We start from the raw sequence: 72,089 nt of genomic DNA on the forward strand, positions 1-72,089 counted from the left end.
ATCTCTGACATCAGCAGCAATACCAACCCTAATTATGCCATTAGCGAAAAAACAGCTGAAATTGCCAACGCTCTCCAAAATCAACCATCAAACACAGGCTTTGTGACGGTTCTCCCCACTTTTGTACTGATGTATCGCCATAAAAATGTGACATCGGTCCAATACTACAGTGCACAGCTGAAGCACGTGCTAGACATGGCTAACATGAGGGGACAGGTGGAGAGAACTGAGCAACTATTGACAAATGCAGGAAATGAAAACATTCTGCTAGTCGAGGAACTGAGTTTGAAATCTGAACAATTAAAAGTAATTGCAAATACTTATGACGATGAACGAGCACAAACTCTTCAACAAAATCGTTTTCTCAGGAACAACTCGATTTAGCCAAAACTAAATACGAGGTAGTCCACTCCAAACTAGATAAATCTGTTGAGTTATCTACAAATAGGAGCGCACAATTTGAAACATAATCGGTTTCAGACATTGCCTCAATTAAGTGTCCCTTAAGTGTCCCTCAATTAAGTGTCTTTTCCTCTTGGCCATTCGGCAAGGGGAGTAATATTGCGCCTCTTGGCCAACAAAGCCAAAGCTTGGCATCTCCTCTTGGCCTTTCGGCCCCACTTTCCCCACAGGATGAAGCCAACCCTCTCCGCCCGCTTGACGCGGAATACCTTGACAAACTCGTCAAGAATTTCTCCACCTTTAACCCCGTTCCAGGTCAGCCAAACGAATCTGAGACGTTCCTAGCTGACATAGAGGACTCGTTGGATGGCTACCCAAACGCTACGGGTTCTGACAGGGTTTACCTGTTGAAGGGAACATTGAATAGACATGTGACCAGGTTCATTCGCCTACAACAGCAACACGTGCTAAATGACTACGCTAAACTTGCCACAGCTTTGGAATTAGAATTCAGTGGTTCTGCGACTTGCAAACATGATAGCTCACTGGCTAACACGGTCAAACAAGCTCGGAACGAACACCCACAAGCTTACTATCATAGGCTTCGTTCAGCTTACTTTGGCATACTCACTGAAACAGGCATGGAAGACCTGTTACCATTTAAACAAATGTTCCTTTCGAACTGGTATCCTACCTTCATTACCTACTTGGGCCCTGCAGCCCACGTTGGCTTGCCTATCTTACAACTCAGAAGCTTGCAAGCACAGCTTTTGAGGCATCAAAAGCTCGCAACGCTAAGAGCCCTGACCACTCAGTTTTGAAGTTTGACCAGGAGCACTCACTCCAGTCAGAGGGTGCATTATCAGGTATTGGAGCATTAAGAGATGACGCAAAACAACCGTTTCTACCACGAAACCATGATTCCAATAACCTCCGCGGTCGAAATAACTGTAAAGCACGTCGCCATCAAAACGACTACCGCTACAATCGACCTGTTCACTACGTTCCTGCACCCAACCCACACAAAGTGTCAGAGCACAAGGGTAACAAAGGGTTGAAGGATGATCAAAACGTAGACCAATGAAACGCCCATACCTGGAAACAGTCCTGGAGGACTGCTTAACTTGTCATGCACTAATATCACTCATCTCTCAAACATTGTTTGATGATCTAAAAAGGGCTTTGAAGCCAACTAAACACTGGTTAAAAGTGGAACGATGCGACACTACGCTTCGAGGGGTTACTCAGACTACCTCGCCTCTCACATTGAGAGTCATGCTGAGACTACACTTCCAGGACGTATCACTCGTCCACCCTGTGTATGTTACGAGCCTCGAAACTGTACCCCTGCTACTTGGAGCAGACTTGATGGATCGGTTACTCCCATTGATGAATTGGAAAACCATCCAGGTATGGACACAGGCCACAGTGCCTTCTCTACCGACCACACTGTCTTTCCCTAACGCTAGCTGCAACACAATCATTCACAAGGGGTATCTGTCAAAAGCACCCCTTGGGAAAAAGACGTTTAGAAACCTCTTGGTGCAGAATCCGATCCAAGGAGATATTACGATATCTCAACACATTCCATCAGCCAATCTGATTGACAATTCTTGTCATGATTTCGAGCCAGCTGTCTCTGTGAATGAGCAACTTCCCTCCTCCTTGCATTCGTGCAATACGGTAGTTGAGATGAACTTCTCTTGCCCTTCGGACACTTCCGCAAGCACTGCGGCCGTCTCAGCAAGAAAAACATTGATGCACAGAGTATACTTTGCTTCCGATGATACACCTTCCGCTTTATGGGGGACTGTCAACCCTTACAATAACACTAATGGCGTCAGTCCAGCAACTGACCCGATGACTCCCACTGGTGAAACACTTTGCGATATCACAGACCGATATCCTCGTCTCAGTTCGCAGGTACTGATGAGGCTGCCACACACGGACGCGGTGTTGACTGACAGACCTCGACAGCCACTGAGGGTGTTGAAGCACAAACACTAGGAGATTTGGTTGAAAGGTTACAGCCACTCTCATAATAACGCGGACACTGACAACTCGTACATAGGGTCCGAACTTTCCGTTTGCGCCTCGGATACCAACACCACCCGCTGGTGGGGGTGTCCCGAGACATAAAGGGGGGGAATAGTAGCCCAGACCCATGATGAGCCTTATCGAGGTCGTTGGGAGGGTCGAGACTACGGACAACACTGTACGAGGCCGCCAGAGCATAAATCAAATCTAGTTCTAAAGTCCCCTTTGAGAACAGTGAGGAGCAGACAGGCCCCTAGACGGGGATTATCTTAGAACACATCTAAGATAGTACTGAGGTGTACCACACTGGTCGTAAAGGAAGTCCAGTGGACTTTAATTTAAGTGTGTCTTATCTTTGTTGCCCTTTCCTCCAGTCGAATGAAGTAGTGGCCTCATGGGTGTAATGCTATTAATATTAATAATTAATAACCTTTTTTTTCCGCAGAAAATGTGTTTCTATTTCCTGTGTTTCTATGTCAAACAGTTTAGTTATATTTCAGTCTTCTGTGATGTATATGAAGTGTAATATTGCCTACTTTGACTTTACAGGCAACATACTGTGAATCTTGTGTAAATTATGTATTCGGCTACAGGAAAATTACATAACACAATTCTTTCAGAATTCAATGCTTTTTTATTTGATAAAACATTTTGTCTGTGCAATCCGTACCCAATATCAGACAAACGTTGACTAACAATATACAATTGAAATAAATTGTACTTTACATGAATGAAACCACAATATAAATACATAAATATAAATGTGCACAATTATATGAATCTATGTAATTATCTGAATATGTGACATATTGATTTGTAATACATAATAATTAATTATGAATAGAGCTGCATTATAATATTTCACTTTTATTATCTGTGAACAAGTATTAGCACACAATTGTGGATAGAAAGATTAGTTAATACAGCTGAAAAATATTAAGTTAAGTTGTCAATTTGAGAATGCCGGTTTTTCACACCAAATACAAATATACCACAGTTAAACCTCAGTAGTGATATCACAAAATACAAACGAGAGTATTTTTATTTAACCTTTTTGTTTACCAGGCAAGTCAGTTAAGAATAAATTCTTATTTACAATGACGGCCTAGGAACAGTGCCTTGTTCAGGGGCAGAACGAAAGAGTATTACCTTGTCAGCTCGGGGATTCGATCTAGCAGCCTTTCGGTTATTGGATTCTTGTTATGCATCCGAAATGGGCACCCTATATTGCACTACTTATAGGGAATAGGGTGCAATGGGCTCTGGTCGAAAGTAGTGCACAAGGGAATAGGGTGCCATTGGCCAGGTCGCTGTTGAATGTTTTCATCATGATGAGTGAATTCGAAAGGTTTCGGTGTAGCTTCGCATCTTGCTGCTCTCTTCAGTTCAAGTCGTGTTGTTGTTGATGTCCATCCGGCTGACCAGCTCTGTGACCAGCATCTGCAGCGTTTGTGAGCGCAGCTTGCTGACCTCAAGTACAGCTTCGTGGTTGACAGACTCTGTGTCATTGTAGCTCTTCACCACCTTGTTGGTGATGAGAGAGAGGCCGAACACCCTCATGCCACAGTGGGTGGCTACCACCACTTCTGGTGCTGTGCTCATTCCTATGAGGAGGAGAGAAGCGGAGAGAAGGAAGATGAACAGCTGCTGCTACTCACATAATATTATAATGCATTAGAATGGACACCTAGATTTTTATGAACGGACAATATTATTATGTACAAAGCACACCTCAGATGTCTGAGCAGATTTTGCCCCAAAATGATATCTTATCATGGCACCAATCACCAATCACTTTAATAAACAGATCGATCTGGAATGCATTATTGGCAAGAGAGCAAAAAAACGATCTGGGACCAGGATGGAATCTATCTGGGAGTGAACAAGCTCTAGTTCTCTCACCCACAGCATCCACCCCTAGTCTGTGAAGGAGTCTGGCCTCTGCGATGCTCTCGAAATTGGGACCTCCCACCATACAGTAAACCCCTTCCTGGACGAACTGAGAGACGCCCATGCTTTTACAGAGGTCAAAGGCTATCTTCCGCAGGTCCTTGTCATACACACCAGACATGGGAGGGAACCGGGGACCAAACCTGGTCAACACAAGACAACAATGTTCAAATTCAAGAATTGTGATGAATATGAATGTGAATGTCCATCTATGAAGCAGAATAAAGCACACCAATCAATGATGGGCTCTATTGCAGCATGTAGGCTACTGAACCACAGCACTGAAGGGTCACAAAGCACCAAAGGCTCGTTGGAGTCGTTTCTGGTATTTCGGAAATGTTTGTGGTATTTAATAAGAAGGACCAGGTGAGAACCACTGACACTAGACTAGAGGATCTCACTCACTTGTCATCATTGGGTCCGTTGAGGGGATTGAGCCCAGCCAGACCAGGGAAGTTGATATGATCTTTGATGATCATGATGTCCCCAACCTGGTAGCTGTCTGCCAGCGAGCCAGCTGCATTGGTTACTATCAGGGTCTCCACCCCTAAGAGCTTAAATACCCGCACAGGAAAGGTAGTCTGTGTGACAGTGGGAGAGAGACAGAGAGAGAGATGTTTGCACTGATATTTGCACATCGTTATAACACCATAATATGACATTTGAAATGTCTCTATTCCTTTGACACTTTTGTCAGTGAAATGTTTACTGTTCATTTTTATGTTTATTTCACTTTTGTTTATTATCTATTTCACTTGCTTTGGCAATGAAAGCATACACTACATGGCCAAAAGTATGTGGACAAGTCTTCAAATGAGTGGATTCGGCTATTTCAGACACACCCGTTGCTGACAGGTGTATAACATCGAGTACACAGCCATGCAATCTCCATAGTCAAACATTGGCAGTAGAATGGCCCGTACTGAAGAACTCAGTGACATTCAACGTGGCACCGTCATAGAATGCCACCTTTCCAACTAGTCATTTCATCAAATTTCTGCCGTGCTAGAGCTGTCCCGGTCAACTGTAAGTACTGTTATTGTGAAGTGTAAACCTCTAGGAGCAACAACGGCTCAGCCGCGAAGTGGTAGGCCATAAAAGCTCACAGAACGTGACCACCGTGTACTGAAGAGCACAGCGCATAAAAGTCATCTGTCCTAGGTTGCAACACTCATTACCGAGTTCCAAATTCTGGAAGCAACGTCAGCACAAGAAGTGTTCATCGGGAGCTTCATAAAATAGGTTTCCATGGCCGAGAAGCCACACACAAGCCTAAGATCACCATGCGCAATGCCAAGCGTCGGCTGAAGTGGAGTAACGCTTGCCGCCATTGGACTCTGGAGCAGTGAAAACGTGTTCTCTGGAGTGATGAATCACGCTTCACCATCTGACTGTCCTACATACAAATCTGGGTTTGGAGGATGCCAGGAGAATGCTACCTGCCCAAATGCATAGTGCCAACTGCAAAGTTTGGTGGAGAAGGAATAATAGTCTGGGGCTATTTTTCATGGTTCGGGCTAGGCCCCTTAGTTCCAGTGAATGCTACAGGTTACAATGACATTCTAAATGATTCTATGCTTCCAACTTTGTGACAACAGTTTGGGAAAGGACCAAGTGGAAGCAAGTCCTCGCAGCAATGTTTCAACATCTAGTGGAAAGCCTTCCCAGAAGAGCGGAAGTTGTTATAGCAGCAAAGGGGGGACCAACTCCATATTAATGCCCATGATTTTGGAATGAGATGTTTGACAAGCAGGTGTCCACATACTGGAGCCAATAAAGCCCTTTGAACTGAACTGAATTGAATTGAGATAGAGAGAGATGATGTGATGAATAAAGGTAGAGAGTTGAACTCAAAACAAGGTGCAATACAGCACAGCTTCAGTAAGCCTAAAGTGGGTCTACATATCCCCTTGAGTAACTGCCTGAGCCCAGAGCCGACTTCATAAAACCTGGAGTTATGCAAGAAAGACAATAGCAGCATTGAATGGCGTAATGTTGAATTAGCGTGCAAGTGAATTAGCCATGTGATGCAGGTCAACGTGATCACCCAAGGTCAGATGCTGTGACTCATTGGGTGCATCTCAAATGGTGCTTATAGTGCACTACCATATGGCCTCTGGTCAATAGTAGTGTATTTGGGGCACAGTCATAGTAGTGTATTTGGGGCACAGCTCCAACAGTACACTAATATCTAAGAATTCACAACAATACACACAAATCTGGTGAGTGAGGGAGTGAGTGAGTGAGTGAGTGAGTGGGTTGGAGGTCAGCCAACCACTGCCTCCCAGTGAGTGATCAGCAGCCCCAGTCACATGGGCCTCATATGCTGCAGATTACTCCCAAGCCAGAGACCAATGGAGAAAGGAAGACAGACCAGCTACCTTACCAGCTGCTGTTTCATAACCAGATTAGAGCTCCTCAAGTCCCAGGCATGCCCTGTTCATTGGAACCCTTGACTCATAGCCTTTCCTTCACTTTGGATCCTAAATTATGTTGAAATGCAACACAGCATGTCAAAATCATCTAAACAGTAAAACAAATACAGAGCTTTGGGAGAGTGTTGAGTCCCACTGTTTCTCATAGCCTCCAAGGGTCCTGATGAAGACCTGGCGGGACTAATGCTTTTAATTTTAAAATAATAATACACATGTCTGCAAGAAATAACTATTATAGTATTAGTTCTTTCTCTAGTGTTTCTCTAGAATTGTGTCCTTTAATGGTATTTACCCTGGGTCAAATGAGAGCAGGATATTAGAATGGTGTGTTTCTTGGTACTAATATTTGCTCCCTGAGTTACAGTGACAGTCTGTTTAGGGGATGTGGGATGTGCATTAACACTGGTTTCTCAATACTTACCACTGTGATCTGGTACTGACCTTACAGAGTGAGTGTCCCTCATACATGTGGAAACGTCCCTGCATGCAAACACACGTCTTCCCTTTCAGCTCCCCAAACACCAGTCTCCCAGCATGTCCTTGCACTGTGAAGCCACACACACACACACACACACACACACACACACACACACACACACACACACGCACACACACACACACATGCACATACACACGCACGCGCACACACACACACACAAAGTCAGTTGTTACATAAACTACAGTTCAAAAACACACCTTTAACAACTCTGTTAAACTTGTTCCCTATGTTTAAAGTTTAATGCTGGTTTATTTACATTACAAAGGTTCCAAGTTAGGATGGCCATTGGTCAGAATGGCCAAAGTGGTCAGCATAGCCATTTGTGGTGTGTTAGGTTGATTGTGTTGATCGTTAATATTATACTGCATGCTACAATCTTATTGTAACAGGTAGCCTAGCGGTTAAGAGAGTTGGGCCAGTAACAGAAAGGTGGAAAATTATACCATGGTGGAATATTCTACCATTCTGCCCTTTACCCCCAACAACAACTGTTCCCCGTGCGCCAATGATGTCGATTAAGGCAGCACCGAGCACCTTTCTGATTCAGTGGGTTGGGTTAAATGCGGAAGACACATTTTGGTTGAATGCATTCCCTTCCCAATCAATGTACTGTATGTTACACAAACTTCTGCCACTGGTAATGTCAATATTCCCGGCCCCCAACTCTCTCTTTCTACATCTCTCCATTTCTTTCTCTCTCTATCTCACCATCTCTCTATCTATTTACCTTTCACTTTCTCTCACCTGTGCTCTGTGGGAACCCAGGGATGTCGGAGTAGGGGAAGGAGTCCTGGCACTTGAGAGCGTCAGCTAGCATGCCCAGTCCGGAGCCACAGATGATGGCCACTTTTGGCCGGTGCTGCGTCTGAGACAGGAGCCAGCTGGCTGTCTTCTGATAGTCATCATAACTGAGGGAGGAAGTGGAGAACATTGTGACTCACACTGTCTAGAGGGAGCTCTGGGGACAATAACTATCCTGTTTAGAGGGAGTTCTGGGGACAATAACTATCCTGTCTAGAGGGAGCTCTGGGTAAAATAACTATCCTGTTTAGAGGGAGCTCTGGGTAAAATAACTATCCTGTTTAGAGGGAGCTCTGGGTAAAATAACTATCCTGTCTAGAGGGAGCTCTGGGGACAATAACTATCCTGTTTAGAGGGAGCTCTGGGTAAAATAACTATCCTGTTTAGAGGGAGCTCTGGGGAAAATAACTATCCTGTTTAGAGGGAGCTCTGGGTAAAATAACTATCCTGTTTAGAGGGAGCTCTGGGTAAAATAACTATCCTGTTTAGAGGGAGCTCTGGGTAAAATAACTATCCTGTTTAGAGGGAGCTCTGGGAAAAATAACTATCCTGTTTAGAGGGAGCTCTGGGGACAATAACTATCCTGTTTAGAGGGAGCTCTGGGTAAAATAACTATCCTGTTTAGAGGGAGCTCTGGGGACAATAACTATCCTGTTTAGAGGGAGCTCTGGGTAAAATAACTATCCTGTAACAGTCCCCTCACTGACAATTTAGTTCCAGTACAAAAAGGGGTATATTTTAAGTCAAAAAGTCTTGTATGTTGGATTGTGAATGTTCACATACTGGAATGTCTTGCAATCCAGACCACATGTGATTTTACTAAACATAAATTAATGGTGTATAACACAGGGTTAGGGAGGGTCAATTAGAACTGAAGTCATTCAATTCAGGAAATTATTTGAATTGATGATTAGAAAATGTAAAAGCTTTAAAAAAATGCTTCTCCTTTTCACTTTATTGAGAAGTCATTGTATATCATATACTTAGATACATTTCTTTCAGTATGAGTGAGATATTCCGTTGTCTGTCAGACCATAAAGGTTGCCATAAAACTGCCGAAGAGGTATTAATTTGTCTAACCTAAGCGGTAAGGATCTCCATAACCACATAAGAGATAGATATACATATAAGAGATCGATTTAATCCTGTAAAAAAAGGATATGGACACTGGAAAACGCAATGAAAAAGTCAAGAGAAAAGCAATGACTTACCAGATCTGATCTTTCATTTTGAAGGTTATGTGGTTGAAATAGGTTTTGCCCAATGATGTAGGTCTTAAAACACAGCCCGATGTTGATGCTGTGATATTTGTTAAGATGTGGGATCTTCCCCTAGATGATATAACTGAGTACTAGGTATAGACACTGCCGTATAGACACTGCTGTATAGACACAGTCTTGTGTGAATGTTACAGTCTCTTTGGCTGCAGTTAAATAGACTCTGTGACAGTTCCAGAGTAGTCACATGGTCCCTGATTGGTCATAACCCTGCCATGGCCAATGGAATTAACAAATAAAAAGCTCTCTAGTAGAGAGGTGTGTCATTGAGTTGTGTGCGTAAGGGCCAAATTATATTGAAGCTCCACATTGAGTCACTTTGCTCCTGTATAATTCCTTTGGCTCTGTTTTGTGTCAAGCCTGTCTGTGTAATTCTGAGTTAAGATGGTGATGCTGTTCACGTTTTGTGTTCCCTTCCTAATCAGATTTTGTAGTGGACCTGCTAAAGTTATAGTCTGGCGAATACCTAACTCTCACAGACTCCCTGCGCTGTGAGTCACGTGGGTCGTGTCAGCCAGGCTACCAAAGTTGGGAAATATATTTGAAGGTATTGTTCGCCCTCCAGCTGGCTGTGTAGCAATTAGCCTGTGGACAAGATTAGTTAATAACAGATTCTAGGATGGTGTACACCCCACATCATAAAACTGCCCCAGCTAAGTAGATGTTGTATAGCTCATTATATGATATTTATACAACGCAAGTAGAAATCAATGTGGGCATTGTTTAATGCATTTTTCTGGACAAGACAATCCAAGCACTCAGATGTTCCAGTGTGTAAGCGAGCGGGGATGACTGTGACTCTGTGACGGTCAAAATAAAATGTCAATACAATAGCATGTCAATTAACAAAAGATACAGCACTCTACCCTGTTAGAATCAATACAGAACACAGCACTCTACCCTGTTGGAATCAATACAGAACACAGCACTCTACTCTGTTAGAATCAATACGGAACACAGCACTCTACCCTGTTGGAATCAATACAGAACATAGCACTCTACCCTGTTAGAATCAATACAGAACACATCACTCTACCCTGTTAGAATCAATACAGAACACAGCACTCTACCCTGTTGGAATCAATACAGAACATAGCACTCTACCCTGTTGGAATCAATACAGAACATAGCACTCTACCCTGTTAGAATCAATACAGAACACAGCACTCTACCCTGTTAGAATCAATACAGAACACAGCACTCTACCCTGTTGGAATCAATACAGAACACAGCACTCTACCCTGTTAGAATCAATACAGAACATAGCACTCTACCCTGTTAGAATCAATACAGAACACAGCACTCTACCCTGTTAGAATCAATACAGAACATAGCACTCTACCCTGTTAGAATCAATACAGAACACAGCACTCTACCCTGTTAGAATCAATACAGAACATAGCACTCTACCCTGTTAGAATCAATACAGAACACAGCACTCTACCCTGTTGGAATCAATACAGAACACAGCACTCTACTCTGTTAGAATCAATACGGAACACAGCACTCTACCCTTTTAGAATAAATACAGAACACAGCACTCTACCCTGTTAGAATCAATACTGAACACAGCACTCTACCCTGTTAGAATCAATACAGAACACAGCACTCTACCCTGTTAGAATCAATACAGAACATAGCACTCTACCCTGTTAGAATCAATACAGAACACAGCACTCTACCCTTTTAGAATAAATACAGAACACAGCACTCTACCCTGTAAGAATCAATACAGAACACAGCACTCTACCCTGTTAGAATCAATACAGAACATAGCACCGTATAATTACATATAGTACTGTATATATAATATAAAACATTTATAGGATCTCTGTATGCAACACTCTACCCTGTGAGAATCTGGAACTTGCATGCATACATAACCTACATACTTAGACAATTGCATTGTCATTCCATAGTCAATAGTCATTCATCGTCATTGTTAATATTTGACAATACACTCAAGTTTTTGTTGACTGAGGGAATCTGGCCTAAATCAATGAAAATAGCTACAGTATTATGCCCATTTTCAATATTACCTTTGGTCCATTGAAAATGACCTTGATTTTGTTGCTGTTATTCTGACTGGATTTCTTCAATCATTGTTCTTACAAATGGGATGGTTTAGTAACCAAACCATCAATAGCTGCTCCACCACACATTCAATGGTCACTAGAGTCTAGCTCATTATATTAATATCAAACTATACATCAAAAGGCAGAGTAATACCAAGAACAGCATTATGACTCTGTCACACTTCACTTCGACCTTGTCTAGGGACGGGACATTCGTCTGTAAATGGACCTTAACATTATGTAAACCTCCAAACCTCTACTTGACCGGATTGATGAGATGAGCAGATATACTAGATATGCAAAAGTATGTGGACCCCCCTTCAAATTAGTTGGATTTGTCTATTTCAGCCACACCCGTCCACCCCCCATTTAAATGTTAACTATGTATCAGTGCAGCCAGTCAGTACTGTTGTAATTCTAGAAGTCACAAGAACAGCAATAGTGAAAATCCATTTTTACTTCCCGAATGGCGCTCGAATTCCTACCCTACATAGTCCACTAGCTTTGACCAGAATCTGTCAGGATTTGGCCAGGGTTGTTCCGGGTTTTGGTCACTAGATGCCCCCATTGTGCTTTTTGACCTTATGTTTTTTCCCTTGTTCCCCATTATTATTTGCACCTGTGCCTCGTTTTCCCTGATTGTATTTAAACCCTTAGTTTCCCTCAGTTCTGTGCTCTGTGTTTTTATGTTAGCACCCAGCCCTAGTGTTCTGTGTTTTCTTGTCGATTCCGGTGGATGCTCTTGTGGAATTCTGTTTTTGTTTTTGAGTATCTCTTGAGGCTTTTTGTGCTATTCCTACCACCTTTTGGATTTGCCATTTTTTGTATTGAAGGACTCTCCTTTTTTACTTTATTAAATACACCGTCTTAAGTACTGCTGTGTCTGCCTCATCTTCTGGGTTCTGCTGACTATTCGTGGCTCAGTTGGTTAAGTGACTGTTTCTCACTCCGGAGACCCAGGTTCGTAACCGGGTCCTGACAGAAACACAGAGCCAAAAATGAACCCAGAGGCAGCCAGTTCCCAGGACCTTTTGCCATGCTGTCCCACCACCAGGAGACTGTCCAACGCCACGAAGCCGCCCTGGTTCAGCAAGAGGCCTTAATGGCTAGACATTCTCATCTTCTGTCGGAGATGCTGACTTCCATTAAGCAAATATCTGATCGTCTTACCCCGGCAACAGTTCCCGTCCCAGTACCTCAGATTCACGTACCCATGGCAGTTAACCCCCTGGCTGAACCTCGTCTTCCACCTCCCCAACGGTTCTCAGGTGATCCAAGTGCTTGTAAAGGGTTTCTCACCCAATGTTCTCTCTCCTTTGAGCTACAACCCTCGTCGTTTCCCACCGACCGGTCTAAGATCGCTTATATCATCACCCTGCTGTCGGAAAAAGCCCTGGCCTGGGCTACTGCTGTGTGGGATGCCCATAGTTCCTGCTGTGCCAGCTACTCTGCCTTTGCTGAGGAATTCAAACGAGTGTTTCAAGGCCCAAGCAGTGGTTCTGACTCAGCCAAACAGCTCCTGACTCTCCACCAAGGTTGGCGCAGCGTGACGGACTATGCCATCCAGTTCCGCACGGTGGCAGCAGCAAGTGGCTGGAACAACGAGGCGCTCACGGTGTGCTTTCTGAAAGGCCTTTCCGACACTATCCAAGATGAACTGGCCACTCGGGAACCACCGGACAATCTCGAGTCCCTGATCAAGTTGGCCTCACGCATTGACCAGCGTCTGAGAGAGAGAGAACTCAACCGTAGACCTCTAGCCACTATCAGTCCCAGCTCCGAGTCCCCACCTTTATCCTCGCTGGCTCCATCGGAACCCATGCAGATTGGACGCATCTCCCAGGCTGAGATGGACTGCCGGATGAGGGAGCGACGCTGTCTATATTGCGGCAAACCGGGCCATTTCCGTTCCACGTGTCCCGGGCTCCAGGGAAACGCTCTGTCCCGTACAGACCGGGGGGAACTGTAACGGGAAACATAACCTCCTCCCATCCGTCCAACTCCCGTCTGCTCATTCCAGTCACCCTCTCCTGGGACATCACAAGCTTCACCTTCAAGCCTTGGTAGACTCTGGAGCTGCAGGTAACTTCATGGATGGTGTCTGGGCGAAGGAGAATGGCGTTCCCTCTGAACCTCTAAGTGAACCCATGAGGGTCACTACATTGGATGGAAGCCCTTTGGGATCTGGACTTGTCACTCATGTCACTACCTCCTTGCGACTTTCAGTTTCACAACACCAGGAATTGATGAACTTTCATTTGATCTCCTGTTCCGAGTTCCCTCTCGTCCTTGGATACCCCTGGCTTCACAGCCATAACCCTCACATCGACTGGTCTGTGGGCACTATCAAGCAGTGGGGTCCTACGTGCCAAGCTACTTGTATTTTCCAGAATTCCCCGAGTTCTACTCCCGAGTCTTTAGAATCCATCGACCTGACCCGAGTTCCCGAGTGTTACCATGACCTCAAACTGGTGTTTAGCAAACAGAGGGCCACCATGCTACCACCCCATAGACCTTACGATTGACCCATCGACCTGTTTCCGGGCACTTGCCCCCCAGGGTCGGATCTTTTCCCTATCTCCACCCGAACGAGCTGCTATGGATACCTACATCAAGGACGCTCTGGAAGCAGGCCTCATGCGTCCATCCACCTCCCCGGCGGGAGCAGGGTTTTTCTTTGTGGCCAAGAAAGACGGTGGATTACGTCCTTGCATCGACTACCGGGGACTCAATGCCATAACCGTCCGTAACCGTTACCCGCTACCCCTTATGGCCACAGCCTTCGAGCTGCTCCAGGAAGCAGTTGTTTTCACTAAGCTTGACCTGCGGAACGCATACCATCTTGTGCGGATCAGACCTGGTGACGAGTGGAAGACCGCTTTCAACACGCCTACTGGTCACTATGAATACTTGGTGATGCCCTTCGGCCTGACCAACGCCCCAGCGGTGTTCCAAGCGCTCATAAACGATGTGCTTAGGGATATGCTTAACATATTTGTGTTCGTTTACTTGGATGACATCCTCATCTTTTCGAGCTCCCTTCAAGAACACACTAAGCATGTCAGACAAGTACTCAAACGCCTCCTGGACAGCCATCTGTACGTTAAGCCGGAAAAATGTGAATTCCATTCATCCCGAGTACAATTCCTGGGATTTGTAGTGGAACCCGGTCGAGTCCAAATGGACCCCAGGAAGGTAGGGGCGGTAGCGGATTGGCCCACCCCCAAATCCGTTAAGGAAGTTCAGCGTTTCCTGGGCTTCACAAACTTTTACCGCAAGTTCATCAAGAACTTCAGCTTGGTGGCAGCCCCTCTCTCAGCTTTAACCAAGGGTGGCAATGCAAGGTTTTTGTGGGGAAGAGAAGCTGAGACGGCCTTCCAAGGACTCAAGCAGCGCGTTCTCTCTGCTCCCATCCTGATACTACCGACTACGGATTAACCATTTGTGGTGGAGGTAGACGCATCAGAGGTTGGTGTTGGAGCTGTCCTGTCTCAGAGGGGTGAAGACAAGAAGCTTCATCCGTGCGCTTTCTTCTCACACCGGCTTACCCCGACTGAGAGGAACTACGATGTGGGGGATCGTGAACTCCTAGCGGTTAAGATGGCATTGAAGGAATGGAGACACTGGCTCGAGGGGGCTTCTCACCCGTTTCAAGTGCTTACGGACCACAAAAATCTGGAGTATATCCAGCAGGCGAAGCGGTTGAACTCTAGACAAGCTAGATGGTCTCTTTTCTTCAATCAATTCCAGTGTATCCTCACCTATCGGCCCGGGTCGAAGAATCTCAAACCGGATGCCCTGTCCCGAGTCTACGCTCCTGCCATTCGAGATGACACGGACATGCCTGTCCTTCCTGCTGCTAAGGTTGTGGCTCCGATCTCGTGGCAAGTTGAGGATACCGTGAGACGTGCTCAAGCTAGCGAACCGGACCCGAAAGGAGGTCCTGCCAATCGGTTGTTTGTCCCCAAGGCAGTGAGGACTCAGGTCCTTCTGTGGGGGCACTCCTCTCGCCTCACCTGTCATCCGGGCGTAGGTCGCACCTTGGAGTTCATCCAGCGTAAGTTCTGGTGGCCTACCATAAGAGAAGACGTTGCCACTTTCGTCAATGCCTGTCCCGTATGCTGCCAGGGCAAATCTTCTCACCTCCGCCCTCAAGGACTCCTTCACCCTTTACCTGTTCCCCACAGACCCTGGTCCCATATCTCATTGGACTTTATTACTGGACTTCCTCCATCCCATGGCAATACTACTATCCTAGTCATAATCGACAGGTTTTCAAAGGCGGCCAGGTTCGTCCCTCTGACTAAGTTACCTTCTGCCAAGGAAACGGCTGAGTTGGTAATTAATCATGTGTTCCGAGTCTTCGGCATTCCTCAAGATATGGTTTCTGACAGAGGTCCCCAGTTCGCCTCAAGGTTTTGGAAGGCCTTCTGCCAACTCATGGGGGCTTCTGCCAGTCTATCCTCAGGGTACCATCCGGAGTCCAACGGCCAAACAGAGAGGATGAATCAAGAGCTGGAAACCACCCTTCGATGTATGACTCGTGACAACCCGTCCACATGGTCATCCTTTATTGTTTGGGCCGAATACGCGCACAACACCTTGAAGTTCGTCAGACGCTGTCGGCTTATGTGGAGGAAGACCCGTCTTAATCTTATGCGTTCCTCACAGAGGTACCAACAACAAGCCAACAGACGTCGCCGTCCCGGGCCTACCCTGCGCCCCGGCCAGAGAGTCTGGCTCTCCACAAGAGACTTACCTCTACGGGTGGAGTCTCGCAAGCTGTCCCAAAAATACATCGGTCCCTTCAAGGTTGCCAGGAGAGTTAACCCAGTTTCTTATCGCCTACACTTACCCAGATCCCTTAAGATTAATCCCACATTTCACATTTCATTAAAACCTGTTGTTTTTTCTCCCCTTGTCCCGGCAGACAGACCTCCCCCTCCGCCTCGTGTCATTGGAGGCCAGCCGGCTTATACCGTCCATCGGATACTGGATTCCCGCCAGGTGCAGCGGTCCTGGCAGTATCTGGTGGACTGGGAAGGCTACGGTCCCGAGGAGCGCTCCTGGGTTCCTGCCAAAGACATCCTGGATCCTGACCTCATTCGTCAGTTCAGGGCCCTCCACCCTGAGAGAGCTGGTAGGAACGTCAGGAGCCGTTCCTTGGGGGGGGATTCTGTCAGGATTTGGCCAGGGTTGTTCCGGGTTTTGGTCACTAGATGCCCCCATTGTGCTTTTTGACCTTATGTTTTTTCCCTTGTTCCCCATTATTATTTGCACCTGTGCCTCGTTTTCCCTGATTGTATTTAAACCCTTAGTTTCCCTCAGTTCTGTGCTCTGTGTTTGTATGTTAGCACCCAGCCCTAGTGTTCTGTGTTTTCTTGTCGATTCCGGTGGATGCTCTTGTGGAATTCTGTTTTTGTTTTTGAGTATCTCTTGAGGCTTTTTGTGCTATTCCTACCACCTTTTGGATTTGCCATTTTTTGTATTGAAGGACTTCTCCTTTTTTTACTTTATTAAATACACCGTCTTAAGTACTGCTGTGTCTGCCTCATCTTCTGGGTTCTGCTGACTATTCGTGGCTCAGTTGGTTAAGTGACTTTCTCACTCCGGAGACCCAGGTTCGTAACCGGGTCCTGACAGAATCCTATGGGCCCTAAATAGAGAATAGGGTGCCATTTGGGATGAAGCCCATATGTGTTACTCTCCTCTCTCTTAGAATGTCCATAAATGCAGATCCCTCGTATCTACACTGAAGATCTCCTGTCTCACACAGGGTGATTATTGCTGCACCATTCATATTCATGTGATTAATTTACATAAAATGTGTCTGAACTCTGCCGGCTCCCACTCATTATACAGCATTTTCTCCACGAACCATCTCCTTGAATTACCTCAATCTGCTTAATTGTATGTCCGGTGTGTGAGTGTGTGAGTGTGTGTGTGTGTGATATCAGGCACGTACTGAATGCCCTGTCCTACTTCCTTCCTATGACAAATGCTATGTTTGCTGCAGGAATGTTCCATTTGTATTCAGAATATCACCCTGACCGTGAATTTCTAGTTAGTGTCAAGATGTTACATATTTTTCCCAATATGGCAGTTTTAGGTCACTGGGGATTCTCAGAGAAGTAGCCCCTCCTCCACCACAGGGCTTTTATCATTAACCCCTGTGCCTTCTGTCTGTGGGATGGACCAATACAGAGATGGGGGAGGGGGGGGTGGCCCTTGCTCTCGTCCCAGATGTCTGTCCTATGTTAGCTCTGAGCCTGGCTACCTGCCCTTGACGGTGACAGTGTCTGTGCATTACTTTTGCTGTCCTTGCCTCTCTGCATCCAGCCACGTGGCCAGATGCACACGGCTGCTTCTTTTAGGGACGGGTGGTTAAGACGCAGACAGACACAGACAGACAGAACGACCCTCACAACCTCTATAGAGCCAATACTTGTTTATGGGCACAACAGCATACTGTAAGTCAATAATACGATAACATCATCACATGAGATTAAACTATACAATAATAAATATATGATTCATATGTATAAGTGGTAGTTACACTATATATACAAAAGTATGTGGACACCCCTTCAAATTCGGTTATTTCGGTTATTTCAGCCACAACCGTTGCTGACAGGCGTTTTAATCGATCACACAGCCATGCAATCTCCATAGACAAACATTGGCAGTAGAATGGCCTTACTCAATGTGGCACCGTCATAGGATGCCACCTTCCAACAAGTCAGTTCCTCAAATTTCTGCCCTGTTAGAGCTGCCATGGTCACCTGCAAGTGCTCTTATTTTGAAGTGGAAAAGTCTAGGTGCCGACTAAAGTTTGGTGGAGGAGGAATAATGGTCTGGGGATGTTTCTCATGGTTCGGGCTATGCCCCTTAGTTCCAGTGAAAGGAAATCTTAACGCTATAGCATACAATGACATTCTAGACGATTCTATGCTTCCAACTTTATGCAACAGTTTGGGGAAGGCCCATTCCTGTTTCAGCATGACAATGCCCCCGTGCACAAAGCGAGGTCCATACAGAAATGGTTTGTTGAGATCGGTGTAGAAGAACTTGACTGGCCTGCACAGAGCCCTGACCTCAATCCCATCGAACACCTTTGGGATGAATTGGAACACAGACTGCGAGCCAAACCTAATTGCCAAACATCAGTGCCCGGCCTCACTAATGCTATTGTTTGTGGCTCAGATGAAGCAAGTTCCCACAGAAATGTTCCAACATCTAGTGGAAAGTCTATGACCTTGGAATGAGATGTTTGATGTGCAGGTGTCCACATACTTTTGGTCATGTAGTGTACATGGATAGGCAAAGGGCTTCTGTCATGTAGAACTTTTGATCCCAGTGTAAATTGGAGCCGGACGTTGGCCTGTCAGTAGAGAGCCCATTTCGCTGCACCATGAGGTCTCCAATTGATGCTGCCACCGGGTTGACAAGTCAGCCGGCCAGGTCCAGATGAGTACTGACAGACACTGAGGACGACCAGGCAGGTCAGCATGTGAGGCCCATTACTCCTCCACACGCTGGACTCATCCCCAAATCTAAAGCATGGGACCGCAGCAATTGAATTGGAGCACCTCACAAGATCCATAAAATTACTGTCCATTTTCCCCTTTTAGATGCACAACTGTAGCCTTGTGTGAGATATCAGATGAATACATGCAGGTCAGCCAGGAGCAGACCCCCAAGATTGATTCGAGTGACATTGAGTGAGTTCCATTCGTGAAATGGTGAATGGAGAAGTTCCAATGCTTGCTTGTAATCTCTGTTTGGTTGAAACTTGTCACGTTCTGACCTTTATTTCCTTTGTTTTGTCTTTATTTAGCATGGTCGGGGCGTGAGTTGGGGTGGGCAGTCTATGTTTGTGTTTCTAGGTTTTTTCTATTTCTGTGTTTGGCCTGATATGATTCTCAATCAAAGGCAGCTGTTTATCGTTGTCCCTGATTGAGAACCATATTTATGTAGCCTGGGTTTCACTGTTGGTTTGTGGGTGTTCGTTTCCTGTGTCAGTGTTTGTGCAACACAGGACTGTTTCGGTTAGTTTATATTCACTTGATTGTTTTTGTATTTCCGTGTTCAGTCTTTTCTATTAAAACATGGACACTTACCACGCTGTGTATTGGACCGATCCTTGCTACACCTCAGACAGAGAGGAGAAAATCTGCCGTTACAAAACTAGTACGATGGATTCTACATATGGTTCTGTAAACTGATATGTGTGATAATCAAGGGAGCGTCTAACATTTGAAAATGGGGATTAAATAATAGATCTGAATCACATCACATGATAATGTACCTCACTATGTAAAAATAGTTGTGATATTACATGATGACAGTAAGGCTGTTTTGTAATAGAAGCCACCCTAATAATAGTTTGGCAGCTAAGCATAATAATTGTTCAGTTTGTGATACAATCACCATTTGGCACAGATGTAGATACATGTATTGTCACGCCTGCTCCCACTCTTCCCCCCCTGGCGCTCGAGGGCGCCAGGCTCCCCAGCATTGCGCACTTTTGCCATCATTACGCACACGTTCCCAATTAAATGTTTGTCTCCCCGTACCTGCTTCTCATCTCCGCTGTCGGTCCTTACAGAATGCAGAAGTCATCATACGAAGCATCGGAAGTGCTGACGTTCCGGTTGGTGGGGACGTCGGGTCCGGGGCCCGACACCGACGGAACCAGGAGTGTCTCAGCCAGCTCATCAGGCTGTCACGCCTCAGCCGGCTCGCTCGACTCTCTCGCCTCTGCCGGTTCGTCTGGGTTTCACGCCCAGTCGGCTTGCCCAGCGCCTGTACCTCTGCTGGTCCGTCAGGCGGCGCACCTAGAGGGGGGATACTGTCATGCCTGCTCACGCTTCCCCCCCCCCTGGCACTTGAGGGCACCAGGCTCCCCAGCATTGCCCACTCCTGTCATCATCATTACGCACACCTGCCTTCCCCCGTCACACGCATCAGCGATTATTGGACTGACCTGGACTCAATCATCTCTGTCATTACCTTCCCTATATCTGTCAGGTTCCTCGCTCTGTTCCCTGCTTCTGCATTGATTGTCATATGTCCTTGTTTACCTGTGTGCTGACGCTGTTCCTGTCTTGTTCTATGTCTGTTCCCAATTAAATGTTTGACTCCCCGTACCTGCTTCTCATCTCCGGTGTCAGTCCTTACATGTATAATGAACAGATTTAGGGCTCTATTCAATCTGTATCGCTGAAGTGCAATAGAAATGTGAAGGTAGATTCCGATTGAGCCGTCATATTTACTATGAAAGCTAACGCGGTAACATTGCCTTTTCATTTGAATCACGCTGTAACGCTGGAACTTCAGCAATACAGATTGAATCGAGCTGATTGATATTGGTTCATCGCATGTTATCCCTCTGGGAGCCGTAGCGTTCATCTTCCAAAATGGCCGCTGATAACGTTATGTCCCTTGTTTCAGGTTGGGGCTAGATGGTATACAGCTACGGGCGGAAGTGACTTTCTGTAGCAGGTTAGGACAGCATTTTAGCTAACCCTACCCTTTTCCTAACCTTAACCTCTTACATCTATGGGGGCGCTATTTCATTTTTGGATGAAAAACGTTCCTGTTTTAAACAAGATATTTTGTCACAAAAAGATGCTCGACTATGCATATAATTGATAGCATTCGAAAGAAAACACTCTGACGTGTCCAGAAATACCAAGATATTCTCTGTGCGTGCCCTAGAACGTGAGCTTCAGGCAAAACCAAGATGAGATGGCATCCAGGAAATGACAAGGATTTGTGAGGCTCTGTTTTCCATTGTCTCCTTATATGGCTGTGAATGCGAGAGGAATGAGCCTGCCCTTTCTGTCGTTTCCCCAAGGGGTCTGCAGCATTGTGACGTATTTGTAGGCAGATCATTGGAAGATTGACCATAAGAGACCACATTTACCAGGTGTCCGCCCGGTGTCCTGCGCCGAAATTGGTGCGCAAAAGTCACCTGCCAGTATTTTTCCATGGGATACAGAGAGGAAAGCAAGCTTCCACGAACTGCATATCAATGAAGAGATATGTGAAAAAACACCTTGAGGATTGATTCCAAACAACGTTTGCCATGTTTCGGTCGATATTATGTAGTTAATCCGGAAAAAGTTTTACGTTGTAGGTGACTGAATTTTCGGTTCGTTTCGGTAGCCAGACGCAATGTAGAAAACGGAACGATTTCTCCTACACACAGACGCTTTCAGGAAAAACTGCGCATTTGGTATGTAACTGAGAGTCTCCTCATTGAAAACATCAGAAGCTCTTCAAAGGTAAATGATTTTATTTATTTGGTTATCTGGTTTTTGTGAAAATGTTGCGTGCTAAATGCTACTCAAAATGCTATGCTAGCTTTGCATAATCTTACACAAATTAGTCAATTTCTATGGTTCAAAAGCATATTTTGAAAATCTGAGATGACAGTGTTGTTAAGAAAAGGCTAAGCTTGAGAGCAGACGCATTATTTTCATTTTATTTGCAATTTTCAGAAATCGTTAACATTGCGTTATGCTAATGAGCCTGAGGCTTTAGTCACAAACCCGGATCCGGGATGGGGAGTTTCAAGAAGTTAACCTAATTCTCCTAAGCTGCTGCGTAAGTTGCCTAACCTGCTACGAAAAGTCATTGTCTGTAGCTGTATACCATCTAGTCAAAACCCTTGTTGTGGGCCCGCATATCAAGAAATTGCCCTAGGAGTCGTTCATGTAAGTTGTGTTCTGTTTTCTCCTGCATCAATGTTAATTCCAAGCCATTGGGGGCAGGGCTGGGGGGGTGGGGGGGTTCTATGCTGATAATGGAATTGTTTTAAGATAGTCATACCATGAATCAACATATAAATAAATAATTTGATCAAATATTTTATTTGGCCTTTACTACTATAGCCAATAGAAATGCACTGAATTACACATTAATAAATGGCAAAAAAATATTTAGATATTGGACCATAGCATTTATTCTCTGGGAGATGGTGTGGTCGTCTTCCAAAATGGCTGCTGATAAGCGAGCCCAAAACAATATTCTGTACCTTGTTTCCGGCCCCGCATATCAGGAAATTGACTGAGGAGTCGTACCTGTCAGTCATGTGCTGTTCAATTCTGCATCAAGGTTAATGCCAAGCTGCTCCTTCCTGGAAGTGTTAATTTATTTTATTCAAACTTTCATTTTGTAAAATGGGTGACAACTGCTCCAGGGGCCAAATCAGTGGTGGCCCCATATCATAATCAGAATCAACTTTATTCACCAAGTACATTTACCCAGGACCTGCCTTACTGAGAAGGTGCTGCCAGCAATAGACAATATACAAACAGAATACAGACAAATCCACATAGACATCATACAGAATATGCACTATTGGAACAGTAAACAGAAAACTCTGGAGTATAAGGCGGAATACAGTGGGAATATACAATTTACAGAGTGGACATATCCATTCAAGCAGAGGGAGGGATGCTACCGTAGTGAATGTATACAGTGCATACAGTATTGTGAGGAAGTGCACATAGTGAAAATGCAGTATAGTGCAGATTAGTATTTGAGGTCATTGATGAAAAAGTGCAGTAATTGGCTCAATTCAATGTCACTTAATCCCTATGAGCTTGATGGCCGGTTGATGGGGGCCACAGAAGAGGGGAATAAACTGTTCAGGTGATGGGCGGTTTTGGTCATAATTCACCTGAACTGTCTGCCAGAGCTGAGTCTTTGAAATATGGGGTGTCCTGGGTGGGCAGGGTGGGGTGTCCGGGGTGGGCAGGGTCGGCAATGATCTTACCTGCATGCTTCCTTGTCCTGGATCTGTGCAGGTCCTTGATGGAGGACAGGTGACAGCTGACAGCCTTCTCCGCAGGCCAGACGATGCGCTGCAGTTTGTCCTTGCAGCGGGCACACACCCAAATGGTAATAGAAGAGGTGAGTGATGCACGTGAAGAACCAAACCAGAATTGTCCAAGAGAGTTCATCTAAATCTGTCTGTGAGGGCAGTCAACCTGATACCCAAATCTATTTTATTGACCTTGGGAAGAAGAGCTTTTTGCGTACAGGTGTCTCGGATAGAGTGAGACAACGTTCTCGACTCTCATCCTCTTGCATAAACAAATGAAAGTAAGCTTGGAACCAAAAATAGATTACTTGGAAATAGGTTGCTAACCCTAGCTTAATGTCCTCATCCTGGTTCAACCCTAAACCTCAACCACAATCCGAACCCTGTTTCTTTTTTAAAATCCTTTATTTATTTAACTAGGCAAATCAATTAAGAACAAATTATTATTTACAATGAAGGCCTACTTGTAAATCCCCCTCGGTCAAACCCTCCCCTAACCCAGACGACGCTGGGCCAATTATGCCCCGCCCTATGGGACTCCTGCTCTTGGGACTGTAGTGTGATACAGCCAGGATCGAACCCGGGACTGTAGTGACGCCTCTAGCACTGCGATGCAGTGTCTTAGACCGCTGCACCACTCGGGAAGCTTAATGTCTTCATCCCGGTTCAACTCTTAACCTAGCCTCAACCACAACCCTAACCTTAGCTTAATCCTTAAGGTCATACCCCTAACTTAATGTCCACATCCCAGTTCAATCCTTACCCACAGAGAGCATGCAAATACATCAAACACATGGTTTCCATGTGGTTGATGTCACTCCATTTGCTCAGTTCCAGACATTATAATGATCCGTCCACCCCTCGGCAGCCTCCTGTGCTCCACACCATATCTACTACACCATATCAGTTCCACCACTTACTGAGATAACTTTCCTTGAGAAACTCTCTACTCTGAATCCAAACATTACAGGCTGGGAAAACTTTCTCATTATTTACACACTCGCATGCATGAACACACACATACTCTATCGCTCTCTCTCTCTCTTGCTCTTTCTCTCTCGCGCCCTCTCACTCTCGCTCTTTTTGTCTTTCTCTTTCTCTTTCTCTTTCTCTTTCTCTCTCTCTCTCTCTCTCTCTCTTTCTCTCTCTCTCTCTCTCCCTCTCTCCCCCTCTCTCTCTCGCTCTTTCTCTCTCTCTCTCAGACAAAACAGTCCAGCGTGATATACAGTGTCACCAGGAAGGAGGACCTTGTCCTCACAGGAGACTGTACACGGCCGTGTGCATGTGTGTGTGTGTGTGTGTGTGTGTGTGTGTGTGTGTGTGTGTGTGTGTGTGTGTGTGTGTGTGTGTGTGTGTGTGTGTGTGTGTGTGTGTGTGTGTGTGTGTGTGTGTGTGTGTGTGTGTGTGTGTGTGTGTGAATGTAAGTGTGTGAGCAGAAACACACTCCACACGGGCTGGGTCAACCTTAACCAAGGTCATGTGAAGGAAAGGAACGAGTCAAGGGTTCTAATGAACAGGGCATGCCTGGGACTTGAGGAGCTCTAATCTGGTTATGAAACAGCAGCTGGTAAGGTAGCTGGTCTGTCTTCCTTTCTCCATTGGTCTCTGGCTTGGGAGTAATCTGCAGCATATGAGGCCCATGTGACTGGGGCTGCTGATCACTCACTGGGAGGCAGTGGTTTGCTGACCACCAACCCACTCACTCACTCATCAGATTTGTGTGTATTGTTGTTAATTTTTAGATACTACTGCACTGTTGGAGCTAGGAACACAAGCATTTCGCTACACCCACAATAAATCAAATAAAATATAATTTTATTTGTAACATGTGCAGAATACAACCTTACTGTGAAATACTTACTTACAAGCCTTTAACCAAGAATGCAGTTCAAGAAAGAGTTAAGAAAAGCTTTACTAAATAAACTCAAGTAAAAAATAACAATAACAAGGCTATATACGGGGGTACCGGTACCGAGACAATGTGTAGGGGTACAGGTTAGTCGAGGTCATTTGTACATGTAGGTAGGGGTAAAATGACTATGCATAACATAATAAACAGCAAGTAGCAGCAGTGTAAAAACAAAGGGGTGGTGGGGATTAATTGTTCAGGAGTCTTATAGCTTGTGGGTAGAAAGGAGCCTTTTGGTCCTAGACGTGGCACCCTTGGTACCGCTTGCCGTGCAGAAGAGAACAGAGAACAGTCTATAACTTGGGTGACTGGAGTCTTTGACAATTTGTGCACATGCCTGATCCCTATCTGTGCACATGCCTGATAGCATCTGCTAAATATGTGTATGCGACCAATAAAATGTGATTTGACCAGTCTTGCCATGTGATGCCATCTGAAATGTCAATTGGAAGAAATACAAAAGAGGAAGTCGACAAGTAGTTTTACAAGGCAGATAGGGGATCAGGCATATGCACAGATAGAGGATCAGGCTCGTGCACAGATAGAGGATCAGGCACCTGCACAGATAGGGGAACAGGCACGTGTACAGATAGGAGATCAGGCTCGTGCCCAGATAAGGGATCAGGCATGTGCACAGATAGGAGATCAGGCACGTGCACAGATAGGGGATCAGGCACGTGCACAGATAGGGGATCAGGCATGTGCACAGATAGGAGATCAGGCACGTGCACAGATAGGGGAACAGGCACGTGTACAGATAGGGGATCAGGCATGTGCACAGATAGGAGATCAGGCACGTGCACAGATAGGGGAACAGGCACGTGTACAGATAGGGGATCAGGCACGTGCACAGATAGGGGATCAGGCATGTGCACAGATAGGAGATCAGGCACGTGCACAGATAGGGGATCAGGCATGTGCACAGATAGAGGATCAGGCACGTGCACAGATAGGGGATCAGGCACGTGCACAGATAGGGGATGTGGCATGTGCACAGATAGAGGATCAGGCACGTGCACAGATAGGGCTCTACCTTTGAAGAGCACATGCCCTTTTCAGTGGTGGTATAATTTCCCCCAAAATGCTTTTTTTTGTATAATTTATTTGTTGTGTTTGTTCTAGACCCACTGCTCACAGTTATGATGCGTACGGACAAGATGGGTGCCATTTACAGGCTTCTAACCAATTGTACTATCGGGTGTGTTTTTTCAAATTATTTGTAATTTATTTTGTACATAATGTTTCTGCCATCGTCTCTTATGACCGAAAGAGCTTCTGGATATCAGGACAGCGATTACTCACCCCATACTGGACAAAGATTCTTTTTGGATGCAAAGGATTTATTTCAGACACCAGACAAGGCCCAAATCCCTGTGATTCTCATACAGTAGAAATGGAGATATCGGGGATGTAGATCAGAGTGCCTTGTCTGACGGTGAGTGAGGATCCAACAGTGAGTGAGTATTCCCCCTCTACCATCAGTCCTATTAGCTAACGTGCAATCATTGGATAACAAAATGTATGAGCTCGGATCAAGACTATCCTACCAACGGGACATTAAATATTGTAATATCTAATGTTTCACAGAGTCTGGGTTTCGTACCATCGGTAAGACAGAACAGCTGCCTCTGGTAAAACAAGGGGTGGTGGTCTGTGTCTGTTTTTTAATAGCAGCTGGTGCACAAAATCTAATATTAAGGAGATCTGCAGGTTTTGCTCTCCTGAGGTAGAATATCTTATCATAAGCTGTAGACCACAATGTTTACCAAGAGAGTTTTCATCTATATCTTTTGTAGCTGTCTATTTACCACCACAAACCGGTGCTGGCACAAAGACCGCACTCAATGAGCTGTATAAGGCCATAAGCAAACAAGAAAATGTTCATCCAGAGTCGGCGCTCCTAGTGGCCGGGGACTTTAATGCAGGAAAACTTTAATCTGTTTTACCTAATTTCTACCAGCATGTTAAATGTGCAACCAGAGGGAAAAAACTCTAGACCACATTTACTCCACACACAGAGACGCATACAAAGCTCTCCCTCGCCCTCCATTTGACAAATCTGATCATAATTCTATCCTCCTGATTCCTGCTTACAAGCATAAACTAAAGCAGGAAGTACCAGTGACTCACTCGACAAGGAAGTGGTCAGATGACGCAGATGCTAAGCTACAGGATTGTTTTGCTAGCACAGACTGGAACATGTTCCGGGGTTCTTCCGATGGCATTGAGGAGTACACCACATCAGTCACTGGCTTCATCAATAAGTGTATCGATGACGTCGTCCCCACAGTGACCGTACGTACATAACCCAACCAGAAGCCATGGATTACAGACAACGTCCGCACTGAGCTAAATGGTAGAGCTTCTGCTTTCAAGGAGCGGGACTCTAACCCGGACACTTATAAGAAATCCCGCTATGCCCTCTGATGAACCATCAAACAGGCAAAGCCTGTTTCCAATGGCATTGGGGTTCTTCCGATGGCATTGGGATTTTTCAGATGGCATCGATATTCTTCCGATGGCATTGAGGAGTACACCACATCAGTCACTGGCTTCATCAATAAGTGTATCGATGACGTCGTCCCCACAGTGACCGTACGTACATACCCCAACCAGAAGCCATGGATTACAGACAACGTCCGCATTGAGCTAAATGGTAGAGCTGCCACTTTCAAGGAGCAGGACTCTAACCTGGACGCTTATAAGAAATCCCGCTATGCCCTCTGATGAACCATCAAGCAGGCAACGCGTCAAAACTATGAGAACAAAAAGCTCAAATCTGCTGTGAGACAGATGATACAGGACTAAGACCGGCTCCGACGTTCGTCAGATGTTGCAGGGCTTGCAAACCATTACAGACTACAAAGGGAAGCACAGCCGGGAGCTGCCCAGTGACATGAGCCTACCAGATGAGCTAAATAACTTCTATGCTCTCTTCGAGACAAGCAACACTGAAGCAGGTATGAGAGCATCAGCTGTTCCGGATGACTGTGGGATCACTCTCTCAATAGCCGATGTGAGTAAGACCTTTAACCTTTTGTTAATCCACCTGTCGTCTCAGATTTTGAAATTATGCTTTACAGCAAAAGCAATACAAGCGTTTGTGTAAGTTTATCGACCGCTCGACAAAACAATAAATACACTTAGCATCAAGTAACTTGGTCACGAAAATCAGAAAAGCAATCAAATTAATCGTTTACTTTGATGATCTTCGGATGTTTTCACTCACTAGACTCCCAGTTAGACAACAAATGTTCCTTTTGTTCCATAAAGATATTTTTTATATCCAAATACCTTTGGTGCGTTACTTTGGTGCGTTATCCCGAGGAATCCACCGGAAAGAGCGGTCATGACAATGCAGACAAAAGTCCCAAATTATATTCATAATGTCCACAGAAAAATGTCAAACATTTTTTATAATCCAACCTCAGGGTGTTTTTCAAATATCTATTCGATAATATATCAACCGGGACAGTTGGCTTTTCACTAGGACCGGGAGTAACAATGGCCGCCTTTCTCTTTTGCGCACAACTCACTCTGAGAGCACCCACCTATCCACTTATGCAATGTGGTCGTTCACGCTCATTCTTCAAAATAAAAACCTGAAACTATGTCTAAAGGCTGTTGACACCTTAGGGAAGCCATAGAAAAAGGAATCTGGTTGATATCCCTTTAAATGGGCAATAGGGATGCATAACAACAGAGAGGTTTCAAAAACAGGGGCACTTCCTGATTGGATTTTCCTCAGGTTTTAGCCTGCAATATCAGTTCTGTTTAACTCACAAAATTTTGCCAGTTTTGGAAACTTTAGAGTGTTTTCTATCCTAATCTGTCAATTATAAGCATATTCTAGCATCTGGTCCTGAGAAATAGGCCGTTTACTTTGGGAACATTATTTTTCCAAACATAAAAATAGTGCCCCTTGCTTCAAGAGGTTTACTAGGCAAGTCAGTTAAGAAGAAGTTCTTATTTACAATGACGGCCTGCCAAATATCAAAAGTCCTCCTGCGGGGACGGGGGGCCTGGGATAAAAAATATAAAAAAATCATAAAATATAAATATAGGACAAAACACACATCACAACAAGAGAGACAACACAACACTACATAAAGAGAGATCTAAGACAGCAACATAGCAAGGCAGCAACACATGACACCACAGCATGGTAGTAACACAACATAACAACAACATGGTAGCAACACAAAACATGGTACAAACATTGTTGGACACAGTCAACAGGACAAAGGTCAAGAAGGTGGAGACAACAATACACAAAGCAGCAACAGCTGTCAGTAAGAGTGTCCATGATTGAGTCTTTGAATGAAGAGATTGAGATAAAACTGTCCAGTTTGAGTATTTGTTGCAGCTCCTTCCAGTCGCTATCTGCAGCGAACTGAAAAGAAGAGCGATTCAGGGATGTGTGTGCTTTGGGGACCTTTAACAGAAAGTGACTGGCAGAACGGGTGTTGTATGTGGAGGATAAGGACTGCAGTAGATGTCTCAGATAGGGGGAAGTGAGGCCTAAGAGGGTTTTATAAATAAGCATCAACCAGTGGGTCTTGCGACAGGTATACAGAGACGACCAGCTTACAGAAGACTATAGAGCGCAGTGATGTGTCCTATAAGGAGCGTTGGTGGTAAATCTGATGGCCGAATGGTGAAGAACATCTAGCTACTCGAGAGCATACCCATACCCGCCAATCTATAAATTACATCTCCGTGATCTAGCATGGGTAGGATGGTCATCTGAATCAGGGTTAGTTTGGCAGCTGGGGTGAAAGAGGAGTGAGTACGATAGAGGAAACCAAGTCTATATTTAACCTTAGCCTGCAGCTTTGATATGTGCTGAGAGAAGGACAGTGTACCGTCTAGCCATACTCCCAAGTACTTGTATGAGGTGACTACCTCAAGCTCTAAACCCTCAGAGGTAGTAATCACACCTGTGGGGAGAGGGGCTTTCTTCTTACCAAACCACATGACCTTTGTTTTAGAGGTGTTCAGAACAAGGTTAAGGGTAGAGAAAGCTTGTTGGACATTAAGAAAGCTTAGTTGTAAAGCATTTAAAATTGCTCTGTCATCAGTGCCGGATTTGGGCATTCCGGACTCAGGCCAAACGTTCACCCTCTTTGTGGCTGAAAAAGATGGCTACATGACCTCAGTGCTGATACAAGATTGTTATAAAGCTGTTGGCAACTATTTGAATAAACTGGATGATGTGGGTTTGGGATGGGGTTCCTGTCTCAGAGCTATGCAGGCTACTTACGTGTCGATGGTGGCATCGCTTGTTCTCGACCAACTTACTATCAAGTGTCCACATGTTGTTCATACTCTTAACAATGAATCAAGTTGCGCAGGTCACAGCTGCTCATTGAAACAAGTGGTCAACTGTGTTGGAGGCTCCTAACATCATCATACAACGTGACACACCATGTAATCCAGCTACTCTGATCCTTCCTCCAGATACCACATAACTTGAACATGACTGTTGTGAGTTGGTTTTGGATCAGCTCTCTGATGGTTTTATTAAGAGTCATCCGTTGGAAAACCCTGAGTTTATCTTATACATAGACGGATCAAGCATTGTGGAGGGGGTGTGAGGAAGGCAGGCTGGGCAGTAACTACAGTGGACAATGTGCTAGTGACAGGCACGTTAACTGCAGGAACATCAGCACAGGTGTACGGAAATGGTGGCTTTGACAGAAACATGCAAACAGGCTGAAGGAAATACAACTAATATCGACACAGACTCAAGCTTCTGGTGATTTTGGAAAAACAGAGGATTCATGACATCACTGGGAGCTCCTGTGAAGAATGGATCAGAGGTGATGGCTCTACTGAATGTTATTCAGTTACATGGACAAGTTGCAATTTTGAAAATCAAAGCTCATGGAAAAATATTTACAGAAGAGCGTAAAGGTAATGATCTGGCTGACCAGGAGGCTGCCAAGAGAACGCCTCTGTCACCCAAACTGATTAGGAGTTGCACCTAGGATACATTGCAACACATTGGAGACATGCCACGCAGTGCACCAAAATTTGAAGTGTGGGAATGGATGGCTGCAGGATGCAAACTCAATCAAGAAGGTGTGTGGAAATACTTCCGGAGATGTGTAGCACCAAATGCACTCTTACCCTACTTGGTGACACATATCCACTCTTTGGGACACATTGGTGTTGACAAGATAGTTTATCATTTTGTTGGCAAACGGTGGAATCCTGGTGTGGGAAAGTGGCTGAAGCTGTTGTATTGAAAAGAACACCAAGGAATGAGTGAAAGTACAGACACGATGAGCGCATGCCTCACCAGGAGTCTTCAGACATCTACAGCTTGATTATATTACGCTGCCCAAATGTAAAGGACAGGAAGATGTGCTGGTCGTTGTTGATCATTTCTCACGATGGGTTGAAGCCTTCCCTACTAAGTAAGGAACTGCACAACACACAGCAAAAATTCTGATTCGAAAAATCATTCCCAGATGGGATTTCCAGAACAATTAGATTCCGACCAAGGCACAAGTGTGTCAGGGGGTAGCTTGTCTACTGAACATAGACTGGCAACTACACTGCCCTTCCCAGCCTCAATCGAGTGGACAGGTAGAATGCACAAATCGAGTTTTGAAAGAGAGACTTTCAAAGATGCATCAAGAAGGGATAGCATGGCCGGATGCATTGCCTATGGTATTATGTAGTATACGGGCAATACATAACACAACCACAGGGTTGAGTCTGTTTGGGGTTGTCACAGGTCGACTCATGTCGCTACCCGGCACGTTAGATTTGAGAAAAGCAGACGTTCACTTTATGAGTGACACAATGCTTAACTATTGCATACAACTCTCCAATGCAGTAGGGGACGCAGACAGACAAGTAAAAGAGGCCTGGGGAATAACTCCCGAGGGGGGGGGGGGGACATGTCATAGTACCAGGACAGTGGGTGATGGTAAAAAAGTATGTAACAGAGACAAGAGGGCCAAAATGGGAAGGTCCTTATAAGGTTCTTATCAAGTTTTACTCATAACGAGGTCATAAAAGTCCCGGGATAATCCCAATGGATAGTGTACATGTCACTCATTGCAAGGTTGTCCATGTTGATGACAAACTGGAGCCTGGAGAATAAAGAACTGATTGACAATCAATCGGGGGTCAATCTTGGGTGAAGAAGCATAGTAAGATTATCAGAATCGGATAAACTTCTATGTTGTTCACCGCAGTCATTGATATCTAGGTGCAATGTCCAACTTTTTCCTGAAAATTGAGACATGCTTATTTAGGAAAGTCTTCGTGAAATATCAATTTCTCTTGAAACCAGGACATCGTTACAGGTTATGAGAAGCTATCGTCAGAAGCTGCAGCAATATCTCTTGCACCAAGGACTGTACCTGAAATGATACAAGATCACCAGTGAAGTCTTCATTAGAGAAGCCCCTATCAACCAGTGGAACGGGAGAAGAAATCTTCACTCCCGGCAGACTGTCAGAATATATTTTCGAATCGTTTTCTATGTGGGACTGATACCAGTGTGGAAGAGCTGGTCACTTTTAAACAGGTCAACATTCACAAGGCCGCAGGGCCAGACGGATTACCAGGATGTGTCCCCCGAGCATGCGCTGACCAACTGGCAAGTGTCTTCACTGACATTTTCAACCTGTCCCTGACTGAGTCTGTAATACCAACGTTTCAAGCAGACCACCATAGTCCCTGTGCCCAAGACCACTAAGATAACCTGCCTAAATGACTACCGACCCGTAGCACTCACGTCTGTAGCCATGAAGTACTTTGAAAGGCTGGTCATGGCTCACATCAACACCATTATCCCAAAAACCCTAGACCTACTCCAATTTGCATACCGCCCCAACAGATCCACAGATGATGCAATCTCTATTGCACCCCACACTGCCCTTCCCCACCGGGACAAAAAGAACACCTACGTGAGAATGCTATTCATTGACTACAGCTCAACTTTTAACACCATTGTGCCCTCAAAGCTCATCACTAAGCTAAGGACCTCGCTCTAAACACCGCCCTTTACATCTGGATTCTGGACTTCCTGGCCTCTAGGTGGTAAGGGTAGGCAACAACACGTCTGCCACGCTGATCCCCAACACTGAGGCCCCTCAGGGGTGTGTACTTAGTCCCCTCCTGTACTCCATGTTCAACCACGACTGCGTGGCCAAACACGACTCCAACACCATCATTAAGTTTGCAGGCGACACAACAGTGGTAGGCCTGATCACCAACAACAATGAAACAACCTATAGGGGGTAGGTCAGAGACCTGGCAGTGTGGTGCCAGGATAACAACTTGCTCCTTAACGTGATCAAGTTCAAGGAGGTGACTGTGGACTACAGGAAAAGGAAGACCGAGCACTTCCCCATTCTCATCGATGGGCCTGTAGTGGAGCAGGTTGAGAGTTTCAAGTTCCTTGGTGTCCACATCACCAACAAACTATCATGGTCCAAACACACCAAGACAGTCGTGAAGAGGACACAACAATGCCTATTCCCCCTCAGGAGATTGAAAAGATTTGGCATGGGTCCTCAGATCCTCAAAGAGTTCTACATTTGCACCATCGAGAGCATCCTGACTGGTTGCATCATCGCCTGGTATGGCAACTGCTCGGCCTCCGACCGCAAGGCACCTTAATTATTTGTTATTTTTCTATTTTACCAAAATGTTTGTATTTTTTGTATTTATTTATTTTTTACTTCAATTTATTTTAGTTAATACTTTATTAACACTTAAAACTGCATTGTTAGTTATGTGCTTGTAAGTAAGCATTTCACTGTAAGGTCTACACCTGTTGTATTCAGCACATGTGACAAATACAATTTGATTTAATTTAGAAGTCGTTAATTTATTTTGCTTCAGAACCAAAAAGTTACGAGTCTTCATTGTTGACCAACAGCATCGCCGAGCAAAGGCGGGCGGGCAAATCCAGATTAGTGACCAAAAATATGTTGTTTCATTTCCTCCAGTTTTGCCTGGCAAAAACAGAGTAGGCCTGCATTTGTCATCCATATAAAATACAGTTTAGCAATCTACTACTGACTCATCTTTTCCAGAACAATAGGCTACATGGAGATTTAATAGATCATTTACATTTCAGATAGGCCTAGTTTAGCTGGCTACTGGCTATATGTCTAAAGATAAGCAGCTGGCAAGGTATTTCACATGCCAAACAATACCGGCTGTATGGGAGAGTGAATGTAGTCATGTGGTCAGAGGGGTAATTGGGGAGTTGCTGTAAGTGCTGCTGAGCAGCGTGTGACTGACTGACTCCTACAACACTGTCTGTCTGTCTTGTCTGTTTCCATTAGCTTCCACTGTTTAACCTCAAAAATCCTTGTATGAAATTATAATGTGTCATCATCGTGTAGTAACATGCAACAGACTATTCCTGTTCCGGGACAATAATCATTTTGGACGAACAGAGGAAGTCATGTTATGAGCACCCTCTATTGGTAGCCTCGAGGATAAAACCAAGCTAACACAAGTGGTACTGTGACTATGCACTACATCAAATCAAATCATATAAAATGTTATTGGTCACATACACATGGTTAGTAGATGTTATTAAGAGTGTAGCGAAATGCTTGCGCTTCTATTTCCAAGTGCAGCAACTAACAAGTATCAAGTAATATCTAACAATTCTACAACAAATGCCCAATACACACAAATCTATTAAGATTTTCTGGGCTAACAATGCAAGAAATAAAACATTACAAAAACAAAGTTGTGCAAGGTTTCCTAAGGACTCGAAGCGAGGCAGCCCTCTCTGTCGGCGCCATGGTCTGTTCATGGCCAAAAGCATGTGGACACCCCCCTTGTTCCCTCCTTTGCTGCTATAACAGCCTCCACTCTTCTGGAAAGGCTTTCCACTAGATGTTGGAACATGCTGCGGGGACTTGCTTCCATTAAGCCACAAGAGCATTAGCGAGGTAGGGCACTGATGTTGAGTGATTAGATCTGGCTCGCAGTCGGCATTCCAATTCAGGGGCGGCAGGGTAACCTAGTGGTTAGAGCGTTGGACTAGTAACCGAAAGGTTGCAAGTTCGAATCCCCGAGCTGACAAGGTGCAAATCTGTCGGTCTGAACAGGCAGTTAATCCACTGTTCCTAGGCTGTCATTGAAAGAATTTGTTCTTAACTGACTTGCCTAGTTAAATAAAGGTTTAAAAAAATTATTCCCAAAGGTGGTTGAGGTCAGGGCTCTGTGCAGGTCAGTCAAGTTCTTCCACACTGATCTCAACAAACCATTTCTGTATAGACCTGGCTTTGCTCACAGGGTTCATTGCATGTTGAAACAGGAAAGGGCCTTCCCAAACTGTTGCCACAAAGTTGGAAGCACAGAATTGTCAAGAATGTCATTGTATGATGGAACTAAGGGGCCTAGCCTGAACAAAGAAAAACAGCCTCCTCCTCCACAAGACTTTTCAGCCAGGTTGTCACAACTTCCACCGAAGTTGGCTCCCCTGTCTTTTTGGGCGGTGCTTGGCGGTCGTAGTTATCGTATTTCCACCTCCGGGGTGGTGATGGAGGGTGACCGCGTTAAAGCCGTGCGTCATTGGCCGACGGTGAACGAGGTGCAGCGGTTTTCAGGGTTTGCCAATAACTACCGGAGGTTTATCCGGGGTTTTGGTCAGGTGGCTGCTCCCATTACCTCACTGCGTTGGTCAGCAGAGCTCTCAGTCGTCTGAAGGAGCTGTTCACCAATGCGTCCGTGTTGGCGCATCCGTACCCCTCTTTAGCGTTCATAGTGGAGGTGGACGCGTCCGAGGCGGGGGTCGGGGCCCTGCTCTTCCAGCGCTCGGGCGTGCCACCCAAGCTCCGCCCTTGTGCCTTTTTTTCGAGGAAGCTCGGTCCGGCGGAGTGGAACTATGACGTGGGGGACCGGGATATGTTAGCTGTAGTCAAGGCTCTGAAGGTGTGGAGACATTGGCTTGAGGGGGCGAAACACCCTTTTCTCATCTGAACTGACCATCGTAATCTTGAGTATATCCGGGCAGCGAGGAGACTAAATCCGCGTCAAGCTAGATGGGCCATGTTTTTCACCCTGTTTCGGTTCACCATCTCGTACCGGCCAGGCTCCCAAAACACCATAGCCGACGCGCTGTCCCGCCTCTATGATACCGAGGAGCGGTCCGGTCCGTTGAGCCAACTTCCATCATTCCACCTTTATGTCTCGTGGCACCGGTAATATGGGAGGTGGACGCAGTGATAGAGCGGGCCTCACGGTTAGAGCCGGCCCCCACCAACTGTCCAGCGGGGGCTCAGTACGTGTCCAGGGGGGTCCGGGATAAGCTAATCTGTTGGGCTCATACTCTCTCCTCCTCGGGTCATCCTGGCATCGAGAGGACAGTGCGGAGTCTTAGAGGGAGATACTGGTGGCCCACGATGGCTAAGGACGTGAGATTTTATGTCTACTCCTGCTCGGTGCGCGCTCAGAGCAAGTCTCCTCGGCACTTGCCTAGAGGGAAGTTACAGCCCCTCCCCGCTCCACAACTGCCGTGGACACACTTATCGGTGGACTTTCTTACCGACCTTCCCCCGTCCCTGGGAAGTACTACGATCCTGGTCGTTGTGGATTGGTTTTCTAAGTCCTGCCGTCTCATCCCGTTGCCCGGTCTCCTTATGGCCCTGCAGACTGCGGAGGCCTTGTTTACCCATGTCTTCCGGCACTATGGGGTGCCTGAGGACATCGTTTCTGATCGGGGCCCCCAATTCACGTCCAGAGTTTAGGAGGGTGTTTATGGATAGACTGGGGGTCTCGGTCAGCTTGACCTCGGGTTTTCACCCCGAGAGTAATGGGCAGGTGGAGCGCATAAACCATGATGTGGGCAGGTTTCTGCGGTCATATTTCCGGGACCGGCCTGGTGAGTGGGCGAGGTATGTTCCTTGGGCTGAGCTCGCTCAGAACTCCCTCCGCCACTCCTCAACGAACATGTCCCCTTTTGAGTGTGTGTTGGGTTACCAGTCGGTCCTGGCCCCATGGCATCAGAGCCAGACCGAGGCTCCTGCAGTAGAGGAATGGGTACAGCACTCCAAGGACACCTGGAAAGCCGTCCAGGAATCGCTAAGACTAGCGGGAGAACGGCAGAAGATGAGAGCTGACCAGCACCGCAGTGAGGCCCCCGTGTTCACAGTGTGTGGAGCCGTTTAAAGTCCTGAGGAGAATAAACGAGATGTGTTACAGGTTACAACCTCCTAGGTATTACCGTATTAACCCCTCGTTTCATGTGTCTCTCCGGTGGTGGCTGGTCCCCTGCAGGAAGGTGAGGTGCCTGAGGTCCCTCCGCCCCCTCTGGACATCGAGGGGTCGCCGGCGTACACAGTATGTGGCATTCTGGACTCGAGACGCCGGGTGAGTGGCCTATAGTACCAGGAGGAGGGCTGGGAGGTGGAAATGACAGGACCTGTTCCGAATGCCTGCGGGCAGCCAGCAGGTTGTTGAGACGGATGGCTATGTCGATGAGCTCATCCAGCGCGAGGGTGGTGTCCCAACACGCTAGTTCCCTGCGGACGTCCTCCCTAAGGCTGCATCGGAAATGGTCTATCAAGGCCCTGTCGTTCCACCCCACTTCTGCGGCCAAGGTCCTGAACTCCAGGCCAAAGTCCTGCGCGCTCCTCATCTCCTGATGCAGGTGGAACAGCCGTTCACCCGCCGCACGACCCTCTGGTGGGTGGTCAAATACAGCTCGGAATCGGCGGGTGAACTTGGGGTAATGATCCCTCGCCGAGTCTGGACCATTCCACACTGCGTTTGCCCACTCTAGGGCTCGTCCAGTCAGACAGGAGACGAGGGCGCTCACGCTCTCCTCTCCAGTGGGAGTAGGACGAACGGTCGCCAGGTAAAGTTCCAGTTGTAGGAGGAAACCCTGACACCCCGCTGCCATTCCATAATACTCCCGTGGGAGCGCCAGCCGAAGAGCCCCGGAGCCGGATGCGGTAGCAGGAACAGGAGGTGCTGGGGATGAGGTGGGAAGGCCACTCCTCTCCCATCGATCCATCCTCTCCATCATTAGATCCATTGCAGAACCAATCCTGTGGAGAACACTGGTATGATGGAGGACCCTTTCCTCCATCGATGGGAGAGGAGGTGCGGCTGCTCCTGCTGCCAAGTTAAGAAAATAAATCTACCTCTCCCTAAAACGCACACACGTAACATAAGGACAATACTGCACAAAACAAGGGCGGGTCCACCTACTAACAATAGGGAAGCTCATTAACCTCTTTCCCTGTTTTTTCTCCCTCTCTACAGCATAAGGCGCTAGTCGATTCAGGCGCAGCTGGGAATTTCATGGATCGGGGGCTCGCGTTAAGGCTAGGGATTCCCCTTGTGTCGTTAGACCTACCTTTCCCCGTGCACTCCTTAGATAGCCGACCATTAGGGTCAGGAGTGGTCAGGGAGGCCGCAGTGCCGCTGGACATGGTAACGCAGGGGAGTCATAAGGAGCAGATTAGTCTGTTCCTTATCGATTCACCTGCGTTTCCAGTGGTGTTGGGAATTCCCTGGCTAGCTCAGTACAACCCAATGATTTCCTGGCGACAGGGGGCTCTTAAGGGGTGGTCAGAGGAGTGTTCAGGCAGGTGTATAGGAGTTGCCATTGGTGCGACTACGGTGGAGAGTCCAGAACAGGTTTCCACTGTGCGCATTCCCTCTGAATATACCGATTTGGCTATTGCCCGTAAAAAGAAGGCAACCCAATTACCACCCCATCTGTCGAGGGGACTGCGCGATAGAACTCCTGGAGAACGCTGCACTTCCTAGGAGTCACGTGTATCCATTGTCCCAGGAGGAGACTGTAGCTATGGAGACATATGTCGCTGAAGCGCTGGAACAGGGGTACATTCAGCCCTCCGCATCACCCGTCTCCTCAAGCTTCTTTTTTGTGAAGAAGAAGGAGGGAGGTCTGCGTCCGTGCATTGATTATCGAGGTCTAAATTCCATCACAGTGGGGTTTAGTTATCCACTACCTCTCATCGCTACGGTGGTGAAATCATTTCACGGGGCGCACTTCTTCACAAAACTGGACCTGAGTATAATCTGGTGCGTATCCAGGGAGGAGATGAGTAGAAAACCGCATTTAGTACTACATCTGGCCATTATGAGTACCGCGTCATGCCATATGGGTTGAAAAATGCTCCAGCCATCTTCCAATCCTTTGTAGATGAGATTCTCCGAGACCTGCTCGGGCAGGGTGTGGTAGTGTACATCGATGACATCTTGATCTATTCTGACATACGCGCGGCGCATGTGTCTCTGGTGCGTAAGGTACTTGGGTGACTGCTGGAGCATGACCTGTATTGCAAGGCGTAGAAATGTGTGTTCTTCAAACAGGCCGTTTCCTTCCTGGGTTATCGTATTTCCACCTCCGGGGTGGTGATGGAGGGTGACCGCGTTACAGCCGTGCTTAATTGGCCGACTCCAACCACGGTGAAAGAGGTGCAGTGTTTTTTAGGGTTTGCCAATTACTTCCGGAGATTTATCCTGGGTTTTGGTCAGGTGGCTGCTCCCATCACCTCACTGCTGAAGGGAGGACCTGTGCGCTTGCGTTGGTCAGCAGAGGCGGGCAGAGCTTTCAGTCGTCTGAAGGAGCTGTTCACTAATGCGCCCGTGTTGGCACATCCGGACCCCTCTTTAGCGTTCATAGTGGAGGTGGACGCATCCGAGGCGGGGGTCGGGGCCGTGCTGTCCCAGCGCTCGGGCGTGCTACCCAAGCTCTGCCCTTCTTCCTTCTTTTCGAGGAAGCTCAGTCCAGCGGAGCAGGAACTATGACGTGGGGGACCGGGAGTTGTTAGCTGTAGGCAAGGCTCTGAAGGTGTGGAGACATTGGCTTGAGGGGGCGAAACACCCTTTTTCATCTGGACTGACCATCGTAATCTTGAGTATATCCGGGCAGCAAGGAGACTAAATCCGCGTCAAGCTAGATGGGCCATGTTTTCACCTGGTTTCGGTTCACCATCTCGTACCGGCCAGGCTCCCAAAACACCAAAGCCGACGCGCTGTCCCACCTCTGTGATACCGAGGAGCGGTCCGTTGAGCCAACTCCCATCATTCCACCTTCATGTCTCGTGGCACCGGTAGTATGGAAGGTGGACGCAGAGATAGAGCGTGTCTCACGGTTAGAGCCGGCCCCCCCTAACTGTCCAGCGGAGGCTCAGTACGTGCCGAGGGGGTCCGGGATAAGCTAATCCGTTGGGCTCATACTCTCCCCTCCTCGGGTCATCCTGGCATCGAGAGGACAGTGCAGCGTTTTAGAGGGAGATACTGGTGGCCCACGTTGGCTAAGGACGTGAGATTTTATGTCTCCTCCTGCTCGGTGCGTGCTCAGAGTAAAGCTCCTCGGCACTTGCCTAGAAGGAAGTTACAGCCCCTCCCCGTTCCACAATGGCAGTGTACACACTTATCGGTGGACTTTCTTAACTTGGCACCCTGTGTTTTTTGGGTTGTCACGTTGATGTCCGCGTCCTGTATTGTTGGGCTTATCATGTTGTGTGCCAAAGTAAAGAGCACTTTCCCCCAGTAGAAACTGTCTGCGTCTGATTCCTTCACCCACCTAGTCCCGCGTGACACAGGTAGCATTTTTCTGGCATCCGCCAAACCCAAATTAGTTTATCGGACTGCCAGAGAACGCGTTTCCACTGCTCCAGAGTCCAATGGCGGTGAGCTTTACACCACTCCAATCCTCCCCCAGGGGAACCCATTTCATTAAGCTCCCGATGAACAGTTCTTGTGCAGGCTTTGCTTCCTGAAGCAGTTTGGATTGCATGGCTGTGTGCTCAATTTAAACAACGGGTGTGGCTGAAAACAGCTGGATCCACTAATTTGAAAGGGCATCCACATACTTTTGTATATATCGTGTAACTACCACTTATACATAAGAATTATATATTTGTTCTTGTATCCTTCTCGCTCATGTTATGATGTTATCATCTTATTGACTTACTGAATGTTGTTGTTCCTACAAACAAGTCTTGGCTCTGTAGGGTGTGTGAGGGTCTTTCTGTAGTATTGTCTGTCTGTGTCTTAACCACCTGACCCTAAGAAGAGCAGCCATGTGGATCTGGCCACACGGCTGGATGCAGAGAGGCAAGGACAGCCAAGGTGAAGCACAGACACTGCCACTGACTGTGAAGGGCAGGCAGCCAGGCTCAGGGTTAACATTAGACAGACATCTGGGACTAGAGCAGGGGCCAACCACCCCTCTCCTCATCTCTGTATTGGTCCATCCCACAGACAGAAGGCACAGTTTTTTACCTTTATTTTACTAGGTCAGTTAAGGACAAACCCTCCCCTAACCCGGACGACGCTTGGGCAGATGTGTGCCGCCCTGTGGGACTCCCAATCACGGCCGTTTGTGATACAGCCCAGGATCGAAACAGGGTCTGTAGTGACACCTCTAGCACAGATGCAGTGCCTTAGACTGCTGCGCCACTCAGGAACTCATAATGATATAAACCCTGTGGTGGAGGGGGGGGTTACTACTCTGAGAAACACCAGTGACCTAAAACTGCCATATTGGGAAACATACAATATGTAACATTATGACACTAACTAGAAATGCATGGTCAGGGTGAAATTCTGAATACAATTGGAAAATCCCAGCAGACAACATAGCATAGGAAGGAAGTGTGGACATGACATTTGGTACTAAGGCACGTTCACGCAGATGATCAGGGACCCTGGGCATCTCTCTTTTGGTGTTTTTCAGAGTCAGTAGAATTTGAACCAGGGTGTTTGTAGTGACGTTTCATGCACTGAGTTGTGGTGCCTTAGACCACTGCTCCACTCGGGAGCCATTACTTGGGAAGCCAAAATGATAAAAGCCCTGTGGTGGAGGGGGGGTTACTCCTCTGAGAATCCCCAGTGACCTAAAACTGCCATATTGGGAAATACATGTGACATTATGACACTAACTAGAAATGCATGGTCAGAGTGAAATTCTGAATACAAATCAAAAATTCCAGCAGCAAACATAGAATTTGTCATAGGAAGGAAGTGAGGACATGGCATACAGTACTTGCCTGATATCACACACACACACACACACACACACACACACGCACACATGTACACACACACACACACACACACACACACACACACACACACACACACACACACACACACACACACACAATTAAGCAGATTGAGGTAATTCAAGGAGATGGTTAGTGGAAAAAGTGCCGTATAATGAGTGGGAGCCAGCAGAGTTCACACACTTTTTATGTAAATTAATCACATTAATATGAATGGTGCAGCAATAATCACCCTGTGTGAGACAGGAGATCTTCAGTGTAGTTAAGAGGGATCTGCATTTATGGACATTCTAAGAGAGAGGAGAGTAACACATATGGGCTTCATCCCAAATGGCACCCTATTCTCTATTTAGGGCCCATAGGATTCTGGTCAAAGCTAGTGGACTATGTAGGGTAGGAAGTCGAGCGCCATTCGGGATGTAAAAATGGATTTTCACTATTGCATTTCATGTGACTTATAGAATTGAAACAGTGCTCGCTGGCTGCACAGTTTATGTTTAAATTGGGGATGGAGGAGTGATTGTATTTTAGATGTTTTTTTATTTTTTTATTTAAACTTTATTAAACTAGGCAAGTCAGTTAAGAACAAATTTTCATTTAAAATGACAGCCTACACCAGCACGACGCTGGGCCAAATGTGCGCCACCCTGTGGGACTCCCAATCACAGCCAGTTATGATACAGTCTGGATTCAAACCAGGTTGTCTGTAGTGATGCCTCAAGCTCTGAGATACAGTGCCTTAGACCTTTGCACCACTCAAGACCCCAGATCACTAACTATCACAGGCAGCGTCCACAGCGTCCAAACATTCATGACACGTCCATGGAATTGGAATGAAAGACAAATCTTGTTGGATGTTGACAATTAGTGGTCTGACTTGCGTTTGAAAGACCCCGAACGCACACCAAATAGAATCGACAGGGTTTTTGAAAATGTTGAAAAGTGTTCTAACATTGATATAAAGGGGCATGCTATTCAAATGACTGAAATGACGCAACCTTCCAACCCAGGTAGAAGGGAGGGCCAGGGAATTGGCTTGGTGAGCAGTAGACAGAAGGCACACCAGTCTGTCGGAGGCCAGTTGTTGGCCTAGTCAGTAGGCAGCCTCACCAATCTGCCTGAATGACAATTGGCACTAATTGGTAGCTTGCCTGCCAGTTTCTCCACTGGGGGTCCAGATGAATAGAGGGGAGAATAACGGTGGAGAACCCATTTGCACATGCTTATGTATGTATGTCCTGTCCTGTCCACACAGATGCTGACACACACACACAGATGCACGCACGCTCACATACACACACTGACACACACAAATGACCTGTCCATACAGACGTTAACACTCACACACACAAACACACGCAAGCACAGGCTTTCAGACAGATCGGTTACCTCCTCTATCAAAAGCACTGTGCTCCTGTTCCCTAGCCATATGTGACCCATATTGCACTTTGCAGTGTTCCACATGGAGTAACCTAACCGAACAACATAAAACTAAAATGTATCAGTTGAACCGGGATGTGCTGACTTGAGATCCTCACGAATCTAGACTAAGTCTAGGGTGTATTCACGGTCGGCCACCACAGGGACATACAGTAGCTTGCGAAAGTATTCACCCCCTTTGGCATTTTTCCTATTTTGTTGCCTTACAACCTGGAATTAAAATTGATTTTTGGGGGTTTGTATCATTTGATTTACACAACATGCCTACCGCTTTGAAGATGAAAAATATGTTTTATTGTGAAACAAACAAGAAATAAAACAAAAACACGAAAACTTGAGCGTGTATAACTATTCACCCCCCCAAAGTCAATACTTTGTAGAGCCACTTTTTGCAGCAATTACAGCTGCAAGTCTCTTGGGGTATGTCTCTATAAGCTTGGCACATCTAGCCACTGGGATTTTTGCCCATTCTTCAAGGCAAAACTGCTCCAGCTCCTTCAAGTTGGATGGGTTTTGCTGGTGTACAGCAAACTTTAAGTCATACCACAGATTCTCAATTGGATTGAGGTCTGAGATTTGACTAGGCCATTCCAAGACATTTGAATGTTTCCCCTTAAACCACTCGAGTGTTGCTTTAGCATTATGCTTAGGGTCATTGTCCTGTTGGAAGGTGAACCTCCATCCCAGTCTCAAATCTCTGGAAGACTGAAACAGGTTTCCTTCAAGAATTTCCCTGTATTTAGCTCCATCCATCATTCCTTCAATTCTGACCAGTTTCCCAGTCCCTGCCAATGAAAAACATCCCAACAGCATGATGCTGCCACCACCATGCTTCACTGCGGGGATGTTGTTCTCTGGGTGATGAGAAGTGTTGGGTTTGTGCCAGACATAGTGTTTTCCTTGATGGCCAAAAAGCTAAATTTTTGTCTCATCTCATCTGAGTATGTTCTTCCATATATTTGGGGAGTCTCCCACATGCCTTTTGGCGAACACCAAACACGTTTGCTTATTTTTGTCTTCAAGCAATGTCTTTTTTCTGGTCACTCTTCTGTAAAGGCCAGCTCCGTGGAGTGTACAGCCAATCTCCGCTGTGGAGCTTTGCAGCAACTTCAGGGTTGTCTTTGGTCTCTTTGTTGCCTCTCTGATTATTTCCCTCCTTGCCTTTGAGTTTTGGTGGGCGGCCCTCTCTTGGCAGGTTTGTTGTGGTGCCATATTCTTTCAATTTTTTAATAATGGATTTGATGGTGCTCCGTGGGATGTTCAAAGTTTCTGATATGTTTTTATAACCCAACCCTGATCTGTATTTCTCCACAACTTTGTCCCTGACCTGTTTGGAGAGATCCTTGGTCTTCATGGTGCCACTTGCTTCGTGGTGCCTCTTGCTTAGTGGTGCTGCAGACTCTAGGGCCTTTCATAACAGGTGTATATTTCCTGAGATCATGTGACAGTTCATGTGACACTTAGATTGCACACAGGTGGACTTTATTTAACTAACTATGTGACTTCTGAAGGTAATTGGTTTCACCAGATCTTATTTAGGGGCTTCATAGCAAAGGGGTGAATACATATGCACACACCACTTCTCCGTTTTTTATTTTGTAAAAAAAAAAAAAAAAAAAAAATTTTTAACTTCACCAATATGGACTATTTTGTGTATGTCCTTTACATGAAATCCAAATAAAAATCTATTTGAATTACAGGCTGTAATGCATCAAAATAGGAAAAACACCAAGGGGGATGAATACTTTTGCAAGGCACTGTATAGGGATTTAGTTTATTGGTATTTGTCTGGGCTGATTACGCCCTGATGCTCTGTTATGGTATCACTCAGTGGTGTGTAACACTAAGTCCCTCAGCTCTTGTTCATTCCCTGTGTGTTGTCCAGCCCGGCCTAGTCTGCAGATTATTCCAGATTAGCACTGCTGTCGGACACCCTGAGGGTAATCCCTCTCTGTACGCTGGATGACAGACAGACAGACAGGGAGCAGACTGGAGGGCACAGGCGTCTGGGCGGCACAGCTGGGATGGGTTGGGCAAAGCTACAGTAGGCTGGCCTGGCACCTTCTCCCTGCCCTGTCCTTGGGTTTGCGGAGCTAGCAGCACACCAAGATGACCTCATTGGCATGGTAACCATGCCATGCTCTTGTAGTGGAAGGTGAGAAGGTGATACTCGTGACTGGTGACTTGCAGACGCCGAGGCCTAGCGTTATGACTAAATCACCATTTATGAAATTGTTTGGATGGCTGACCATTTGTGGGCAATCACAAGGGTCAAGCAGACCTAATCTGTGGTAATTTCGAGGAAGCGATGTTCCCACAAATGTCCTGGGGTTACTGACGCCAGGAGTGGTCTGAACTTGAAATCGACACAATTAATGTTACTGTGTGAATTAAATTGTCATGTTTGAATTGTTTCAAGAGTTCATAAAGAGATATGAATTTTAATATTTTATTGCACTGTAAGTGCTATGGATTTATTGTTTACAGGGAAACTGTTATTTTGTTTGTCAGGTCGGCAGATAGTTCAAAGAGGAGCAACACAGGGGTGCACTCCTATCATTTAAATTGAGTTGATTAGATTACGATCCGGGTGTGTTGTTCCTGTCTTTTGTTTTTAGATTTTATTCATTGAACCTTTATTTAACTAGGCAAGTCAGTATTTCATAGCAAGGTGAAAGGAAATATTAATTCAGGTTGAGGGTGAGTTCCTGCTTGAATTTGGTTAACATGGAGGTGAATATAGTTATACTGGCTTCCAAGCTCCTGTGTGTATCAGACACACATATTCTTTTATCTTAGAGATTATTCTGAACTGAAGACACAACCACATTAAATCCTAGCCTATTTGGTGATAGTCATTTACTCTGTGTTATTCTGTAATGTATCAGGTACCCTGCAATTATTTGAGTGTTAGTTGAATGGAGTAAATGCCTGCCTCGTTTTACAAAGTAATTATTTGATTGACTATGTGTTCATAATTTAGTAGGTCTATTGGTAGTTGTTATATAAACGTATAAAAGTGCCTGGGTGCCACCTTGACATCTCTGATCTCCTTGCCTCAATAAATGAATGCTATAACATTGGTCGGCAGGATTAGCTATTTGTAACCAGTCTCTTAATAAATGCATAACATTATTGTCATACTGAGAGGTGATGTAAGGCTCACTACCTTGACTAGATCATCCAGAGACGTACAGGTTCTGTTGCATTTATTCACATGATATTGGAGTCAGTTTGATACATTGAGTTTATTTTTACATTCAATATAATTTCTACATAATGGTTGAATAATTTCCATCCTCCTACATAATGGTGACCCCTCCTCAGTCGATGGGGCTTTCAATATCCAACTATACTCTTCTTAACCAGGAGACAGGCCCAGACACCTACTCTGATCCAGCTCTGATCCGAATAAAACACCATTAAATTCACGCAGGGCTTTCGAGATGCAAGGGTGAGCCGCAGTGTCTTTCACATAAACCCCTAGATTCACCCCATCTCAACTCATCCACTGCTATGTTCGACAGGGCTGCTTCTCTGACTGCAACGAGTGGTGTGTTCTCTCAGGGGAAATCCCTGTCTGACACATTCATCCCCGCCCACCTCCTCCCACCTCCCACCTCCACTTCCTTTGATCGGAGCTAAAACATTTAGCCAGGTTAACGATTGAGCCCCAGAGCAGACACAGGCTCTTCTTGAAAGCCACACACCTGTACACACCTACACAAATCTCTCCACTTTCCTGGAATTTGTCTCTCTTTTCTTTCTCTATATTACATTTTTTCATTACATGTTGAATTCAATTTAAAGTGGTGGTGATGGTGGTGATAATCAAAATCTGAAGAGGAGGAAGATTTGTTTTTACACATCAACAGCTATGTGAAGTTGTAGTTACTGTAATCAGCTACTGTAAATGAACAAGCATCCAAATGTACTACTAAATGTTGCTGCTTAAATTCAGACAGGAACTAATGCCCAGAATTTGCATTAAACCTCTAGTGCGGGGATCATCAACCAAATTCAGCCGCGGGTCAATTTCTTCTTGAGAGGGTGGTTATGAGGTCGGAACATAAATACAATAACTTGTAGACTGCAAATTGACCGCAAGAAGCCCAAACAGATGTAATATTTGACAAAAACACAATCATTTCAAACCTTGCTTACATTTGTATATGATCACATCTCTCTATTACCCATGGAAATACTTGGGAACAGATTTCCAAAATTCAAATCACTTGACGTTGATTTCCTGCTGTTTTTACAGTCTTTTATGTCCAACTATGAAACAAAATAATAATAATATTTTAAAAAATTGCTCAGTTGGGGACCCTGGCCTAGTGTATCTTTCTATGCTATAACCACACCATGATCTATTGGTGCCACATACTACAGCCTTCCTGCCAATCTAGGAAAATAGATGCCCTTTCCAAATCAACCATTATGTCCTTCAGAAAAGTCACCCAAAACCACATTGATATAATGACGTTTCGTTTTTTTCCCGATAGGGTCCTTCTGAAAGATGAATTTGTTGTTTTCCCCCCTCTCCTCTTGGCTGTGTTGTGTAACATTTGTCTCTAAAAATGTCAGGCAGGATTAGGGCAGCCGTAGTGAGGGCCTGCTGCCTGCGTTTGATAATGGGCGCCCTGCTGGGGCCCGGGCTGGGGCTAGAGGGTCACGCTCGGCTTCCCTCGCAGTGGGGGTCGGCATGCTGTCACTCTGAGATATGGAGACATTTCTCCATTTATTCATGTGGAGCCCTGGGCCAGAGAGCAGGAGTGCAGGTTCACGGGGAAGGAGAGAGGAGGTCGAATGCTGCTTTAACGTAAAGTGGACACACAAAACCACTCTCTTAGGTCGATAGGAAGGGATGTAGAGGGAGCATGGGGACCCGTTGATGCATGGGTACCTGATGTGTGAGGTGGTGTCATGACGGACTGATGACAACATCAACAAAACAAGGGATGTGCATTGTGATTCCCTCCGGAGGATTTTGGTTCCTATAATGTTCCTGTAATGTTAGAGGTAATGTTAACCTAGTACCTGGGGCAGCAGGTAGCCTAGTGCTTAGAGCGTTGGGCCAGTAACTGAAAGATTGCTAGATCGAATCCCCGAGCTAACAAGGTAAAGATCTGTCATTCTGCCCCTGAACAAGCCAGTTAACCCACTGTTCCTAGGCCGTCATTGTAAATAAGAATTTGTTCTGAACTGACTTGCCTAGTAAAATAAATATAAATAAAACCTGCTAGTATTGCTGGATTGGCCCTGGATGTGTCATTTGGGTCTCTGGGAGCTTCTGAATGAGCTGTTTATACGATGACTAAGGATTGTCAAATCAAACTTTAATTGAAGTACATTTTAAACGTCTCAAACCAATGCCATTTGCTATTCAATGTCTAGTGAGAAGTTGAGAACAGATCCAAGTCGGTCTCACAGCCTGTGAGTAGGAAGACATACGGTCTGTTAACATACTACCTCAGCTGTGTTGGTGTCTGAGTGCACTCATTAAGCCACACTATGACATTCATATAGCTTCATTTTCATGAATTAAATTCAAATAAATATTGAGAGTTCTCTTGTGTGTTATGAAACCACTAACATCTCATTCGTATAGTTGTCAACACTGTACTGTTTCACCACCTGCTAAATGTTGTATGTCTGCCCACGTCTTTGCTTATATAACATATCCACTGAAGCAGAGGATATAGAAGGAAAGGAGAGAGAGAAGGTGGAGGTCCACAGAGAGTAATCACTCCACCTACTGTAAGAGTTGAAAGGAAACATATTCCACCTAGTGTCCTCAAAACCCATGTTTGCTCCTTTGAGGTTAATCCCTTCAAGAGGGAAGAAAGCTCATAAACCTAATTCAGCATGGTATCGTTATTCTTCTCACTGCATTGAAGTTGGCCGCGTATCTGTAAAGTGAGTTCACCAACAGGCCAGTCAGAGGGAAAGCAGTGGAAGAGGCGTTCCTCTTATTTTACACAGTGCATCATCAAACATGAACACAAGGCATCTCTCACGGCAACACAAACAGAGCTTTGAACAGCCATGTTCCAGCTTAACTTCCTGGGGCCTTGGCAGTGGCCGGGTGGGTTGTGGGTAGCGGCTGAGATCCGAGGAAAGTAGCCATTCAAAGTGGTTTCTAATCCTGCTGTCACAGTGCCTGGGGACAACAACACCACCACAGCCCATGGGGAACCTGAAATAGAGGAGAACCCTAGCTAGGTTCGAGCCTCACCTCACTTCCTTTTCTGATGACGGCTGAGCTACTGTAATGCCCCTGTGGTTAAAATCATGAGCTGGCCACAGTGGTGCAAAAATAAAATAACACCTGGGCCTATGTGACTTTTCTCCAGACTTCTTCTCAGCAGGTTTTTAGTGTTTCTCTCTGTTTAGTCAGGCTTTTTTTTCTTTTTCTCTCTTTTCATTTTCTAAATGTCTCTTTCTGGCTATAGCTTCACTCTTTTTCCCAACCGTATCTCTCGCCGGCCTCTTTTTGCCCCCGTTGATCTCACTCAGAATCTCAGAGTAATTTTTACCTCTTCTCAGCGTGTTTGTGGAATCTTGACCTTTTTTTGACCTATAAAGAGACAACATGCGTATCCACTATGTATCTTTGAACCTCTTAGACGTAACACACATGCGTACTGCCTGCCTCTGTATCAGCCTCTGTATCGGCCTCTGTAGCTTCTCCTGCCAGTTCCCCAGCCGTCTGAGGAGTAGTTCTAGGCAGTGGGCAGTAGATGTCACTAGATAGAAAGCCCCTGGCACATGCCTCCATATGGTGCACAGACGCCAATGCCACAAGTGTAGAGCAGGAAGCCCAGGGCCCATTAGAGTTCAAATTAAACATGGGTTTGACCTTAACAGTTGTTTGGAGCCGGCAAATACTGCCATTTAATTTAGACCAATAATACCTGTGATGTAAATCCAGATTAGAGATCATACTGTATTTGTAAGGCAATTGTAGACATCGATGTTTATGACCACAGAGGCTTGTGATGTAATTATGAAAATGAAAGTTTAAAAAAAAATCTATAATCTTTTCCCCCTATAAATTACACTTATTTGACATTAAGGGGTTTCTGTTTAGTAATCAAATATTCTGGAACAGTGTACACTGTATGTTCTTACCACAATAAAAATCTAACTTCATTAGAGCCATTTAGAAACAAAATATTCACAGAAAGTATCTAAAACAAGCTACTCTCCACAACTTTCATCATATTGACTCTCCATGAAACTGTCTTCATAGAAACCCAGTTGGCTGACAAAATGAAATCACAATTGATCAAACACAGAATACTTTATGCACACATTAATTATTAACCAGCAAATGGGCGCATTATTCTGTGTTTTTAATAATTCATATTGTCAAGAAGCTCAGGACCACACCATCCAATGATTAAAAGAAAACACAAAATACATCAGAATTAATGGTCTGCCGAGATGGCTTGGGTGGAGTTTTCGTTTTTGTTATGCAGGAGTCAGTCACATTTCTACAATACAGAATATTGCACATTAGTGTCAAATGAAATGTATAATTATCTTTATCAAAAGGAAAAGCGCAGCCTTTCCTCAAGATTCAGAAATGAGTTTAATTTTAATTAACATGAATTAGCCTTTGCATCAGCAGACCGAGTTTTACAATCTTGCACCTGCAGTTCCTATTTAGTTATGTTCTTTTTCTTTTCTTTTTTCTTGTGGCAGGTAGATACTCTAACCTGAGCTAAAGCATTCATGGCATTTTCATAAATGATTTAAGGTAAGAGAAATATAATAACTTAAGAATATCGTCTTTCAAAGAGCAATGACACCCAGTCGTATTTATTCACTGGAAGGCTTTCACTGTTGTCTAAATCGGAAGTAGCAAAATATATTATTTAGTTTGGCGGCTGAAAAGCAATACACAACCATTAATATTCCTTTGTGATTCAAGTTGGATGAAATGCTTTTATGTTTGTATTAGCATTCCAACTTTTTTTTCTCATGACAGATTGCTTTTGTTTGTGGAGTCATATTTGTTTTTGTAACAGCTTCGGTGTGAGTCGAAAATTCTTCAAATTAGTATATAACTAAAAAAACATAAAGGAATGGCATGTCCATGAGTCTTTTACCAGTATTTCATGACACGGAATATAATAATATAAGTGCTAAAAGCCTAATCTGGCTCCCTATCCAGCTGACCTAAAACCTCTCTAGACGTCTGTCTGCTTCGTGATCACTGATCAACGTTGATGGTGTGTTATTTATGTCTATCCTCTCTTGTAGTGACTCTCTCCCACATTCTCCCACTGTAGACTATAAAAATAAGAATAATCATATTTAATTTGTAGAGTACATTTCCCACGCTCAATGCGCATAAAGTATGAAAACAAAATACAAACTAAATTCAGACAAAATACATCAAAAAGTAGAAAAAACAATTACAATACCTCAATACCTCATACCTACTAATACAAAATAATATAGCGATCAAACATTAAAATCTAACTTAAATAGGCAAGACTTCAAATGTTTAAACAAGGAAATTTATGCTGCCTTATTCGCACTCCACACCGCCCTTTCCCACCTGAACAAAAGGAACACCTACAGTATGTGAGAATGCTGTTTATTGACTACAGCTCAGTGTTCAACACCATAGTGCCAACGAAGCTCATCACTAAGCTAATGACTCTTGGACTTAACACCTCCCTCTGCAACTGGATCCTGGACTTCCTGATGGGCCGCCCCCAGGTGGTAAGGGTAGGCAACAACATATCTGCCACACTGATCCACAACACTGGGGCCCCTCAGGGGTGTGTAATTAGTCCCCTCCTGTACTCCCTGTTCACCCACAATTGCATGGCCAAACACAACTCCAACACCATCATTAAGTTTGCTGATGACACAACAGTGGAAGGTCTGATCACCGACAACGATGGGACTGCCTATAGGGTGAAAATCAGGGAACTGGCAGTGTGGTGCCAGGACAACAAATTCCCCCTCAATGTGAGCAATACAAAGGAGCTGATCGTGGACTACAGGACAAAGCGGTCCGAATAGGCCCCCATAAAAACTTCTTAGGGCTAGGCCCCTTTTTTCTCCACTTCCTGCTTGAATGACGTGCCCAAAGTAAATTACCTGTAGCTCAGGCCCTGAAGCCAGGATGTGCATATCATTGGTACCATTGGAAAGAAAAGACTTCGAAGTCTGTAGAAATGTTAAAATAATGTAGGAGAATGTAACACAAAATATTGTTTTGAGAGAGCATCCTCTTAGAAATGCAAGAGAAAGGTCATTTTGAATTAGCTCCCTGAATGCAATTCCTTTGGATTCCACAGGGTGTCAGCAGTCTATGTTCAAGGTTTCAGGCTTGTAACTTCAAAAACGAATAAGAAAAATCAGTTTTAGTAGAAGGACACAGTCTTGGAAATTCGTGTTTGTGTGCACCATGAAGACATTACGCACCTGCTAAAATCGGTTTCCTATTGAACATACTATTTTCTGAAAGAAATATTATAATTTGATTACATTTTAGTGTATCTGAGGAGTAGATAGAAATAGAAACTTATTTTGACTTGTTGAAACAAAGTTTAGGGGTAGAGTTTTGGATTCCTTTCTCTGCAAGTTGAACGAGTGGATTACTCAAATCGATGGTGCCAACTAAACTGACTTTTTGGGATATAAAGAAGGATTTTATTTAACAAAATTACACTACATGTTATAGCTGGGACCCTTTGGATGGCAAATCAGAGGAAGATTTTCAAAAAGTAACTGAATATTTAATAGTTATGTGTGAATGTATGAAATCTGTGCCGGTGAAAAATATTTTGATGTGCGGCGCCGTCCTCAAACAATCGCATGGTATGTTTTCACTGTAATAGCTACTGTAAATCGGACAGTGCAGTTAGATTAATTAACAAGAATTTAAGCTTTCAGCCGATATAAGACACTTATGGGCGCATTATATTCATAATAATATTTATGATTATTTATTTTAATTGTGCGCCCTCCAGTTTCACAGAAAGTTGTCCCGCTAGCAGGACACCAATCTGTCATGTCTTATTATGTCTTGTTCCTGTTCTTTCTCTTCACTCTGTCTCTCTCTGCTGGTCTTATTAGGTTACCTTCTCTTTCTCTCCTTCTCCAACTGTTCCTCATCTCCTCTAACTACCTTGTTCACCCTTTCCCCACCTGTTCCCTTTTTCCCTCTGATTAGGTCTCTATTTCTCTCTCTGTTCCTGCTACTTTCGGTGTCAGATTCTCGTTTGAGTTTCTCATGCCAGAAGCAAGCTATCGTCTCGTTTGCTTCATCCTTGTTCTATCCTGTCGGAATCTGCCTGGCAGGTGCATCCTGTACTCAGCTAACTGTCTTTCGTTTGCACTGTGTCCAGTTCATCTGATGCTACGTGAGATCAGGTACCACTGTTCCTCTACGACCCGCGCCTACCCAGAGCGACCTGCAGCCTGTCGCCGCTAACCCAGCTATTCTCCTCTGCTGCTAAGAAGGGGACTCTCTTGTTATTTATCAGAGGGACTTTATGTTTCATTTGTCGCCCTCTCTGCGGGTTGTCTATTTTTGCCATTATCTACGTCTGAAGAGGATCTATGTCTTTCCTGTGTTCTCATTAAAGAACTTTGTTAAACCGCTTTTGGGTCCTCACTCAAGTGCATAACAGAAGAATCTGACCAAGATGGACCCAGCGACTCCGGATCCTTTTCACTCAGCCGTTGAGATCCAGGGAGCGATGCTAGGCAGACACGAGGAGGAATTGTCTGCTGCTCGACATGCCGTTGAGACCCTGGCCGCCCAAGTCTCCGACCTCACAAGACAGATTCACCATCTCCGCCTCGATCCACCGGCCACTTCCAGGGCTTCCGAGTCTCCGGAGCCCAGAATCAATAACCCGCCGTGTTACTCTGGGGAGCCCACTGAATGCCGCTCATTCCTCACTCAGTGTGATGTGGTGTTTTCTCTCCAGCCCAACACTTACTCCAGGAGCACAGCTCGCATCGCCTACGTCATTTCTCTCCTTACCGGACGGGCGCGTGAGAGGGGCACGGCAATCTGGGAGGCGAGGGCTGAGTGTATTAACCAGTATCAGGACTTTAAGGAGGAGATGATACGGGTTTTTGACCGTTCTGTTTTTGGGGAGGAAGCTTCCAGGGCCCTGTCTTCCCTATGTCAAGGTAATCGATCCATAACGGATTACTCTATTGAGTTTCGCACTCTTGCTGCCTCTAGTGACTGGAACGAGCCGGCTTTGCTCGCTCGTTTTCTGGAGGGTTCTGAGCCTATGCAGCTGGGGGGTATCCGCATCTCGGCTAAGGAGAAGGAACGGAGAATCACCAACCGCCTCTGTCGCTACTGCGGCTCCGCTGGTCATTTTGTCACTTCGTGCCCAGTAAAAGCCAGAGCTCATCAGTAAGAGGAGGGCTACTGGTGAGCGCTACAACTCAGGTCTCTCCTTCAAGATCCTACACTACCTTTCCGGTCCATCTCCGCTGGACCGGTTCATCAGCTTCCTGCAGTGCCTTGATAGACTCTGGGGCGGAGGGCTGTTTTATGGACGAGACCTGGGCTCGGGAACATGACATTCCTCTCAGACAGTTAAGGGATCCCACGGCCTTGTTCGCTTTAGATGGTAGTTCTCTCCCCAAGATTCAGCGTGAAACGCTACCTTTAACCCTCACTGTCTCTGGTAATCATAGCGAAACCATTTCTTTTTTAATTTTTCGTTCACCTTTTACACCTGTTGTTTTGGGCCATCCCTGGCTAGTTCGCCATAATCCTTCTATTAATTGGTCTAGTAATTCTATCCTATCCTGGAACGTCTCTTGTCATGTGACCTGTTTAATGTCTGCTATCCCTCCTGTTTCCTCTGTCTCTTCTTCACAGGAGGAGCCTGGTGATTTGACGGGGGTGCCGGAGGAGTATCACGATCTGCGCACGGTGTTCAGTCGGTCCAGGGCCACTTCTCTTCCTCCGCACCGGTCGTATGATTGTAGTATTGATCTCCTTCCGGGAACTACTCCCCCCGGGGTAGACTATACTCTCTGTCAGCTCCCGACCGTAAGGCTCTCGAAGATTATTTGTCTGTATCTCTCGACGCCGGTACCATAGTCTCCTCCTCCTCTCCCGCCGGAGCGGGGTTTTTTTTGTTCAGAAGAAGGACGGGTCCCTGCGCCCCTGCATAGATTATCGAGGGCTGAATGACATAACAGTTAAGAATCGTTATCCACTTCCTCTTATGTCTTCAGCCTTCGAGATCCTGCAGGGAGCCAGGTTTTTCACCAAGTTGGACCTTCGTAACGCTTACCATCTCGTGCGCATCAGGGAGGGGGACGAGTGGAAGACGGCGTTTAACACTCCGTTAGGGCACTTTGAATACCGGGTTCTTCCTTTCGGCCTCGTAAACTCTCCAGCTGTCTTTCAGGCATTAGTTAACGACGTCCTGAGAGACATGCTGAACATCTTTGTTTTCGTTTACATTGACGATATCCTGATTTTTTCACCGTCACTCCCGATTCATGTTCAGCACGTTCGACGCGTCCTCCAGAGCCTTTTAGAGAACTGTCTTTATGTGAAGGCTGAGAAGTGCACTTTTCATGCCTCCTCTGTCCCTTTTCTCGGTTCTGTTATTTCCGCTGAGGGCATTAAGATGGATCCCGCTAAGGTCCAGGCTGTCATTGATTGGCCCGTTCCTAAATCACGCGTCGAGCTGCAGCGCTTTCTCGGCTTCGCGAATTTCTATCGTCGTTTCATCCGTAATTTCGGTCAGGTGGCAGCTCCCCTCACAGCCCTTATTTCTGTCAAGACGTGCTTTAAGTGGTCCGTTTCCGCCCAGGGAGCTTTTGATCTTCTCAAGAATCGTTTTACATCCGCACCTATTCTTGTTACACCTGACATCTCTAGACAGTTCGTTGTTGAGGTTGACGCGTCAGAGGTGGGCGTGGGAGCCATTCTTTCTCAGCGCTCCCTCTCTCACGGCAAGGTCCACCCTTGCGCGTATTTTCTCATCGCCTATCGCCGTCAGAACGTAACTATGATGTGGGAAACCGCGAACTGCTCGCCATCCGCTTAGCCCTAGGCGAATGGCGACAGTGGTTGGAGGGGGCGACCGTTCCTTTTGTCGTTTGGACTGACCATAAGAACCTTGAGTACATCCGTTCAGCCAAACGACTTAATGCGCGTCAGGCTCGTTGGGCTCTGTTTTGCGCTCGTTTCGAGTTCGTTATTTCTTATCGTCCGGGCTCAAAGAACACCAGGCCTGATGCTTTATCTCGTCTCTTCAGTTCTTCAGTAGTCTCCACCGACCCCGAGGGGATTCTCCCTGAGGGGCGTGTTGTCGGGTTGACTGTCTGGGGAATTGAGAGGCAGGTAAAGCAAGCACTCACTCACACTCTGTCGCCGCGCGCTTGCCCTAGGAACCTTCTTTTCGTTCCCGTTCCTACTCGTCTGGCCGTTCTTCAGTGGGCCCACTCTGCCAAGTTAGCCGGCCACCCCGGCGTTCGGGGTATGCTTGCTTCCATTCGCCAGCGTTTTTGGTGGCCCACTCGGGAACGTGACACGCGTCGTTTTGTCGCTGCTTGTTCGATCTGCGCGCAGACTAAATCCGGGAACTCCCCTCCTGCCGGCCGTCTCAGACCGCTTCCCATTCCCTCTCGACCGTGGTCTCACATCGCCTTAGATTTTATCACCGGACTGCCTTTGTCAGTGGGGAAGACTGTTATTCTTAAGGTTGTCGATAGGTTCTCTAAGGCGGCTCATTTTATTCCTCTCGCTAAGCTCCCTTCTGCTAAGGAAACGGCACAAATCATCATCGAGAATGTTTTCAGAATTCATGGCCTTCCGTCAGACGTCGTTTCGGACAGAGGCCCGCAGTTCACGTCTCAATTTTGGAGGGAGTTTTGCCGTTTGATTGGGGCTTCCGTCAGTCTCTCGTCCGGCTTCCATCCCCAGTCTAACGGTCAAGCCGAACGGGCCAATCAGACTGTTGGTCGCATCTTACGCAGTCTTTCTTTTTGTAACCCTGCGTCTTGGTCAGAACAGCTCCCCTGGGCAGAATATGCCCACAACTCGCTTCCTTCGTCTGCGACCGGTCTATCTCCTTTTCAGAGTAGCATCGGGTACCAACCTCCGCTGTTCTCGTCTCAGCTCGCTGAGTCCTGCGTCCCCTCCGCTCAGGCTTTTGTCCAGAACTAAGAGTCCTAGATATTGTCGCGGTCAGAGAGTATGGCTCTCCACTCAGAACCTTCCCCTTAAGACAGCTTCTCGCAAGTTGACCCCGCGGTTCATTGGTCCGTTCCGTATTTCTCAAATCATTAATCCTGTCGCAGTGCGACTTCTTCTCCCGCGATATCTTCGTCGCGTCCACCCGGTCTTCCATGTCTCCTGTGTTAAGCCCGTTCTTCGCGCCCCCGCTCGTCCCCCCCCCCCATCCTTGTCGAGGGCGCACCTATCTACAGGGTCCGTAAGATTTTGGACATGCGTCCTCGGGGCCGTGGTCATCAGTACCTAGTGGATTGGGAGGGGTACGGTCCTGAGGAAAGGAGTTGGGTTCCCTCTCGGGACGTGCTGGACCATTCGCTGATCGATGATTTCCTCCGTTGCCGCCAGGTTTCCTCCTCGAGTGCGCCAGGAGGCGCTCGGTGAGTGGGGGGTACTGTCATGTCTTATTATGTCTTGTTCCTGTTCTTTCTCTTCACTCTGTCTCTCTCTGCTGGTCTTATTAGGTTACCTTCTCTTTCTCTCCTTCTCCAGCTGTTCCTCATCTCCTCTAACTACCTCGTTCACCCTTTCCCGACCTGTTCCCTTTTTCCCTCTGATTAGGTCTCTATTTCTATCTCTGTTCCTGCTACTTTCGGTGTCAGATTCTCGTTTGAGTTTCTCATGCCAGAAGCAAGCTATCGTCTCGTTTGCTTCATCCTTGTTCTATCCTGTCGGAATCTGCCTGGCAGGTGCATCCTGTACTCAGCTAACTGTCTTTCGTTTGCATTGTGTCCAGTTCATCTGATGCTACGTGAGATCAGGTACCACTGTTCCTCTACGACCCGCGCCTACCCAGAGCGACCTGCAGCCTGTCGCCGCTAACCCAGCTATTCTCCTCTGCTGCTAAGAAGGGGACTCTCTTGTTATTTATCAGAGGGACTTTATGTTTCATTTGTCGCCCTCTCTGCAGGTTGTCTATTTTTGCCATTATCTACGTCTGAAGAGGATCTATGTCTTTCCTGTGTTCTCATTAAAGAACTCTGTTTTTGTTAAACCGCTTTTGGGTCCTCACTCAAGTGCATAACACAATCCTTATCAACGGGCTGTAGTGGAGCGGGTCGAGAGTTTCAAGTTCCTTGGTGTCCACATCACCAACGATCTATTATGGTTCAAACACACTAAGACTGTTGTGAAGAGGGCACAACAAAACCTTTTCCCCCTCAGGAAACTGAAAATATTTGGCATGGGTCCTCAGATCAACAAAAAGTTCTACAGCTGCACCACCTGAGAGCATCCTGACCGGTTGTATCACTGCCTGGTATGACAACTGCTTGGCATCAGACCGTAAGGCGCTACAGAGGGTAGTGAATACGGCCCAGTACATCACTGGGGCCAAGCTTCCTGCAATCCAGGAAATACAGTGGGGAGACCAAGTATTTGATACACTGCTGATTTTTCAGGATTTCCAACTTACAAAGCATGGAGAGGTCTGCAATTTTGTATCATAGGTACACTTCAACTGTGAGAGACGGAATCTAAAACAAATATCCAGAAAATCACATTGATTTTTAAGTAATTAATTTGCATTGTATTGCATGACATAAGTATTTGAACACCTACCAACCAGTAAGAATTCCGGCTGTCACAGACCTGTTAGTTTTTCTTTAAGAAGCCCTCCTGTTCTCCACTCATTGCCTGTATTAACTGCACCTGTTTGAACTTGTTACCTGTATAAAACACACCTGTCCACACACTCAATCAAACAGACTCCAACCTCTCCACAATGGCCAAGACCAGAGAGCTGTGTAAGGACACAAAGGATAAAATGGTAGACCTGCACAAGGCTGGGATGGGCTACAGGACAATAGACAAGAGGCTTGGTGAGAAGGCAACAACTGTTGGCGCAATTATAAGAAAATGGAAGTTCAAGATGACGGTCAATCACCCTCGGTCTGGGGCTCCATGCAAGATCTCACCTCGTGGGGCATCAATGATCATGAGGAAGGTGAGGGATCAGCCCAAAACTACACGGCGGGACCTGGTCAATGACCTGAAGAGAGCTGGGACCACAGTCTCAAAGAAAACCATTAGTAACACACTACACCGGTATGGATTAAAATCCTGCAGCGCACGCAAGGTCCCCCTGTTCAAGCGTATGTCCAGGCCCATCTGAAGTTTGCCAATGACCATCTGGATGATCCAGAGGAGGAATGAGAGAAGGTCATGTGGTCTGATGAGACAAAAATAGAGCTTTTTGGTCTAAACTCCACTCGCCGTGTTTGGAGGAAGATAAAGGATGAGTACAACCCCAAGAACACTATCCCAACCGTGAAGCATGGAGGTGGAAACATCATTCTTTGGGGATGCTTTTCTGCAAAGGGGACAGGACAACTGCACCATATTGAGGGGAGGATGGATGGGGCCATGTATCGCGAGATCTTGGCCATCAACCTCCTTCCATCAGTAAGAGCATTGAAGATGGGTCGTGGCTGGGTTTACCAGCATGACAACAACCCGAAACACACAGCCAGGGCAACTAAGGAGTGGCTCCGTAAGAAGCATCTCAAGGTCCTGGAGTGGCCTAGCCAGTCTCCAGACCTGAACCCAATAGAAAATCTTTGGAGGGAGCTGAAAGTCCGTATTGCCCAGCGACAGCCCCGAAACATGAAGGATCTGGAGAAGGTCTGTATGGAGGAGTGGGCCAAAATCCCTGCTGCAGTGTGTGCAAACCTGGTCAAGAACTACAGGAAACGTATGATCTCTGTAATTGCAAACAAAGAATTCTGTACCAAAATTTATACTTATGTCATGCAATAAAATGCAAATGAATTACTTAAAAATCATACAATGTGATTTTCCGGATTTTTATTGTAGATTCCGTCTCTCACAGTTGAAGTGTACCTATGATAAAAATTTCAGACATCTATATGCTTTAAGTAGGAAAACCTGCAAAATCGGCAGTGTTTCAAATACTTGTTCTCCCCACTATATATAATAGGCCGTGTCAGAGGAAAGCCCATAAAATTGTCAGAGACTCTAGTCACCCAAGTCATAGACTGTTTTCTCTGCTACCACACGGCAAGCGGTACCGAGCTCCATGTCTAGGACCAAAAGGTTCCTTGTACCCCCAAGCCATAAGACTGCTGAACAATTTATAAAATGGCCACCGGACTATACATTGTAAGAGTTTCATGGTAAGGTCTACACTTGTTGTATTCAGTGCATGTAACAAATAAAGTTTGATTTGGTTTGACTTGCTGGTAGAGCATTCCAGAGCTGAGGGGCCATATGTCTGAAGGCCCTGTCACCCATGCTGCACAGGTTTGTGGCTTGTGTGACCAGGCTGTTAGAGTCTGATGATTGTAGTGTGCGTGCTGGGGAATAGTTCTCTAGAAGTTGGCATGTGTATTTAGGTGCATCACCCTTGAGGGCCTTAAAGGTGAGCAGCATAATCTTACATTGTATTCTGTATTGAACAGGAAGCCAAGGGAGGTTAATTAAACAGGGGTGATATGAGTGTTTTGTGTAGCTTGTGAGAGCATCCTGGCAGCTGCGTTCTGGATCATCTCGAGTTGGACATGAGACTTACAGGCATTCCTGTCAGCAGTATATTACAGTAGTCAAGCCGAGATGTTACCAGAGCATGCACAAACTTCTCAGCATTCGCAGTGGACGAGAACGACCTGACTTGAGCGATATTACGCAGGTGTAAAAATGACACTTTTTTGATGTTGCGGATGTGTGCTTAAAATGAGAGGCTAGAGTAAAACATTACACAGAGGCTTCTGGTGGTGGGGGAAGCTGTGGTGGTGTCATCATCCAGAGAAAGGGAGAATGTGATCATCTTGCACTCTTAGCACAAGCTCTGTTTTGGTGAAATGCTTTGGACGTTTGAGGATGTTTAACTGCATTCGTCTCTTGATTACATCTAGACAGTCTGTTAGTTCGGTTGTCACAGTCTCAGTGTCCCCTTTTGTCCTCATGCATATTTATGTGTCATCAGGATCAAAATGAAAGTTTAGTTAAAATCTTCAGATTACTATACCAAGTGGCAACTGTCACGACTCCTACCGAAGGTGGCTCCCCTTCCCATTCGGGTGGCGCTCGGCGGTCGTCGTCACCGGCCAACTAGCTGCCACTGATCTTTTCCTCTCCCTCCTTGTCTGTTTATTAGTTACACCTGTTGTTAATTAGGTTTATTAGTTGGGCTTTATTAGCCAGCCGGCCCGCCTGCTGGGTGTGTGGGATTGTTTTATGTGTACTCGTGTACACGCCTGTAAGTCACGGTTGTTTGTGTAAGTGTGTTATTTTCGGGACTGTTTAGTTCCCCTGTGTTTTGGGGCATTTGTTTTGAGTGGCGTCTGTTTTCACCTGGTTGGTGGATAAAGAAGTAGCGCTACTCTGAACTCTCTCTCTCCTGCACCTGACTCCTTCCTCCACTACACCCCAGACATTATAGCAACATGTACTGTATATAGAGAACAGGAGGGGCCCCAGAACAGAGCACTGTGGGACCCCTTGAGTGACCGTGGTTGGGTTGGATATATAATTGCCAAGAGTGACACAAATTATTGTCTGTTAATCAGATAGGAGCTAATCCACTGGAGTGCTGTGCTAGAAAATCTAAGAAAGTTCTTAAATCTGCTGATATCCAATTAATAGTTACAGTCCTGTCCCATCACTGCAACTCCCCTACGGACTTGGTAGAGGCGAAGGTTGAGATTCCTGCATAAACACAACCATGCCAAGCTGCACTGCTTCTTGACACACTGCTTGCTTAACCCAGAAGCCAGCCACAACAATGTGTTAGAGGAAACACTGTACAACTGGCGACTGTGTCAGCGTGCATGCTCCCCGCGCACCACAGGAGTCGCTGGAGCGCGATGGGACAAGGACATCCCGGCCAGCCAAACCCTCCCCTAACCCAGACGACACTGGGCCAATTGTGCATCGCCTCATTGGTCTCCCGGTTGCGACACAGCCCAGGATCGAACCAAGATCTGTAGTGACGCCTCAAGCACTGCCGTACCTTAGACCGCTGCACCACTCGGGAAACCCTCATTCCAAACCCTCACTCATTCATTAGGCACAGTGCCTGAATTAAGTAATTTAGGATTTTGGTTATACTGTAGTTGGACTGAGAAGAGTGAGGCTTGATTTTATGAGTACAGAGGGAATAGGGTTCAAGGGGCAAGTAGTTGACTTCATATTTTTGACAATTTCAGAGACATATGTTGGGGCTGTCAATGGGAATTTGTTAAAACTGCAGCTGGGAGGCTCAATATAAAGCAGTGGGGCATGTCCCAAACAAGGGGTAGTTTGAACAGTGCAGATGATATCCTTGATTTTGGATCAAATAAATTGCACATCAGATAATGCTACTGCAATTGAGCTGGGGGTGATAGATTTCAGATTCCGGAAGGATATCAGTCTCATTTTACACCGTGTTGGTATTGGGATGGAGGCAGTCATGAAAAGGGCTCTGTGGTCAGATAAGCCCATGTCAACAAGATGCCACATCGCAGGGGTGCTGTGCTCTGTCACCACAGTCACCAGTATATCTTGTGGTGATAATACTCTAATAGGATTGCAGCAGCAGGGTTACCTGTGTATATATCATTGTGTTTTGTACACAACTAGCTCTCTGTGAGGTTGACATTGTGTCCACTGCCATTCCTCCAAGGACGTGGCAACACCAGGTTAATGGAATCTTCTCTCACCCCTGACACTTCTGCTGAGCTGGGGTCACATCTGCCCTGGGTCTGGGGCCCCGGTAATGGAGCAGTGGCCTCGATTTCTACCCCCTACACCCAGCCATCTACTCCCCGCTACTTCCCAACCCGGTCTCCAACATTCCACCCTCAAACCCCCGTCCACAGTGGTTTAAGGCTGTAGGGGCCAGGCCTGCGGGGCAGAGCAGATTAGATGGGGGATGTACCCCTCTTCCACCCCCCCCCCACCCCCCCACCTTCACTTAAACTCTCACCATCACTGGCCCCCCTTCGCCAAATTCCATAATCTGAGGGTCAGGTCGGTGAAAGGGATGCTTTTACAGGCCTGGGGTCAGTCACCTCTCACGTTTCTGACACCTCAGCTATGTTCGGGTCAGAGGGACCCCGAGCTGAGAGTGGATTAACAGAATTTCACTTCAAGACCTCTTTCATTTCACCTTCCTCTCTTCATCTACTGTGTCTACCCTGTGTTGTACATGGGGAGATGGTATCATTTATTGTGATTCTGCAGAGACCCTCTGGCCCTGATGATGACTTTGGACCTGGATCTAGGACTGGATCTGTGTTTGATTGGCTTTGACTTTGGACCTGTGTCTCGGACTGGATCTGGGTTAGCTTGGCTTTGACTTTGGACCTGTGTCTAGGACTGGATCTGGGGTTGCTTGGCTTTGACTTTGGACCTGTGTCTAGAACTGGATCTGGGTTAGATTGGCTTTGACTTTGGAACTGTGTCTAGGACTGGATCTGGGGTTGCTTGGCTTTGCCTTTGGACCTGTGTCTAGAACTGGATCTGAGTTTAATTGGCTGGGGATGGACATGTGATTCAGGTTCAGAGTTGTAGTAGGAAGATGGGAAACAATTTACATTAAGATACCCCTCATAAAGGGTTTATAGAAGGTTTACGCATAGTTTCTTATAACAGCTATTCACATAGCTAGCTTGCACGAGATTCAGTGATGGGTTCCGAGAGTAATACATTGTATATATTCTTAGTTATTTGTTTATAGATAGTGTATAGATCAGTAGCAAACAGTCAAAACACTGATTGAAACTATATGATTGTGATCTTGGTGCTTGCCAGCTAGTGAGCTTATATTTTATGACTGCACTGTGAGAGTGAGGAGCGCTGTTGCTCCAGTTCTACTTTGAGCAGCAGAAGGCAAGCCAGTGAAGCAAAAGTAATGGGTTTGTGTAACTATTCTGCCATTATTGATATACAGCAGTTATCCCACAGATCTCCCATTTGACATTGATGGAGGTGAGTAAGAGCGACCTATCAATAGGCTACAGCTGAATGATGTAATACAACATGCATGAAATCCACTGTGTATCTTTACAGCCACAGTGTCCTCTCCAAAACGTCCATGGCAGGTAACTGTTTGAAATAAACCAATAATCAATTGGGCGTAGAAAAATGGGGAGTACCACGTCACAAATCCACTCAGCTCAACAACTTCTGCACATCTACATAATGTCGTCGTTTGTCATGTGAGCGTGCCACTTCTGTTAGGTATCAATGGATGGCTGTTGCATAAGGTTTTTTGAAACATCCATCAATTGTGTCATTTGCCTTAGCTTGGCAAAAATACTTAATTTCCTTTCGCACACATTGATGACACTTTGGGGGGTTTTGTGTGCAATATGACAGCCTTTGATTAATTGACTGATAAATGTTGAGGGGATAATTTGGCGTTATTAATTAATCAACCAAAACTCTGACACACCATGGTACAATCTAAAACCTAAAAGGGTTCTTGAGCTGTCCCCCTCGGAGAAGGTCCCAGGTAAAATCCTTTTTGATTCCAATTATAACCATTTTGGGTTCCATGTAGAACCCTCTGTGGAAAGGGTTCTACATGGAACCATAAACGGTTCTACTTGGGGTTCTACCTGGAAGGGTTCTACCTGGAACTAACAAGGATTCTTCAAAGGGTTCTCCTATGAGTACAGCCGAAGAACCCTTTTAGGTTCTAGAGAGCACCTTTTTATCTAAGAGTATAGTTCTGGAGTATCATACTATTTACTAATTTTTGGCGCTATCTTTTTATTTTTCTCCATCATTTTTATGAATAATTTGCATTATATTCAACGGGGAAATAAAGAGCAACAACTCATACAAATGTTTCTATAGTGGTCTGTATCCAAACTAAGGGCTAGGACGGAGCGAGGCAGAACAGAACACAGCAGGCTTCCTCCATCCATGCTGGAAACAAAAGTTGTTGTAGATTTTGGCCACGTCTGTAGTGGGAGCTTGTCCAATAACAGTGCTCCAGGTTTTCTCCCTGCATTCAATATCTCAACAATCCCTTTTGCTGATATGGTGGAAATTGAGAATAATTAAAAGAGAAAGACACTGCATAGATTAACAACATGGAACCACCCAGGGTTAGCTCCAGCTGTCAGGGTTTTCACAATCTATCTGCCCCAATTCCTCTCCAAATCCCCCTTGTTCTCTGTGTTTGGCTTGAGGGATGGGGATAGGAGGGAGGGAGGGAGGTAGGCAGGGAGGGGAGAGGGGGTGGGAAGGGGCCAGACGGGGATAGGGGAAGAGGGTAAGGGCGTTTTTTGAAGAGAAAATTCTACGCTGGAACCCTGCCATCTTGATTCTGTCTGTTCTCCTGTTTCTGGCTGACTGATCCTCGGTCCAGAGCTTCAGTCGTCACCGCGGCGATGCTTCAGAAGACACTCCTCAAATTGGGGAGAAAAGCCAACCGTGACACCATGGCAACGGCAACAGGGGAGCGAAAGCGACAGTGGGAGAATTTACAGGCCTCACATCTGTTTCATAAGTGTGACTCATATGGTGTATAAATAACAGGCACACACACACACTTCATTATGGATATTATACATGATCACACATTCAAAAACAGCTATGCACCTCACACATACACTGATAATATACACAGGGGGAAACGTTTGCCTGCATTTTTAATAAACCTACAAATGTAACTAATGACAAAAAGGTTTGTTGCTTTGAATGGTGACTTGCTGTCTTTGGTCCAAGCTTCCTCTCTTGTATCATACACATTGGGTAATTTAATCAGGCATCAAAGTTGTACTTTCCCCTGAGAGAGGGGTAGATCTACTGTATTGTACCTCTTTGAGGGTCATGTTGGCATGTGAGGGAGAGAAACAGAAACACAGTACTTGGTAGTTATAGAGAGGGAAGGTGCCAATGGACCTCAATGATGTAATATGTTGTCATACACTGCCGGTCACTGATACCGATAGCTCTCCATATCAAAGACACTCTGTTTGGTTTAGATGGTTCATGATTGATGGAACACTGTGCCTCCCGCCCCCTTCCCAATGCACGGTTCCGAGGCCACATTTCCCTCATCAGTAGTTTATTTGGTTTTCCCTTTTTAAACAGGCTGAGATTTGAGGCCTCGCAGAGGACCTAGCAGCACAGCAGGTGACCAGCACTCTACCTCAGGCAGGGTTTCGAATAAACATGCTCGCTTCCCTCTTCGCCCCCCTGTCTTATTATTTTACTGTTAGCCCTTAGCGCTTGTAGTCTCCACACACACACACACCCGGCGCACACACACGCTCACGAACACACACTGGCGCACACACACACACACACATATACACACACACTCTGAATATTAAAGCTAAAACAACAGGCACATCAACTCCAAAGACAGAGCAAGGTCGTAACTCAAATGCAACACATAAGGAATTACGACGAGGAGAGGGTCGACTTCATGGGAGAGTTCTCGGTCAAATTCCCTGATTTGAAATAACTCACGTTGTTATTGTAATAAACAGATGCCACGTTTGGACTGTTGGTTTTTGATGGGCAAAAGTAAGCTTTCCGGTGACCACACGGTGTCACAGCTCTCTGATGGAGAGTAATTTGATCGTTTCCCTTCCCATGCTGTTCTCAGGCCCCTTTGTGGAGGGAGGGAGCACCATTATTCTGTCTTTTGTCTCAGCCATGGAGTCTGTTTTAATTTGCTGGCACGATATGTGATGGAGACCGGGTTTTTTTGTTGTTCTTCTAGTATTTTTTCCCCTGTGCGGTGGTTATATTTTGTGCATGGCGCGAGGCTCAATGATAGCAAGCATCAGTGGCACTGAGGTCTGCTTGCCTTGATACCTCATGAATAATGCAGTCCCATGAGCGGGGAGTGTGGAGCGGGAGATGGAACGCTGTAGGGTGTCAAATTTAGGCTGATAAAGGGGCTACAGGGAGGCACAGTCATTTGGGCCCCGCTCACTCATTAGAGGGGAGGATTGGCAAAGTTTCTCAGGGATAAATTAGTAAAGCAGTATTCTTTTTTGCTTTTTTTCTCCCTTTTTTGAAATCTCCACAGGGTTGTAGCTACTGTTGGTAAAGGAGACATTCTTATTGGAGTGTATACCGTGTGATAGAGCCAGGGATGATAATTGCGCTGAAAAGTTGAACACAAACTGAAATAAAAATAATTCTGCATGATTCACTCCTAGTACGATTTAACACTACATTTAATATATAGAAAAAAATAACACTTAACACTTTGTCTATTTACAATCATTGCAAAACCAGTATTTTGATGTTGTTCCAGGATTAAAACACTGAAATTATATAGTTAACAAAGATAATGCACAACATGTGAAATATTCCCATAATAATAATAGCTTTTTGATTACATGAAGGAAACAGGAAACACCTGTATATTTCACTGGTCATGTGTAGTGGCTACAGTATTTTGAACCTGAGGCAGTTCCACCAAAACGCTTTTAAATGTCAGAGGTTTGTGACAATAATGTTGTCTCCTACCATTCTTGAATGACTAAAGATGAAGTTGACGTACTGTGAGTTGGATGTGACTTACTCATTTTAGCTTCTACAGTAGTGGAACAAAAGGGCCTTGTCGTTTTGATGTGCTCTGTCCATATTCATGGCCTTCTTGAGAAGTCAACTTTTGATTATAACATTTAAAAAAAAACAGATTTCCGATTGTTTGGAAGCACCTTCATATGGATGGAGATGGAGATTGGAGTTCACTTTGTTTTTTTAAAGTTGGCAAAGATATTCACTTTGGAGAAAAGCACAGGAAGGAGAGGCAGGCCCATTGTTGCGAAGGCATCCCAATTAAGTGTTGGAATGAGAACAGTGAAGTGCTGAAGTCTGGGACACACTTGGATTCAAAGTGCTGCGTGAATGTGACATCTGAAATCAGGATGAAAGATTGGGAGGCTGCCAGAGGATTCGACGACACACAGACAGAGAGGGAGAACTTTGAAAAACAGGAGTTGAAAAAACGCTTCCCTCTGTCTCTCCTCTCTCTGTTACTTGGACTCAAATGCCATGTGCTGCAGACAGTAGACAACACATTGGCTCTCCTCTCTCCGCTTTCCTGAAATAATACCGTTTTCAAAGGAAACTAGGTGCAGATGACAGGAGGACGGTGGCGCTTAGGCTTCTTTGTTGTATTATATATTAACGCAGTTTAGCTTCAGAATAATTCATTATCACCGCTAAAGCTTTCAACAGTGCCGGATTCAAAGTTGAGGGTGGATCACTTTGTAGATGCTCCCAAAAAGTGTAGGGCCTATAGTTGTATACTTGTATACTGTAATACTGCTGTAATATATGGAAATAGTGTAAAATACAAGGTGAGAAGAACAGTATTTAATCGACATTCTGCATGACCATTGGCAGTATGAATTGTCCTCTGTTGATGACCCTGGTGGTTAGGACAGCATGGCATCACTAGGACAGCAATTCGGTTTCCGTAATCATGCATCATTTGCACTATGCAGTATAAAAAAAGGTTTTACTGACAATGTCTTGGGACAAAAATAAACAATACAATATACTGCACAAGGCAGTAGCAGGCACTGCAAGAATCCTTGGAGTGATGCGTGCCTGCTGTGATTGGTCGAGATTTCACAGTGCAGTGGTCCCTTGACCCGTCCCCCACCCCTACAGCACCGGTTAGATGTCAATGTCATCACTCAGCAAAATGCAGAATAACACAGAGAAGATAGGGATATTCAGAACTTCTTCCGAAAGAGAGGCAAAAAGAATTGAGCAGTGAGCAGGAGCAGGAGCAGGCAGCAGTGAATGAGGTGGAGAGGGCAGAACAGCCAGATAGTCAAAGTGCAGTGGAAGCAAAGTTAGCCACAGGTTTGTGCAGTGTTGGTGGTAGCTAAGCAGCTTATCTCCCTTAGCATAAGGGTTGGCTAATTCTAATAAGCTAGCATTGGAGCTCAGCATTGGGAGTCGAATTGGCCCAGTGTTGTCCAGGTTTGGCCGGTGTAGGCCGTCTTTGTAAATAAGAGTTTGTTCTTAACTGACTTGCCTAGTTAAATAAAGGCTTAATAAAAAATAAAAATGAATAAATAAGCAAATTATTTAACAGTGTTTTTAGTGAATCTGCAAGCTAAGGATGTTGATATAAGTCATGATATTAGGAAAAGTGTTTATATTCATCACACCTCCTCCTCCATGCTTCACGGTGGGAACCACACACCTACTGTGCATCTCACAAAGACATAGCGGTTGGAACCAACAATCTCAGATTTCCACCGGTCTAATGTCCATTGCTTGTGTTTCCTGGCCCAAGCAAGTCTCTTCTTCTTATTGGTGTCCTTTAGTAGTGGTTTCTTTGCAGTAATTCGACCATGAAGGCCTGATTCATGCAGTCTCCTCTGAACAGTTTGATTGGAGATGTATCTGTTACTTGAACTCTGTGAAGCATTTATTTGGGCTGAAATTTCTGAGGCTGGCAACTCTAATGAACTTCCCCCCCCCTTTTTTTCCCCTTTATTTAACCAGGTAAGCTAATTGAGAGCAAGTTCTCCTTTTCAAATGCGACCTGGCCAAGATAAAGCAAAGGAGTGCGACACAAAAAACAAAACAGAGTTACACATGGAATAAACAAGCGTCCAGTCAATAACACAATAGGGGGAAAAAAGAAAGTCTATATACAGTATGTGCAAATGGTGTGAGGAGGTAAGGCAATAAATAGGCCATAGTAGCGAAGTAATTACAATTTAGCAAATGAACACTGGAGTGGTAGATGAGTAGATGGTGATGTGCAAGTAGAAATACTGGTGTGCAAAAAAGCAGAAAAGTAAATAAAAACAATATGGGGATGAGGTAAGTAGATTGGGTGGGCTATTTACAGATGGGCTATGAACAGCTGCAGCGATCAGTTAGCTGCTCAGATAGCTCAGTTTAAAGTTAGTGAAGGAAATATAAGTCTCCAGCTTCAGCTTCGAAATCGATTACACAGCGGAGAAGGTACGGTGGGATTCGAAATGGTCGGTGATCTGTTTATTAACTTGGCTTTCGAAGAAAGGCAGGGCAGGATGGATATAGGTCTATAACAGTTTGGGAATGGAGTGTCACCCCCTTTGAATCTTCCTGAGAGGCATGAGACGGGGGCAGAAACTTTCTCCCTTCCCGAGGGAGCTGGGTGCACAGTGGCCAGGTAGAGGTTCAGTTGTAATAGGAATACCTGGCACATACTCCCTGGGAATGGAGAAGCGTATCCCACTGGTTCCAGACGGAACGGGTAGAGGGAACCCCGGTTGCGCTGGATCGAGACACTGGGGAGACCTCCTGTCTCTCCCAGCGGTCCATAGTCTGGACAACGCAATCCGTCATGGCACCAAGATGATTTAACATAGCTGATTGTTCCTGGACACGCTCCTCGACTCCTCTAACCGGGGTATCTGCTTCTGCTGACTCCATCGTTGGGTATGTAATTCTGTTATGGCGGTGTAAGGGAGGCGAAATCAGGTGCAGGAGAGCAGAGTAGAGTAAACATGCACACTTTTATTCCATTCAATAATAGAAACAAAAAAAGACATAAGTGCCCCAATACACGGAACATAAACTACAAAAGTATTGCGCGTGAACATACAACATAAACAATGAACAATTACACACAAAGGCATGATGGGGAACAGAGGACTAAATACAGTGCCTTGCGAAAGTATTCGGCCCCCTTGAACTTTGCGAACTTTTGCCACATTTCAGGCTTCAAACATAAAGATATAAAACTGTATTTTTTTGTGAAGAATCAACAACAAGTGGGACACAATCATGAAGTGGAACGACATTTATTGGATATTTCAAACTTTTTTAACAAATCAAAAACTGAAAAATTGGGCGTGCAAAATTATTCAGCCCCTTTACTTTCAGTGCAGCAAACTCTCTCCAGAAGTTCAGTGAGGATCTCTGAATGATCCAATGTTGACCTAAATGACTAATGATGATAAATACAATCCACCTGTGTGTAATCAAGTCTCCATATAAATGACCCTGCACTGTGATAGTCTCAGAGGTCCCATAAAAGCGCAGAGAGCATCATGAAGAACAAGGAACACACCAGGCAGGTCCGAGATACTGTTGTGAAGAAGTTTAAAGCCGGATTTGGATACAAAAAGATTTCCCAAGCTTTAAACATCCCAAGGAGCACTGTGCAAGCGATAATATTGAAATGGAAGGAGTATCAGACC

The 72,089-nt window shown here is 45.6% G+C and overlaps 1 protein-coding gene across 2 annotated transcripts; it reads right to left on the bottom strand.

The window, feature by feature from the left end:
- Window positions 1-3,059: 3,059 nt before the first annotated feature.
- On the bottom strand, window positions 3,060-9,532 carry pnp4a (purine nucleoside phosphorylase 4a). 2 transcript variants are annotated; one of them, XM_064965956.1, is made up of 6 exons: window positions 9,336-9,532; window positions 8,068-8,231; window positions 7,266-7,369; window positions 4,795-4,970; window positions 4,342-4,532; window positions 3,060-4,043 (listed from the first exon to the last, which is right to left on the bottom strand). In XM_064965956.1, exons 1-6 carry the CDS (start codon window positions 9,350-9,352, stop codon window positions 3,826-3,828), a joined length of 870 nt encoding a protein of 289 aa, XP_064822028.1. In that variant the 5' UTR covers window positions 9,353-9,532; the 3' UTR covers window positions 3,060-3,825. The 2 variants fall into 2 exon arrangements, with proteins under 2 accessions (XP_064822028.1, XP_064822027.1); XM_064965955.1 differs by lacking the exon at window positions 9,336-9,532 and having other exon boundaries at window positions 8,068-8,254.
- Between the last annotated feature and the right edge of the window lie 62,557 nt (window positions 9,533-72,089).

Source organism: Oncorhynchus masou, chromosome 5, assembly GCF_036934945.1.
Source record: "Oncorhynchus masou masou isolate Uvic2021 chromosome 5, UVic_Omas_1.1, whole genome shotgun sequence".
NCBI classification, from domain to species: domain Eukaryota; kingdom Metazoa; phylum Chordata; class Actinopteri; order Salmoniformes; family Salmonidae; genus Oncorhynchus; species Oncorhynchus masou.

Excerpts from the sequence above, each read along its gene's own strand:
- pnp4a (XM_064965955.1), bottom strand. The coding sequence starts at position 8,254 with ATGTTCTCCACTTCCTCCCTCAGTTATGATGACTATCAGAAGACAGCC. Across the intron at positions 7,370-8,067 it reads TGGGTTCCCACAGAGCACAG|TGCAAGGACATGCTGGGAGA; the intron begins GTGAGAGAAAGT and ends GTGGCTTCACAG. Across the intron at positions 4,971-7,265 it reads AGGGACACTCACTCTGTAAG|ACTACCTTTCCTGTGCGGGT; the intron begins GTCAGTACCAGA and ends ACTGTCACACAG.